Source organism: Urocitellus parryii, chromosome 15 (genome assembly GCF_045843805.1).
Source record: "Urocitellus parryii isolate mUroPar1 chromosome 15, mUroPar1.hap1, whole genome shotgun sequence".
In the NCBI taxonomy this organism is placed as follows: Eukaryota; Metazoa; Chordata; class Mammalia; order Rodentia; family Sciuridae; genus Urocitellus; species Urocitellus parryii.
Genome location: NC_135545.1, coordinates 421,275 through 491,719, shown reverse-complemented (window position 1 = coordinate 491,719; position 70,445 = coordinate 421,275). Strand labels below are relative to the sequence as shown.

Below are 70,445 nucleotides of genomic sequence, written 5' to 3'. Positions count from 1 at the left end.
CGTGTAGGCATACCCTCACCTGCTTCACGTGTAGGCATACCCTCACCCTCATCTGCCCTTTTATGGATAGAACTTTCTAAGAACAGTGTCCCCCAAATGAAAGCTCACTTCCAGATGTGCTTCCCTCTCTCACCAGCATCTCATGACTTTCTCTTGCTCTCCCTTTTGGGGACCCTGAGGCTGAGAGCCGAGGAATGCTGTCCTGAAGCTTGGGTAAAGGTGATTCGTGTCTGTAATTCACACAAGTGACCTTAGTTGAGTCCCCTGTGCTGGACAGGGACAGCAAAAGGGAAAAGCAGGAATAAAATAAAATTCTGCTATATGTGTGTGTAAAGAGCTGTCCCAACGAGTCCCACTGTATGTAAAGTGATGATACACCAATGTACAGAGACCAGAGATGGAGGAGGGGGCAGAGCATGGAGAAGAGGGGCGGGAAGCACTGGGACGTGTGTGGGAGCAAACTGTGTGCATGTGGGTATGGCAGAAGGAGTCTCACTTTGTGATAACAAGGCACTGATAAAAACTTTAAAAGGAGGTCATCAGTCCCAGCAGACTAAGTCCACAGCATCTAGTACCCAAGATAGCATAATTTTGTGTAAGTTTTCCTAATTTCCAATTTTCCCCACACAGGTAATTCACATTTTAGAACATTTCATAAACCTGGCTCAAAAAGTTAGGAAAATGACTCCATTTTCAACAAACACTAGAGAAATTATGCAAGTGAAAAAATATGCAAAGTGTACACAAAGTTGCATAGCTTTGACCTTCATCGATAACCTCTGGAAATAAACAAGGACTTCTCCTGCACTGATCATCCCTGAATAATGAGAAGAAAATTCACCCAGGCAGGAAAATGCGACTGTGATACACACAGAAGTCTTTGCGTATTATCCATCCCTAAGTGAATGCCAGGTGATCCCTATTGGAAAGATCCTATGATGGTAGCAAAACTCAGAGAAGCTTCTGCCACGCTTGCCTTGTACCCAGTGGGAATCCTACCGGAGACACCCTGTGGGGTGGCAGTCCTTCACTGGAGCTCCTGCCTGCTCCTGATGGCACACCACAGACTCACAGGCTGGTGACGGAGAGGCCTGATGCAGCCGTCTTCCACCAGAGATCCAAGCCCACTAGACATCAAGGAGCTCCTGCAGAGAGAGTTCTCAGCAGCTGGGTTTTGACAATTGGGCCTCTGTAAACACTGGAGAAAAACTTCGTTGTGACGTGAGAATTCTTTTAGCCACATCCTTGATTTTAATGTGCGTCAAAGAGTGTAACTGAAGGGAGGCTTATGTTGCCACTGGAATAGAAACGTTCCAAGGCTGTGGACTGATTTCACAACAAAGAAATACTGGAGTTCTCACTCTGATGCTCCTCAGAGAATTCATGCTGCAGAGAAACAGTGCGTATCCGGGGTGGAGATTCTATGGAGCACTCCTGTCTTTGGCTTCACAATTCACAGAGAAACTTCATTTATGTGGCCATGGTAGAAACCCTTCAGCAGGATTCTCCGTTTACTGGATGTCAGAGAAGTCATACTCTACGTGAACCTTATTACCTGACAGGGAAAACTCAGAGGGGTGACATTTAATTGGGGCTCGTGGTTTTAGAGGTTAGAGTCCATAGGTCGACTCCATTTCTCTGGTCCAAGGTGAGGCGAAACACTGGGAGAAAGGCCCAGTGAAGGAGAGCTGCTCGGCTCGTGGCACAGAGAGAGAGGGCAAGGGGCCGCAGGGAAGATGGACCCTTGTAGGGCACAGTGCCCCGTGACCCACCACCAGCCACACCCCGCCTGTCGAACACCCACTTGGTCCATTCAGACTAGGCCGGTCTGGTTAGGTTGCAGCTCTTGTAATCTAATCATTTCTCCTCTGATCATCCCTGCATCACACAGGAGCTTTGGGGGAATGAAAAACGTCATGTTCTGCCCTCAACCCCAAAACCTCTTGTCCACCTCTCCTGCCCACATCCTGCGTGGGCAGTTGAGGTGAGTTCCTCTGCAGGGAGTGAACTGGCTGCGAAATAAGGCTAAGAAAAAGAAGGCAACAAAAAGACCACACGCCATGGAAATCATTTTGAAAAGCAGGGGCAAGACAGCTTCCACACTGGGAAGAGAGAGGGTGAGAGCCCAGGTTTGCTTTATTGTATAAGGGGAAAACCCAAAGGTTTTCCATATAATGTTCTGCCAAATAAAGTAGGAGGTGCACTGTCCAGGCCCAGTGGGTCACGCCCAATTCCAGAGCTACTAGGGCTGTCCCATTGATAGAGCAAGGACAGAGATCTCATGCCTTAGGCAGTTTCCACACAGGAATCATTCTCAAAGGGAGACTGAGTCCTCCATGGCTCAGCAAGGAGTAAAAGACCACTCACGTAGCTTCACAGGTGGCACACCACACACGCCAACCACGCAAAATGACTTTAGTTCATCTCCTAGAGTCCCACAGTCTGGGACTGGGTCTTGGCAGCCCTTCCTTCTCTGCTTGCTCCTACTACGTGGCCCCCATTATGGTTTAGATGTGACTTGTCCCCACAAAGCTCATATGAGAGACAATGCAAGAAGATTTTTTTTTAAAGGTTGGCACCTTTACCAAGTTAATCTAGGTTATGTTAGCAAATCGATTATCTATTTGCTTCCCAAAGCTCTAGGAAAAGGTAATATTTTTATTGTTTTATTTTATTTTTTAAGAGAGAGCGAGAGAATTTTTTAATATTTATTTTTTAGTTTTCGGCGGACACAACATCTTTGTTTGTATGTGGTGCTGAGGATCGAACCCGGGCCACACGCATGCCAGGCGAGCGTGCTACCGCTTGAGCCACATCCCCAGCCCTATGCAAGAAGATTAAGAGGTGAAATGCCTGGCCATGGTGGCACATGCCTATAATCCCAGCATCTCAGGAGGCTGAGGCAGGAGGATGGAGAGTTCAAAGCCAGCCTCAGCACTTTAGGGATGACCTAAGCAACTTAGGAAGATCCTGTCTCAAAATAAAAACAAAAGGACTGGGGATGTGGCTCAGTGGTTAAACACTCTGGGTTCAATTTCTGGTACCAAAAAAAAAAAAGAAGAAGAAGAAGAAGAATATAGAAAGAAATGGGAGATATTTGAATAGGGAACAAGAACCTTACCTATATGAGTGTGCCTTCACTCAGTTTTAATGCAGTCACACATTTTGGTTATGTCTTAATGTGAATTGTTTGCATTTCAGGGTTTAATTTAAAAAGGAATATAATAGTAAACGTAAAGAGTCCTCAAAATTTCAGGTATCATCTGTCATCAAACCCTGACTATTTAGTCAGCAACACTGTCTTCTCTGCTGGGGCTGGGAGAAGAGGGTGCAGGAGGGACCGGGGGGAAATCTGGCTTCTTTAATACCTACTGGACAGGCTTGTGGATCATCTTCCCAGACACAGGCTCAGGAGGTGAGAGGTCTGTGAGATTCCTGCACTAGAGAATGTTCTCAGCTAAACTTCAGCCCCCGGAGGCACAGAGGAATGCACTTTCTCTTCTGTGGAGCCCCATAATGCCAGGAATTAACACCAAAACAGAAACACAGGCAGGGAGACAGATCTGCTGGGTGGAAGTGATGCTTGAATTAAGCAGTAGTAACGACAGCAGCTGGACACTTGTTCAATAAAAACCCGGCCCAAAGAAAGGTCTCAACAGACACTCCACTAGAGAATTCACACAGGGCTGGGGCTGGGGCTCAGCGGTAGAGGGCTCGCCTAGCACGTGTGGGGCGCTGGGTTCGATCCTCAGCACCAGATAAAAATAAAATAAAGGTCCAACTACAACTAAAAAAACCAAAATATCAAAAAAAAGAATTCAGACAACTGACAAATAAGCATACGAAAAAGTACTCAATGCCATATCACTAGGGAACTACAGATATCACTACATCTCTACTAAAATGGCTAAACTTCAGACAGAGATCTGGTGAAGACGTAGAGTGTCAGGGCTCTCCTGCAGAGCTGCTGGGAACGTGGAATGGGGAGCCCTTTTGGAAGGCACTCCAGGGAACCCTCATTTCTCAAAATGAAAAATTCTGGGGATATAGCTCAGTGATAGAGCACCCCTGGGTTCAATCCCCACTACTAGAAGAAAAAAAGGAAAAAGAAATACACAAATATGCAAAATCTGGGTGCAAAGAGGTCTTTTCTGTGTCTTCTGCTGGACCCTGGACTCTGTTCCTCCTGCATGCCAGGCGACCATCACCAGATCCACGGTTTTTCACAGCCAAAACCAGAGACCTAGATGTCATTCAGGATAAATCATGGTACATACATGGAATGGATTAACTCACAGATACCACAGAAAGAACACAATGTGTATGTGTGGCTGTGTAACGGAGTCCAGGAGATGTAAAAAAGAGAAAACCTACCAAAGAGGTTTTCTATTAATTCCATTTGTGTGTTTGCATGTGTAAAGATGAAGGAAATATTTTGTATTATAAGAAGTAAAAGGAACACATGCTTTTGTCAGTAACATTTCTGGGAAGCTATGCAATAGCCCACAGCATTCCCTTTCTTTTTGCAACTCTTTTTTTTTACATCGTGAATATGTGTGGATTTTTTAAAAAATTGTATCATTTATGTTTATAATGGTTTTAGTAAAGAAATAAAACTTTTAAAACCTTTTTTTCAAATCTAAATTGTCATTTTTAATTGGTAGTTATGGTTTCGTAAGGGCCTCACTAAATTAGCGAGGCTGGCTTTAAACTTGAGACCCCCCTGAGCGGCTGGGATTACAAGAGTGCACCACTACACCCAGCAGCTCAGGATCTTTAAGGAAGAACAGATTTTCTGTGTTGAAAGTAAAATGTAATGTTTTTAACAGGCATCATCATGGCCCTTAAACTTGTCCACTGGGCATGGAGGTGCAGGCCTGTAACCCCAGCGCCTCAGGAGGTGGAGGCAGGCGGTTTAGACTCTATCTCAAAGTAAAAAAGCCTGGAGGTATAGCTCAGTGGTAAAGCACCCCTAGGTTCAGTCCCCAGTACCAGGGAGAGAGAGAGTGAGAGAGAGAGAGAGAGAGAGAGAGAGAGAGAGAGAGAGAGAGAGAGAAAGAGAGAGAGAGAAACCTGTCCACATCCCAATCTGAAACTTGTCAGTATACTAGTTCCCGCCCATGTCCTGCACATCACAGGACACAGAACGTAATTTTAAAAGCGGGGATGGGATGGGCTAGCCAATCTTGGGAATCCAGCTTCCACACTAAAAAGAGCCAAATGGAGTCCACCCTTGCTTTATTTATTTATATCGGGGACTGTCAAAGGTTTTCCATGGAATGTTCTTCCAGATTAGGTAGGAGGGGGTTGTCCAGTTCCCTATGAGCTATGCCCAACTCCTGAGCTACCAGAGGGGTCTTCCCAGGAGAGTGGAGATAGAGATCACGTGCCTTGGGCGATCTAATGTGTACCAGGGAGCCTGCGAGGGTTCCCAAGGTGAACCTAAACCTCCGTGGCTCCATCCCGAGTAGACCCCCGAGTAATTCACACGTGGCCTCCCACACTAGATTGCTTATCAAAAGGACCTTTCCAGCTATGATTAAGTCAGAGGATTTCCATGTGGAGATTTGCCCCGCGTGATCCAGGTGAGCCCAGAGTCATCCCAGGTCCTGATAACAGGGAGCGACAGTCAGGTGATGGAAAGAAATGTAAAAGGCAAGATTGTGGCTGTGGGCCACAAGGCCAGGGGTGTGGACATCCCCCAGACCCTGGCAGAGGCCACCACTGACTGTCCTGGGGCCCTGAGAGGGAGCGTCCTCCTGCTGGCCTGGTAGCTTTAGCCAGCAAGGCCAGTGTCAGGCTTCCGATCTCTGCAACTGTAAGAGTAGGTTTGAGTTTTGCTGTTTCCTTTTAATATGTTTAGTTGTAGATGGACACGATACCTTTATTTTATCGATTCATTTTTTATGTGGTGCTGAGGATGGAACCTAGGGACTCACACCTGCTAGGCAAGTGCTCTACCGCTGAGCCACAACCCCAACCCAAGTTTAGGTTTTTTAAGGTGCAAAATTTTTGGGTAATTTGTTAGAGCAAACAGTAGGAGACTTCAGTACCAAAGAACTGAATTCACCTTCCAGACCTTTTCAGTGGAAGTTAAAGTTTACGAGAAGAAAAGGACAGAAGTTAAACAGGATTTAATTGTCAGGAGCTGCCGTGGATGAACATGTCTTCAAGTCCTGATGCACCAGGGCTCTGACCAATCACTACATTTTGTAGTGACTTGGGCATGGTCCCAGCTCAGATGGCAAGGCGTGGCTCCACGTGTAGGTGTCGCCCACGGGGTTGAGCTACACTCACCGGTTCCTTGGTCATCCTACCCCTTTGCCTTTTGGAGATAGGATGTTCCATGGAACCTCCCCTGTGTGTTCCCTAGATAAGAATAGAGAAGTCCAGTCGCTCTGTCTCTTTCCAAGGACACTTAAGGTGGCAGAGCCATCTCCAGATTATTGAAAAAGTATTTCTGTGTGGTTGTGTGCCTTCTTTGTTGTTTTCTTGAGTTATTGGAGTAGTCAGATTTTGTGAACCCAGCATTGGGTTGCCAGCTAGGACAGATGGTGACATTTAATTTCTTATCTCCAAGCGAGTAGGTGGGTGAGGAATTATTACTGTTTATTAGTGGTACATCTAAAGAAATGCAGACATGTGATTTTGGTTCTTTTTTTTCTTTTTTTGCACCGGAGATTGAACTCAAGGGTGCTTGACCACTGAGCTACATCTCCAACCCTTTTTATTTTTTGAGACAGGGTCTTGCTAAGTTACTTAGGACCTTGCTAAATTGCTAAGGCTGGCTTTGAACTTCAATCCTCCTGTCTCAGCCTCCTGAGTCACTGGGATTCCACTCATGAACTGCCATGCCCAGTGCACATAAACATGAGGGTTGCGCTGGCTCTCCTCTGTAACCTAGCAACTGGGCCAGCCTCAGCAATGTAGTGAGGACTTGTCTCAAAATCTTTTGTCTCACAAAGTGGGGGAGGCCGAGGATGTAGCTCAGTGGTAGAGCCACCCTGGAGTCAATGCCTAGTACTAAAAAAGAAAAGAAAACCTGAAGGTTACCACTTGTGGAATGGGAATGTGTGTCTGTTTTCCAGATCAGCAAAGGAAAAAGCATGTTTAAAGGAATTTGATTCCTACAAAAAAGTACAGAAGGAAAAAAACAAGTAATGAAAAATAATAGAATAAGGCCAGTTTTAGCAGTAAATGCGAGGGACTTACCTATGTTTAGAAAGACACTTTGAGATTGCGTTAAATGTAAAGCCAAAGTGTCTGCCTTTCCAAGGGAGGTTGTGAAGGACAGGTGGTGGGCCAGGCTCAGCGGTCAGCGACAGCAGGGAAGGAAGGGGCCAGAGAGGGTCGGGTGCAGTGGGACCCAGTGCAGGCATTAGCAGGAGCCATCTTCAGGGATGAAAGCCGGGCTGCAGGAAGACACTCTTGAGTGTTCATGGATCAGAAGCCTTAGCAAAAAACAAAGCAGAAACTTCATCACTTAAAGGAATTATAAGGGAAACAGAAATTGAGCCCATAGAACCTGACACATCAAGAAGATGAAGTGGTGTTTAGTAAATCATTTTGAGCATTTCCAGCTGAATTATGTACCTAATTATTTGTCTGTACACTATTTGTACCCTGGTCTGCTCTGCCTGGGGAAATTGAAAAGAGCGACACGGACTGCATTCTGTATGCAGAAGGAACCCTAGGTCCTGGGTTCTGGGCTCTCGATCAGTCCTTCTTCTGCAGTGCGAACACTGCGGAACCTTGTGGATCTAAACATCTGTGTGGGAGTCCAGGTCCCTCTCGAGCCTGAGACTGCAAACCCAACTGCTGATGTAGCCTCTGCCCCTGGAAACGGACAAGCTCAGCACCAGGACGGGGATCTGTCGGCGAGTCCGGGAAGGCTGAGTGCTTAGAAGGGAGGCCACGGTGGCAGATCATGGTGCCCTCTTTAAACACAGAGGTTGACTACAGTGGTGATGGCTTATTGGCTCTGGGTGCTGTGCCTTCAGAGGTTTGCATCCTGACCATGTGTTTTGCAGTGGTAGATGGACAGCATATCTTCATTTTCTGTTTATTTTTATATGGTGCTGAGAATGGAACCCAGTGCCTTCCACTAGGCAAGGGCTCCACCCCTGAGCCCCAGCCCGACCCCTGGTCATGTTCTTGCAGACACATTAGAGGTGAGTGGAAGTGGGGCAGGTGGGGAATCCTGTACCCAGGCTCTGCAGGCAGAATGGCAGCAGTGGCTGCCGAGAGGTGGCTGACCATTTTCATCGTTCACTACCCATACCTTTACTTTTGGCACAATGGACTTAAAAGCTGTGTGGTTATACAACATGGTGACTATAGTTCATAGCAATGTGCTATGTTCTTGCAAATTGTTGAGGGAGGGTTGGGGTTGTTTCTCAGCATAGAGCGCTTGACTAGCATGTGTAGGGCCCTGGGTTCAATCCTCAGCATCACATAAAAGTAAATAATGGGCTGGGGATACAGCCCAGTTGGTGGAGTGCTTCCCTCACATGCACAAGGACCCGAGTTCAATCCCCACCACCAAAATAAATAAATAAATAAATAAATGTATTGTGTCCAACTACAACCAAAAAATAAATATTCAAAAAGAAAATTGCTGAGGGCTAGGGTTGTGGCTCAGTGGTAGGGCATGTGAAGCCCCAGGTTCGACCTTCAGCACCACATAAAAATGAATAAATAAAACAAAGGTACTGTGTCCAACTACAACTAAAAAATAAATATTTTTTTAAAAAGAAAATTGCTAAATGGGAGTTCATAATCCGCTTGAATCAAATGTATGAAATATGATATGTCAAGAACTTTGTCATGTTTTGAACAACTAATAATAAAAAAGAAAAGAAAAAAAAAGAAAATTGCCGAGGGAGTAGATTTTAAGTGTTCTCACCACAAAAAAGTGGTGTATAGTAATGCATGTTAGTTACCTCAATTCAACCATTCTACATTGTATACATACTTGAGAACAACATATTGTGCATAAGTGTATTCCATTTGTTTGTCAATTAAAATGAAATTTTTTAATTTGTTAATTTTTATTTTATTTTATTGGTACTGGGATTTAACCGGGGGAGCTTAACCAGGGAATCACATCCCCAGCCCTTTTGAATATTTTATTTAAAGACAGGGCCTGGCTGTGTTGCTGAGGGCCTCACTAAATTGCTAAGGCTGGCTTTGAACGTGCGGTCCACCTGCCTTACCCTCCTGAGCCACTAGGATTGCAGGCATGCACCACTGCACCCAACTAAAATTCGTGTAATTTTAAAAACTATTTTGAAATGACTGTCGACCGCGGGAAGGTACAGCCTTCACACAGCTCCTGCACGGCCGGGCGCTGGCCTCAGACCCCACCTGGTCCCAGAGCTCACTCAGCTTCACCACTTGTAGCCTCCATTCATGCACACAGGTGTTGGGGGTGTGCCGCAACCTGCCCGCCCCGGGCCGGCTGAGTCCCGCTCCTGCTGCCGAGCACTGCCTGCGGCACCCCTGCTGAGCGATCCCCTGCTGGGCTGTCAGTGCACGCGGGCTTGCAATCTTGCAACCCGGTTGGGCACAAAAACACAAGCCAGTCAAACTGAGACAAAGTTTTATTTAGAGAGAGGCCGTGTGCGTCCCCTAACAGGTGGGTCCGCCACGTGTGTCTTCTACCTGAGGGGGGGGGGCTTCCCCTTCCCCCGGAACACCCTCCTACCATCCTATTCCAGCCAATGGGAACTCTCCCATTACAAGAGTGACATGAGTAACCTGAGTCCTGAAAATGGGCCCAGCTAGACAGCATGAGTCCAATTACCATATGAATGTGAATTGCTGGCTGGCAGTCATTAAATCCAAAGGTGCCTGTATCAATATTTTTGCTGTGGCTCCTAACAGGGGTGAGATTCTGTGCAGCTTTCCCCTGTACGCAGTGCGTGACCACAATGCAGTCAGGGTGCAGAGCTGGCCCATCGCCTCAAGACACCCCTCGGGCGGCCTCTGTCCACATCGGCCCACACCCAGTCCCTGTCCTTGGCAACCACCGAATGTGTTCTCCATCTCGAGTTTTGTCAAGTTGAGAACGTCTCACATAAACTTTCATGCACTGAACTACATTTTTTTAACTTTTCATTTTGAAACAATTAGAGATGGACAGGTGGGAAGAGTGTGCAGGGACGTCCACTTCACCCTTCACCAGCCTCCTGTGTGTGCTACACTGAGCCTGTGGGTCATCGCCAGTCGTGCCTTCCCTCCCCAGGGGTGTGCTGCACACCCGTGTGTCTGGTTCTGTGCAGTCTGTCACGGGATGCCTGGTGTGGCTGCCACCAGTCAGGATACAGACCTGTCCCACAGCCACAGGGCTCCCAGTCTCGCCCCCGTCCCCTGCGGGCCATGGATTCAGGGTCACTCCACATGAACTGGGCTGGCGACAAAAAGACCACACAAACACAAAATACCTTTTCTGAGGGTCGTGGATGGCTCTGCGACCTCAGGGGTCACAGCTCCCACACTGGAGGGATAGAGCAACAAGAGAGGCAAGAAAGAGAAGGCACCCCGAACCCCTGTATTCATGAGAGGAAAGAAGATTCCCCCCAAATAAGGCAAGGGATTGTGTACAACAAACGAGGGTTAGCCCAGTCCCATCGGTGACGCCCAAGCGGAGGTGAGGCCCTCTTGCTTTGCACAGCCTCCGAGGCCAGCTCAGTGCCCGCAGAGAATCAGCTGTGACTGCGAGTGTGCTGGCAGACGAGATGCTTGCTGTCCTTGATGCTTGCTGCAGACGGCATGTTCTGCCAAGTGGGCCAGGAGGGCTCTGGGAGAATTTTTATCTGTTCTTAACAAAGAGCAGAGCTCAGAATGCTCCGGCCCAAGAGTTGATTAAGCCATGAGAAGCAGGTCACTTCTGATTAGTAAGTGACTTCTGTATACTGTGTTTAGCTAGCTTAGAGACCTGAGTTGTTGCTGTTGAAGGCTGCCTTCTCTGTTCACAATACTATAAAAGACTGCTGTATACAACAAAGGGGCTTCTGCTTCTGCTGCTTCGTCTTCTGCTGCTTGCTCTTCCTTGTTCATGCCGACCTGCGTGGGAATCATTTGCGGCATTTTGCGTAGTCAGCAGGATCCAGCATCGAAAGGGTATTCTCCCCGGGTTGAGAAAACTTTAGGGGTACGTTCAGAATTAACACGGGAAACTCCCAGTCCTTTAAGGAACAATATGTGGAGTTACTGCAAGGATTATTATATTCCACAGGTGTAAAAACATCTCATAAGAAACTCAAGGAGTTATTTAAAAATATAGAATGTCATTGTCACTGGTTCCAGTATCAAACCAAGGTCCAGTTAAATATAGGGGGATGGAAACTGGTTCAGAAAGAGCTGCGTAAGCAACATCAGGCTGGAAATGTTATTTCTTTAAAGATTTGTACACTGTGTGGTGCTATTACTCAAGCATTACAATTATTAGAAAGCAATATTGAAAAGAGTTCTCATGGTGAAAGCAAAGTTGATAAGTCAAATCTGATACTAAAGTTAATAATATGGAGCCCAAGGAAGATTATCTGTGATACTATAGATGATTCTCCTAAATCAAATCTGGACCATGAGGGGGATTCAGAAAGTTCAGATAGCGACTCTAGTATGAAAGAAATAATGGAGGCCTTTGTGGATAAAATGAAATTAAAAAAAGCAAAGGTCCTCTCTTAAACCTACTGCTCCTTCTAATGCTTCTCTCTTTCCAATGACAAGGTACAGAGTTGATGTGGGTAGAGAACAACAACGTTTTTCATTTCCTCTTACTATGATACATGATGAAGATGATCTTGCAGCTCCCCCTGGTGGTTTTGTTGATCCACCACATTTGTTTCCTATAACTAGACAACAAAAACCTTCAAAATCCCCTATGATTGATGTTCACTATACTGCAGTGGAACACAAGTTTATAAAGGATTTAAAAGCTGCAGTCTCTCAATATGGCCATCATCTCCCTTTGTGCTAGGGATGTTAGAAAATTTGGGAACTTCTAAACTACTTATTCCTTTGGATTAGGAGGCATTAGCCAAAACAGATTTGGAGGGATCTCAGTGGTTACAATTGAGAAGTTGATGGGAAAATGAGGCACAAAAACAAGCTGGAGAGAGTGAAGTTCAAAATCCCCCGGGACCTATGGAGGATAAGTTAATGGGGGAGGGTAATTACCGTGCCTATAGAGACAGGCTCAATATACAGATCCAGATCTTCAACAAGTTCGAGAGGTTTCTTAAGAGCTTGGAGACCTGTGATACCCACTGGTCAGGCACAACCTTCCTTTACTAAAACTGAACAAGGGGCTACTGAACCTTACACTGATTTTCTTGCCAGACTACGTACTTTTATAATGAGGGCAATAAGTCAAGATCAAATAGCAAAGGTACTATTGGAAACATTAGCATTTGAAAATGCAGATCCTGAAAGGAAGCATATTTTGAGGCCATTAAAAGGACAAAACGGGGCTGGGGATGTGGCTCAAGCAGTAACACGCCTGCCTGGCCTGCATGGGACACTGGGTTCAATCCTCAGCATCCCATAAAAATAAAATAGAAGATGTTGTGTTCACTGAAAAATAAATATTTAAAAAAATCTATCTCTGTCTTCTCTCTCTCTCAAAAAAAAAAAAAAGGGACAAAATGCCTCATGGACTCATGGAGTGAATATGTGAGAGCTTGTGCTGGAGTGGGAGGAATTGAACATCAGGCTTCCATATTTGCTGCAGCCATGGCTGGAGCCCTTAAACCCAATAAACCAGGAACTTGTTTCAATTGTGGAAAAGTAGGTCATCTTCCAAAGGATTGTCACCAAAAAGGTAAAGGTGTCTCTTTACCTGAACTGAAACTAGACTAAACCAAAAAAGTAAATTTTATGGTACTTCCCAATTACCGGCTGGTCATTTTTTCTAGGACTCTTGCTTTTTCTTAGATTCTGTATTTTTTTTGAGCTCATGATTTCGATCCTACAGACCCAGGTTAATGTTTTTCTGATCACTTCTATTTTTGATCAACTGAGGAGTTTTTAAACATTGCAATGGAGATTTCACCTGCGGAAAGCTACAAGGCCTTTACTGTTGTGTTAAGTGTGCACACCTGTGTTACGTGTTGTGTGTCTGTGTGTGTGTGTGTCCACATGTCATGCAGTGACATGAAGATTGGCAAATATATGAGGAGCCTCATGAATAATAAAAATGGCTCCAAATATCTTTGATTCATGTGATTTAAACAATTTAAATTGGGTAAACAGATGAAAAATAAGATGTCTTTAAAATTAAGCTTACAAGTTTTTCTAAGTTTAAAAAAATACTAATAAAATGTTGATGTCTATGAAGTGTATGGTTCTAGGACTTTTCTTCATCAAGGAAGAAATAGCTAACACTGTTCATTAGACTTGTCTGATGTTTTTAAGTAAAGTAGATTAGACATGGGGTTACTCATTTATGAGTACTCTTGTTAGATGTCTGATTGATTTACAAGGTTAATATGCTAAATGTTAAATATACCATTGAGTTCTCTCAACTCCTTGAATTGCATTGGGTAACATTATTGATGATTTAGTAAGTTGGTAAAGGAAGAAAAAGGATATAAGTTTGCTCTGTCATCCCTGATACTTAAACAGATGTGATTCCAGATGCAAGGGTTTATAGAAGATCTCTTTATACAAAAACCCCAAAATGTCAACTGTTTCAATTAAGAGTACTATAAGTAAAATCAAGTATTTCTTTTTATTAATATGAAATACTCTGCCTAAATTCAGTAATTTACAAGGATTGTTTCAAAATGTGAACAGAAAAGGAAGTTAACAGATAGAAAGGGAAAAAATTAGAAGGTTCTAGATATGAAAATCATATTTAATAGAAAAAAAGGGGGGATATTCCTGGATAAGAAAGACTTTATGTGATGAAGTAAGTAAGAGTGTTTAAGTAAGTGATGAAGAAGGTCTGTGTAAGTTTGTCTTTACTATCAGTCATATGTTAAAAGGACAAAGATTTCTTAAAACATTAGTTTACACATAACCTTGTGTTTTATTAAGTTTTCTTTCTTATTTCTAGAGCAATCTTATAGGAATTAAACAGCTAATTAAACAAGAACTGTTATTTTAGAGCATTGTACCATGTTATTTCTTTAAAAGCTAAACTTGGTTAATATAAAAACATCAATATAATTGTGGTGCTATGAATGTGTTCATATCTTCCAGGTGTACAAGTCTGTAAGGTAGAAGCTTTAAAAGAGCATTATATCAAGCTGGTGTTCTGAAGTAGTATGGTAATTTTAGGCTTAAAAGAAAAGATATATTGGAGATTTATTTATATCATTTGTGTTCTATAACTGGACTTGTTATCAATAGGATGTGGAAAGTTTTATGTTACTTTTTACACTGAGGTACAATTTAAATGTATTTTTAAGTTAATGAGAGCCTAATCTAGGTAAAGGTTAATATTGTAAAACACAAAAGTGCTTTTCTATTTTTCTACAAAAGGTTAAAAGCTTTCAGCCTTTCTTTACTTCATGTTCTAAATGTGATATCATATTGTGTTAGCTAATATTCACGTGAACTTGAGCAACAATTTATGTGAGATTTATAAAATGATGTTTAAAAAGCAAAGATCAGCTTCAGAACTGCAGCACTTTACTTAAGATTTATGAAGAGCCCCGCCTTACCTGAGATAAGGCCTGTGTCCCATCTCACTACATGTGAAAATGACTACGAAAGAAGTAGGCCAGATTTCAGTACATTTAAGGTTGTGTCCAAAAGTCGCTTTCTTTTCAAAATTATTAGGATCTCAAAAAGGGGGAGATGGCTATGGCTTATACACCTCAAAACGTACTCCATAAAACTTTACTAACTTTAAATATTTTAAATGTCTGGTCAGCTTCCGAGGTTCCTGCAGCCCAGCAACATCTCTCTACATTTAAATCTCAGCCATTATTTCAAAAGTCGGAAATACCTATGTGGAACAGGGATGAAAATAAAGAATGGATTTCTAGGATGTTGCCCACATGGGAAGGGGGTTTGCTCTTATTTCTACAGGTAAAACACCTTTCTGGGTACCTTCAAGACTTATCAAATTGCAGAATGAGCGACCCATTTGTCAGACAATTTCAGGAGCTGACAATGCAGAGAGCTTCTACGATGGCAACGAGAACAGCGGACCCCCAACATGGAGAGAGAAAAAAGTTAACTCAAGACGCTGAAAAAACCTTCCAAAAGGCAAATCAGCCTTTAGATCCTGTTAATCTTTTATTAGCTATGCTTGCAGTTATTAATTGCCAGGTAAGTATAGTTTCTGCCCATTCTTTTGCTTATTGGGCCTGTGTTCCTAACCCTCCTTTGGTGCGCAGTGTTTCCTGGGGAGAACCTGAAGTTCGTGTGTGTCCTAATAATACTAATTTCCCCCTCCTGTATGTGGGGGAGTTAAAGATATTCCATTCCATAAAAATCTGTATAATATTCCTAATATAACTGTAGCTGTTGAAGGAGTCCCATTGTGTATAGGGGCTCGTTCTTCCTGTTTGCCTCTTATAGCACATAACGACTCTCATTCCTGTAATACTTGGGGAGTTAATTATCGTAGTTATTCTACTGCTGTGTTTACTGTCATGATATCTTCCCCAGGATTTAATACCTCTAGTATGTATGTTAATCCATCATGGCTATCATCTGAAGAATGCTTTGTCAGAACTCATCTTCCTTTATGTTCAGCTAAATATTTTGAAACCTTTTTAACTCATTTAGAGTGGGAAAAAAGCCATGATCATCACCCTAAAACAGTACTCAAATATCAAAATATCACTATAGTTGGGTGGAGTCCTGATCATTCTGAATTCATAGAAAGTTGGTCAAATCGTACTTTAAGATGGCATCGACATAATGGGATGATAAATGCTTGGGGTAATGAGACAATTAAAATGCAACATTATGCTTTGGTCCCTCCAATGTTACAGCATATAAGGTTTTCCAATATTCAAGGGGATATTGGAAATTATGGGCAGTATCTGGGAAACTCACTGTATGGACTGGAAATTTCACGTCAGATGTATCCCATTCCTCTCCTTTTGAAGTACATCTACATAATAATCTGACTTATTTTGCTTCTGCATGTGTTAAATTCCCTTATTCTCTTATGATTGGAAACTGGGAATGGAATGTAACTTGGGGAACAATATCATGTATAGACTGTTATCTTACTCAATGTGTAAATAGAACTAATTGGGACTTAATAGAAATGAATAATTATTCTTTAGTCATTGTTAAAGCTCGAACAGAATTGTGGGTGCCTGTTAATTTGACTCGTCCTTGGTCTGATTCATTGTCTGTTACTCATTTGTACAATGCTGTTCAAGTTTTGTTATATCGCTCTCTACGATTAATAGGAATAGTTATAGCTTCATTCCTTGCAGTTGCTTCTGTAACTGCCACTGCTGCAGTAGCTGGCATTGCTTTACATCAAGACATTTAAATGCGAATTTCGTGAGAACATGGCATCAAGATGCTCATTTATTATGGAAACAACAAAAGGACTTAAACTCTCAATCGGCTACAGATGTGTTCAATTTACAACATACTGTTTCCTGGCTGGCGATCAAGTGACAATCTTGGCTACCAGAAGTGTTCTGAAGTGTGACTGGAATTCTTCTCATATCTGTGTGACTCCTGTGCCATATAATACCAGTGATTCCTGGGAAACTGTTAAAAGAGGTTAAATGGACATCAAAATTTAACTTTAGAAATTATGAATTTGGAAAAGACTATTATGGACACCTTTAGTAAGACGTTACCTGAATTGACAGGGTCTGACATCATACAAAGGTTGTCTTCAAGTATCGCTAATTTGAATCCTTTAATCATTTCTCTACCTTGTTGCCAACTTCTTTAGGTAACACTGTAATGATTTTTGTTTTGTGTTTTGTTTTATATATAGTCTTCCAAAGCTGGAAAAAGCAAAGGCAACTGAAACATGAAACCTCTCTAATCGCTTCTGCTTTGGCTCATTTACAAAAACAAAAGGAGGGCGATGCAGAGAGTCAGCTGTGACTGCGAGCACGCTGGCAGACGAGGTGCCCTGCTGTCTGCTGGTGGAGCTTGCCTGCAAACCGCATGTTCTGCCAAGTGGGCCAGGAGGGCTTTGGGAGAATTTTTACCTGTTCTTAACAAAGAGCAGAGCTCAAATGCTCCAGCCCAAGAGTCGATTAAGCCATGAGAAGCAGGTCACTTCTGATTAGTAAGTGACTTCTGTATACTGTGTTTAGCTAGCTTAGAGACCTGAGTCATTGCTGTTGAAGGCTGCCTTCTTTGTTCACAATACTATAAAAGACTGCTGTATACAATAAAGGGGCTTCTGCTTCTGCTTCTTCGTCTTCTGCTGCTTGCTCTTCCCTGTTCATGCCGACCTGCGTGGGAGTTATCTGCAGCAAGTACCTTCGTGACTCAAGGCTAAGGGGGTGCTCAGCTCCTGTTCAAGGCGGCGGACTCCACCTCTTCCCAGGCCTGCCGGGCCCCAGCCTGGGTGTCTGTCCTCCTCTCCTGTGAGGTTAGGCAGCTTCTGGGAGGGTGTTGACTCATCTGTGACCCAGACTGCTCAGCCCCTGTCGCTCTTGCCTGTGGAATGACTTGGGGAAATGATGAGGAAGGGATGCCTGTTTTCCAGCCACAGCCCACACAGCAGATGACGAGATGACAGAAGCAAGGAAAGGGCCATCAATAAGGCTCAGGATTCGAGAAGTCCTAAGGATAAATTCTACTCTTCCAAGATAACAATTGTGTGGTCATACCTGGCAGGAGGTGCAGGTTGCTGACTCACTACACAGGCAGCTCCCTGTCCCTGGCTGTGTATGTCAGCACAGGGGTAGCAGCACTGGCTCCTCCTCCTGCCCAGCACTCCTCCCTGTGTGGCTCCTCCTCCTACCCTTCCCTCCTCCCTCTGTGGTTCCTCCTCCTACCCTTCCCCCTCCCTGTGTGGCTCCTCCTCCTACCCTTCCCTCCTCCCTGTGTGGCTCCTCCTCTTACCCTTCCCTCCTCCCTGTGTGGCTCCTCCTCCTACCCTTCCCTCCTCCCTGTGGCTCCTCCTCCTACCCTTCCCTCCTCCCTCTGTGGCTCCTCCTCCTACCCTTCCCCCTCCCTGTGTGGCTCCTCCTCCTACCCTTCCCTCCTCCCTGTGTGGCTCCTCCTCCTACCCTTCCCTCCTCCCTGTGTGGCTCCTCCTCCTACCCTTCCCTCCTCCCTGTGTGGCTCCTCCTCCTACCCTTCCCTCCTCCCTGTGTGGCTCCTCCTCCTACCCTTCCCTCCTCCCTGTGTGGCTCCTCCTCCTACACTTCCCTCCTCCCTGTGTGGCTCCTCCTCCTACCCTTCCCTCCTCCCTGTGTGGCTCCTCCTCCTACCCTTCCCTCCTCCCTGTGTGGCTCCTCCTCTTACCCTTCCCTCCTCCCTGTGTGGCTCCTCCTCCTACCATTCCCTCCTCCCTGTGTGGCTCCTCCTCCTACACTTCCCTCCTCCCTGTGTGGCTCCTCCTCCTACCCTTCCCTCCTCCCTGTGTGGCTCCTCCTCCTACACTTCCCTCCTCCCTGTGTGGCTCCTCCTCCTGCCCTTCCCTCCTCCCTGTGTGGCTCCTCCTACCCTTCCCTCCTCCCTGTGTGGCTCCTCCTCCTACCATTCCCTCCTCCCTGTGTGGCTCCTCCTCCTGCCCTTCCCTCCTCCCTGTGTGGCTCCTCCTACCATTCCCTCCTCCCTGTGTGGCTCCTCCTCCTGCCCTTCCCTCCTCCCTGTGTGGCTCCTCCTCCTACCATTCCCTCCTCCCTGTGTGGCTCCTCCTCCTACACTTCCCTCCTCCCTGTGTGGCTCCTCCTCCTACCCTTCCCTCCTCCCTGTGTGGCTCCTCCTCCTACACTTCCCTCCTCCCTGTGTGGCTCCTCCTCCTACCCTTCCCTCCTCCCTGTGTGGCTCCTCCTCCTACACTTCCCTCCTCCCTGTGTGGCTCCTCCTCCTACCCTTCCCTCCTCCCTGTGTGGCTCCTCCTCCTACACTTCCCTCCTCCCTGTGTGGCTCCTCCTCCTACCCTTCCCTCCTCCCTGTGTGGCTCCTCCTCCTACCCTTCCCTCCTCCCTGTGGGGCTCCTCCTCCTACCCTTCCCTCCTGCCTGGGTGGCTCCTCCTCCTACCCTTCCCTCCTCCCTGTGTGGCTCCTCCTCCTACACTTCCCTCCTCCCTGTGTGGCTCCTCCTCCTACCCTTCCCTCCTCCCTGTGTGGCTCCTCCTCCTACCCTTCCCTCCTCCCTGTGTGGCTCCTCCTACCCTTCCCTCCTCCCTGTGTGGCTCTTCCTCCTACCCTTCCCTCCTCCCTGTGGCTCCTCCTCCTACCCTTCCCTCCTCCCTGTGGCTCCTCCTCCTCCCATTCCCTCCTCCCTGTGTGGCTCCTCCACCTACCCTTCCCTCCTCCCTCTGTGGCTCCTCCTCCTACCCTTCCCTCCTCCCTCTGTGGCTCCTCCTCCTACCCTTCCCTCCTCCCTGTGGGGCTCCCCCTCCTACCCTTCCCTCCTCCCTGTGGCTCCTCCTACCCTTCCCTCCTCCCTGTGTGGGTCCTCCTCCTACCCTTCCCTCCTCCCTGTGTGGCTCCTCCTCTTACCCTTCCCTCCTCCCTGTGTGGCTCCTCCTCCTACCATTCCCTCCTCCCTGTGTGGCACCTCCTCCTGCCCTTCCCTCCTCCCTGTGTGGCTCCTCCTACCATTCCCTCCTCCCTGTGAGGCTCCTCCTCCTACCCCTCCCTCCTCCCTGTGTGGCTCCTCCTCCTACCCTTCCCTCCTCCCTGTGGCTCCTCCTCCTCCCATTCCCTCCTCCCTGTGTGGCTCTTCCTCCTACCCTTCCCTCCTCCCTGTGGCTCCTCCTCCTACCCTTCCCTCCTCCCTGTGGCTCCTCCTCCTCCCATTCCCTCCTCCCTGTGTGGCTCCTCCACCTACCCTTCCCTCCTCCCTCTGTGGCTCCTCCTCCTACCCTTCCCTCCTCCCTCTGTGGCTCCTCCTCCTACCCTTCCCTCCTCCCTGTGGGGCTCCCCCTCCTACCCTTCCCTCCTCCCTGTGGCTCCTCCTCCTACCCTTCCCTCCTCCCTGTGTGGCTCCTCCTCCTACCCTTCCCTCCTCCCTGTGTGGCTCCTCCTCCTACCCTTCCCTCCTCCCTGTGTGGCTCCTCCTCCTACCCTTCCCTCCTCCCTGTGTGGCTCCTCCTCCTGCCCAGCACTCCTCCCTGTGAGGCTCCTCTTCCTCCCATTCCCTCCTCCCTGTGTGGCTCCTCCTCCTACCCTTCCCTCCTCCCTGTGTGGCTCCTCCTCCTACCCTTCCCTCCTCCCTGTGTGGCTCCTCCTCCTACCCTTCCCTCCTCCCTGGGTGGCTCCTCCTCCTACCCTTCCCTCCTCCCTGTGGGGCTCCCACTCCTACCATTCCCTCCTCCCTGTGTGGCTCCTCCTCCTACCATCCCCTCCTCCCTGGGTGGCTCCTCCTCCTCCCCTTCCCTCCTCCCTGTGGCTCCTCCTCCTACCCTTCCCTCCTCCCTGTGTGGCTCCTCCTACCCTTCCCTCCTCCCTGTGTGGCTCCTCCTCCTACCATCCCCTCCTCCCTGGGTGGCTCCTCCTCCTCCCCTTCCCTCCTTCCTGGGTGGCTCCTCCTCCTCCCCTCAGTGACGGAGCACTTGCCTGGCACGTGTGAGGCACTGGGTTCGATTCTCAGCACCACATGTAAATAAATAAAATAAAGGTCCATTGGCAACTAAAAAATATTTTTAAAATATCCAGAGTCCAGAAGCAACCAGACATGTGCTCTGATCGTCCTCCCTCAGGGGGGTTCTGTAGACAGTGCTTAATCTCCCAGGAGTGTGCTCACTGTGGAAAGTCCTTCAGCCAGAGTTCTGATTTTGTGGCACATAAAAGGACACACACTGGGGAGAAGCCGTATGAATGCAGCTAGTGTGAAAATCCTTTATTCATAGCACTCAATTAATTAAGCATCTCCGGATTCACAGTGGGGAGAAGCCATACAAATGCACCTACTGTGACAAAGTCTTCACAGGGAGCACTCACCTGGTGGAGCATCAGAGAACTCATACCGGAGAGAAACCTTTTGAATGCCATCACTGTGGGAGAGCCTTCAGAGGGAGCTCCCACCTCCTTTCCCATCAGAGAATACATTCTGGAAAGAAACCATACAAGTGTAATGACTGTGGGAAATCCTCCTGGCAGCAGTCTCAGCTAATTGTGCATCAGTGGACACTCACTGGAGAAAAGCCGTATGGATGCAGTCACTGTGGAAAAGCCTTCAGCCTTCAGCCTCCCCTCCTTGCACATCGGAGGACACACAAGGCCAAGGAGCCCTCTCAGTGTGACCTGTGTGTTAAAGCCCTCAGTCAGAGGTCATGCCTCTCTGAACTTCAGAGATGCACACTGGGGGAAAGCCCTGTGAGTGTGCTGACTGTGGGAAGGCCTTTGGTGACCAGTTAACCCTGACCAAACGTGAGAGGACACACACTGGGGAGAAGCCTTAGGAGTGTGGCCACTGTGGGAAGGCCTTCAGCCAGAGTGTCAGCTTCGGAGGCATCAGAGGACTCATACTGGAGAGAAGCCCTAAGATGCACCTACTGTGGGAGAGCCTTCCGTCATAACACTTCCTTGATCCAACACGAGAAAACTTGCAGGCAAGAAACCTTATGATTGGTAGAGATGCAGGAATGGCATGCTGGGCCCTTGATGGAAAATCAGACCGCCAAGCTGTGGTCTCAGAGTAGGTCTGAGGACCAGATGCATCAAAATGCCTGGATTGTGTGCTGAAGCCATCACCACATTCACCAGGCCCCAAGGCACCAGCAGCAGAGCCCAGAAGCTACAGTTGTTTTTTTAAAGAGAGAGAGAGAGAGGAGAGAGAGAGAGAGAGAATTTTTAATATTTATTTTTCAGTTCTCGGCGGACACAACATCTTTGTTGGTATGTGGTGCTGAGGATCGAACCCGGGCCTCACACATGCCAGGCGAGCATGCTACCGCTGAGCCACATCTCCAGCCCAAAGCTACAGTTTTTGTAAGCAGCTCAGGTGACTCATTTGCACACTGAATCGGATATAGGGCTGCATTTAGGCAAGAAGCTGTGACTAGGGCCATCAGTGGAAAGCTTCCAACCAGAACTGATGGTGGGACTTTGGGCACTCCCCTGACTCAGATCCTGAGTGCGGATTGGAAGTCTTGCCCTTTTCACCCTGCACAAAGCATGCTCTTACCCCGGACCACCTGTGGAGCGCCCCATCTGCTTTGTCATGGCCTCTTCAAAACTGATGGCAGGCAAGGAGTGGGAGGCTGGAAGAGGACTCCACGTGGAAGAACCTGAGAAAGAACAGAGAAAGAGATATCTGGGGAGAACAAATATTTAAAATGCTTTTATTTCCTGGAGTGAGTCAAGAAAAGATTGCAAATACAAGGCAAAGATGCTTAGAAGAAAAGACAATGAGAACAAAAACAGACCCTGACATGCAAAGTAAGTCTTCAGGCCATGGAAGGTCCTGTCCAGGGCCGGTGAGAGGCACCTAGTGTGAAGAGGAGAACACCTCAATTAGACTTCTAAAGGGAACATGATCTTGAAACCAAGAAAAGAATTTTAAGAGAAATCAAATGTTTCTTCTGCCAAATTTTTAAAAAGAAAATCAGATTTCAAAGTAAACAAACTATACAAGAAAGTACAAGTTTAACAAGATGATTGTAATGCAAATGGGATGAGACTTTAGGAACTGAGTGCTTCTATCACCACTAGGATGATTCTGAAAGAGGCAAAGTTTTCACAAGATTAGAGTGAAAGAGGATGAGATTCAGTGACCTGTGTTCATCAGCCCTTTGGTGATAGGTGCTTGGATACATAGGATATAAACAGTAGGCTTTTTAAATTTTTAAGAAGAAACCCAGAGTGTGGTCTGAGGACTTTGTAATTGCAATGGTAGCATAGAGCACCCCGTTAGGCCTGTCACCTGTAGTGGTAATGCAGTCTGCAGGTTTGGCAACTACAGCTGCAAAGAGAAGTGCAGGGGAAGGTGACCCCTGCATCCTCATGCTTAGGAAGTAGTTTTTAGTTGTGGGTGGACACAGTATATCTATTTATTTTTATGTGGTGCTGAGGATCAAACTCAGTGCCTCACATGTGCAAGGTGAGCACTCCACCACCGAGCCACAACCATAACCCCAGGAAGGAGACCTTTAATATAGTATGTACTGTTACTTCAGAGACCAAAATTAGAGCTCAAAATAGTACTATAATAAAAGTTGGTTACAAAAAAAGAGGAGCAGCAATTGGAGTCCAGTCCTTGTGTCATAGAGCAAGAAGTCGAAGAAGCCTCAAGGTGATCAGAGTTACAGTGGTTACCAGTGGCCAAGCAGATGACAAACTGCAGTAGGAAAAGGAGAGGCCTGCCTTCCGCCCACACCTAAGGCATCTCATTCCCAGTGCTATTCTTAGTTGGGCAACTAACAAAGTACTTACACAGTGCGTCAGTACACCAGCCATTGGCTCGTGTGATTATGCCCAGTTTTCTTCTTTTGTTTCAATGTCGGTGTAATAATAGTAATTTAACAAAGTGTCAGTCAAAAGCAAAAAGAAAAACTCACTCCTCTGCCAAGCAAGGCTTGGTTCCAGAAAGGCAAGAAGGCTCCTTGGCTTCTTAGTGCCCCTATAGCTAAAAGGAGTGGTTTATTCTTTTAAGACTCTGTTTCCCAGGGGGATGAGGTTGTGGCTCCGTGGTAGAGTGCTCATCTTGCATGTGTGAGGCCCTGAGTTCAATCTTCAGCACTACGTAAAGATAAATAAAATAAAGGTACCATCTCCATCTACAACTAAATATATATAATTTTTTTTTAAAAAAGACTCTGTTTCCCTGGACTCCTATCAGGAGGAGGGCAGTGGATCCCAGAGAGTGGAGAGTTGGTGCCCTGGGGTGACAGGGACAAAGCAGCTATGTTCATTTGCATAACCGCAAGGTGATAAAGGCACTTCTGTCCCAGCGGTATGGTCGGGAGGTTGAGGGGGCTAGTCCTGCCTGCCTCACAGGAGAGTGCTCATTGCCAGCAGCAGGCCTGAGCTAGATGACCCCAGAGAATGGAGGGTCATGCAGATGAAGCCACGTGTACGAGGGTTGTGGGAGGTGAGTGGAGGTCACCCCTCTGTAGAGACTCTGGCCTAGATGTGGCTAGCAGTGAAGGCCACTGAAGTGAACAAAGCCACCTGATCTGGAAAGGCACACCCCTCACCCACTGGACTGGCAAGGACTTGCTAGACTGAAAAGGCCGTATCATGCGTTGGTCAGATGACATGCTCACAGGGGACAGAGGCAGAATGTCCCCAGAGGCCCTTGTCTGGGTGTGAAGAGCTTTTGAAGGCCAGGTGTGGTGGTGCACACCTGGAATCCTAGTGGCTTGGGAAACTGAGACAGGAGGATTGCGAGTTCAAAGCCAGCCTCAGCAACTTAGCGAGGTGCTAAGCAATGCCTCTAAATAAAACACAAAATAGGGCTGGGGTGTGGCTCAGTAGTCAAGTGTCCCTGAGTTCAATCCCCAGTACAAAAAAAAAATAGCTCTCCAAGGTCCACTCCTCAGAACAGGCAGCTCCTTCTGTTCTGGGGCAGGTGCACGCTGGAGTGCATCCCAGTGGGCGAGGCTTGCCCTGCATGTGAAAGGCACAGCCACAAAAAGAAAAAAGAATAAACCACAAAGGTTGTAAATGCCTTGAACTTCTAGAAATTCCAACTGAAAAGTGGTATACTTACTAGGAAAAAGGACAAGTCAACCATCATTTGGGGAAACTGAAACAGGGACGGCACAGGCAGCCACCCCTGAGTTCAGTGGACATTCAAACGGAGGTGCTCTGGCCCCCACGTGGGACAACAATGGGTGTTTGGTTAGGTCCGTGAATTTCTGCTGGTGGGGACCCAGGTAAGGTCTTTTGTCTATCAGCAAGGACTTTGATGCCCTGAGGCGTTCCCCCAGACTCTGGTTTGATGGTGAGCTCTTCCTGTTCCTTCCTCTGTCTGCCGAATGCCTGGAGGTCTTCCGGACCTGTCCTCCTGGCCTCCTGTCTCCTCCTCTACATCCCCATCTGTTTATGACACTCCTTCTGTGGTGAACTACTTCCCTGGTTCTCAACAAAAAACTTCTTCTTTTCCAGTTTTTCGACTGAGGTTCTTAACTTGAAAGTCGCCTTTTAGGTCCTGAGAGCCTCTGTTCTCTAATTGGATCCCAGTAATAGATGAGTTTGTGACAGGTGGATTATATCTCAATAAAACGGTATAAGTAGCCACTTTGGGCTGGGGAGGGGCTCCGTGGTAGAGCACCTGCCTAGCATGTGGGAGACCCTAGTTTCAATCCTCAGCACCACATAAAGATAAATAAAGGCATTGTGTCCATCTACAATTAAAACATATTTTAAAACAAACAAAAAAGTAGTCACTTTATTTGCAAATGCATAAAACGTCTCCAGAAGGACACCAAAGAACTAAACCCAGTGGCCGCTGAGGTGCAGGAAGATGGCACGGAGTCCTTTCTGTCTTCCGTAGGTCGAGCCATGGTGATGTGTGATTCTAAAGCATACTTTCACACTTTTCCAAACAGTAGGGCCACTGTAGTGGAAACAGGAAAGGGCTACAGCAAAAGACTTCAGAGAACATAAGCTTCCAAAAGCCTCTTTTGCTATTTTTATGACAAACATTGTGAAATTAGTGGCTGATGGCGTCCTACATCTTACATTCTGGGCTGAGCAGGATCAATCGGGTGGTTCTCACGTCGCATTTCTCATAGTTTCTACCAAAGGCAGCAGGAGCCATAAGCAAGGGAAAGCTCTGCTGTCCAGCACGGCACTTTCAGGCTATCAGTGCGGCTGGCTGCTGTCAGAGCTCGGCTGTCCCACGGTACCCGCCTCATACCTTGGGCCCCGCTTCCTGAGGCTTACCCTCACGCCGGGCCCCTCCACGTAGCTTTGGCTGCTCTTGGCGTGATGGCTGGATCGGGGAATAGCATTTTAGTAGACCCTGGTAGAACCTGTGACATGAGTTGCACCATCCAGACTCTGCAGGGCTATTGACATATCCTCAAAAGACACATGTCACCTCTACCACATCTTCTTAACCAAGCCATCAGGGCCACCCAGAGTCCAGGGGAGGGAAAACAAATTCCACTTCTCCATGGAAAGCGTCAGAAATCGTGTCTGTCTTTAATCCACCACAGAGCCTCCATCGCTGGATGAGGAGTAACAGAGAAGGAAAGTTCTAGATTTATCCTCAATCTAAGATAACGAAAACTGGATGGACGGAGGTGACACCCAAAGGGGTAAGCTTGAGGCATAAAGGCAATAAGTGTGCCTTTGGACAGGTTCAGATTGAGGCACCCAGGGAATATCAAGGTGAAGCTGCTTGCTTGACAGTTTTGCCAAGGAAAGGGGGAAAACCAGGGTGTATTCCTCTGGCTACTTTACATCTTACAAGAGAGAAGTAAAACTGTTCTTTTACCATCTAGAGCTTGGCACTGGCTGCGGTCTTTGCTTGGGACATTGTAGTAACCAGGTTTCCCTCACTGTTACAAAATATCTGAGAAATACAACTCAAAAAGAGGAAAGTTTATTTGGACTCAAGGTTTCGAGGGTTTCAGTCCATGGCTGCTTGGCCCATGGCTTTGGCCTGGGGTGAGGCAGAAAGTCTGGGGGGAGGAGCACAGAGAGGAAGGGGCTGTGGCAGGCCTCCCAAGACCTCCTCAAGCTGGTGCCACCTCCTGAAGTGCCACCACCTCCCAGTAGCACCCCAGGTGGGACCAAGTCTGCAGCACATGAGCCTCTGGGGACCAGGAAGATTTGAGGTATGCACACGGCTCCCTCCCTAGTCCACTCAGGTCTGCTTTTACTTGTTCCTTCCTCGGATCGTGGGCCTCCTTTTTAAAAATATTTTCAGTGTTGATGCACCTTCATTTTATTCATTATTTATATGTGGTGCTGAGAATCGAACCCGGTGCCTCACACATGGGAGGCAAGCGCTCCACCCCTGAGCCCCAGCCCCAGCCCCAGAGGGTGGGCTTCCAAGCCCAGAGATAAATGGTGTGCAGATGATCAAAGGGAGTTTGAAAGGAAAGATGGAGGTGGGAACTCTTCACACTAGACAAGCGTCTGGCACGCGGGCCTGAAGCCGCGGGCCTGGGGCCACCGCCTAACCAGACTGCCAGACAATTGTCAGACTCTGCGCCCCACTGTCCTGGGCCTGGAGGCGCCTCGTTCCTGAAAGGAAAGTGACCACGACACTTGGAGCGACCCAGAGGTCTTTATGGCAGCAGTGCTTCTCCTCGTGACCTAAACCAATCAGTTCAAAGAGAGAGAGCCCAGCAAGGGAAGGTTTTTACCGCCCTTCTGCTGTGCTGCCTAAATCTAACGGGGTCTCTGGGTTGGCAAGCTGCCTTGTTGGCCCAAGGGGGGTTGAGTGCTCAGCCTTGAGCAGGGGGCAGAGGGGGGGGCTTGAGCACATGGACTTGACCCAAACAGGTGATAAAGAGCCAGACAGAGGGGTTTGAGTGGCCGGGTGTCCTGCCGCTAACGTTTATTCAGCCTGCCCTGCAGACAACTTAATTCAGCCTGTCCTGCACCTAACAGTTCCCATTGATTTGGGCTAGGAAAAGGGTGAATTCACTAAGAAAGTTCCATCAGGAGCCCTCAAGACACATTTTGAAGATGACAACCAGGAAGGCCTTGAAGAAGCAAATCCCTTCTCCTTGGAGTTTCTGAAGACTGAGAACCCTTGTCTGTCAAGGACATGATCCACAAAATTCATCCAAAGGAGGCCTGGGGGCACTCACTGGGTGGAACCACAACTCTCCCACCCGCAGACTGTGGGCCGCGGCCTGGACTGTGCGCGGTCATTCTCTGAAGACCCAACAGGGGCTGTTCTGGACAAGGAGGAGGAAGGTGAGGGCGGTGGGTGGGTTGGGGCCTATTTGCCTCTGCTGCGAAGAAGACTCACTCCTCCAGGGCCAGGGCCAGCATTCACCCTGTGGCACCTTCGTCTCCTTTTCCTCCACCCCGTTGGAGCGGGTGGGGCCTGAGTGTCCAGCCCTGGATGCTGAATGACAGATTCCTGCACCTCTCTGGCATCTGCAGCAGAGAGACCGCTATCCCCCCAGAGGCACAAGATCACACGCATTCCACTTTGCTAGCCCTCTAAGTTTGGGCGGAGAGCTTTCCGCTTCAAAAAGCTGTTTTGGCTGGGGATTCCGATGCACATGCCGACCGTGAAGGTTAGACTCGGTCTCTGAAGTGTGTGTAGAGCCTCCCTGGGTGGCTGAGATCGCTGGGCTCCTCCTACCCTCTTTTCTATATGGGGATGGCACAAGAGGCACTCTCTGCCTTTTGGGCTATTTCTCAGGAGATGGCTATTTTTAAAATAAATTTCATTTTCCCCTCCTGTTCAATTTACAGATTTTTGGTTTAATAAATTCTGAAGTCCACATTCAAAAAATAATTTTGAAAAAAGTGTAAGAGGCCTCCAGTTTGAGCTGACTCTCACTGTGTAACACCGAGCATCACCGCACCGCAGGTTCTGGAGTGAGCTTGCTTGGAGGAAGAGTTGGGATTCTCCATTCCTTTGGGGTTTTTTTGGTTTTTGAAGATGGATACAGCAACACCTTTATTTGTTAGGTTCAGGGCAGGCTGAACTAAGTTGTCTGTGAGAAACTAATGTGACCCAATTTTAAAAATAAATAAATAGCAGCAGCTTCTATCTCAAGGCTGTCCTAAGGAAGGGGGCGTGACCCTTGTCCTTGGAAAGACCCACAGAGCACTCCTAGGCACATACCCACCCTGCTGAGGTGTTTGTCTACAAATAACAGGAGAGGTCTGAGGCGCCAGGTGTCCCTGACTCAGTCAGGCTAGGTGAGGACCCATAGCAACCCCCTAGCAACCTCCAATCAGCATGAGACAGGGAAAATACCTGGGATGCCAGATGACCCCCCAGTAGTTTATGGTGGTTGATAACATGTTGGGAGACCATGTAGTTCAGCATGTACACCCCTCGTAACCTAAACCAATCAGTTCAAAGAATCCCCCTCTTGTACTAACCAATCACCCCTACCCAACTTGTTCCCACCAGTGAATGTGCTAATCAATGCTGAGTTGTTGTTTGACTTTCCCGAGGTATGGAATGATTTGCTGTGTGATGCTGTGACACATAGAGTATCCCCCCAAAACCTATAAAATCTCACTGGACAAAGGATCAGGACTCACTCCCTGGGACCGATGCAGTCAGGAATGGTTGTGAGTCCAGGCTCGAGCTTGCAATAAAGACTCTTGTGTGATTGCATTGGATTCAGCTCCTGTAGGTCTATTGGGGTCCCACGAATCTGGCATAACATCTGGGGGCTCATCCAGGATCCCCCAGACCCCATGACCCCAGAACTGGAGAGTCTAACACCGGTGGGCTTGTTATTTGTATGTCTGTTGTCTGCTTTGTTCTGACTACGGCCCGTAGAATCTGTATTCTGGGCTGGCAACCGGCCTTGGTGGACGCACTATAGGGTCGCTGGCCAGGGCCCCTGGGAGACGTCCCAGACCCCAATCTGTAGGGGATGCTCCCCCAATCTGCTTGCAATCTGTGTCTTTGTGTGTCTTTTTGTCTGTGTCTGGTTAAGTGTGATGGCAGTGTTTTACTTTGGACAGATGCAGTGTCCCAAGTTTCGATCTGCCTTAGATGTGTGGAGGTAACTTTAGCTAAATTTTAGCCTGAAAATGTCTCTGGTATGCTTTTCCTGCATCCCTGAAAGGGAGCAAAAGTCAACAGAACCACCAGCTCTTCTGCTCTCACCTCTTACACCCCTTTGAGCTGTGATTCAAAGAACTTTGATAAACTTGACTCCCCTTTGTTAAATGGGATTAGGGAAGCAGTGTTTTCTTTTCTTCCCCTAGTTGGCTTGAGTGTACCACTGCAGGGGGGAATGCCTGCTGGGGATCTAAGAACTTTCTCCCTTGATCTTTTTCTCAAAACCCTGTCCTCATTATTAAATTGGCATTAATTGGCTTCGAGGACAGGAACCAAACTTTGAGTTACAAATTTTGACACCCTAGGGAGCCTAGCATTCCAAACAACTGCATGCAGAGAATATAAGACGGACTTTTTGGGAGCAGATTACTGAAGCGTTAGGAGATATGGAGCTTGCCTGGTGCCTGGGGTTGGACCAAACCCGAGGAGCTAATCCTGTAAGTAAAAGGAGGGACTGAGGGACTCCCCGCAGCTGCCAAAGCTCTCTTCCTTCCTTCCCTGCCCTGTAAGGATTACTCCACCTCTGTCTATTAAAAAAAGGGGGGACAGTGAATGTAGTAATGTGTTGATATTATAGATTTTTTCTTGGGAATGATCTTGGCTGAATGTGTGTCTAAAAAATGATGTTTTATTGTAAAATCTGGTATCTGGATAGGTTTTTTAAGCATTTCACAATCTTGCAGTTAAAAGTTGGATTTAGGTAATTGTTTAGTGTATGATTTCAGATAATTCATGCCAGAGAACTTAAATACTTAGGATAAAAAACTCAAGAACTCTACTTCCAAGTTGGCAAGTAACTCCCAATCATTCAGTTTTTTCACCAATTTTTGAATTGGGTAGCCTGGGAAGATTTCACCAGGTGTACCAGTGTGTTAATTTAGGCAAGAAGAGTAAATCATGGTATGGTATCTGTTCCCCTCAGTGTGTAGGATTTAGGAAAGGAAAGTGTTGGATTGGGATGTTGGTCTGGCGTATTGAAATGACATGGAATAGCAACAGTCTTGGGAATTTTTAAAGCTTAATTTTGGATATAGATGTAGTGTGTGGTTCTCTTTTGGAACTTAATACTACTATAGGAACTTCAGAGCAAAGGAAGTGGCTATTTTCAGTTTTGTGTGAGAAAGTTTTTCTAGTGTAGGAAGATATAAAGGTATGAGATTTTGTGAATTGTATCTTAAACTTGCATCATAATTTTCAACATCCAAACCTGAAAATTATGACTTAAGGTTAAAATGCCTTAGGCCTGAGGCTTCTGGTCAGAATAGCAGTTTTCCATGCTCCTTCCAGACCCCAGTCAGGACTTAAGTTGAAATGCAAATAGAAGAAGCCTGCAAGCTCAGTAGGAGACTGATCTGAGGCCCAAGGGAAAAAAATGTAAAGGTGTCTCTTTACCTGAACTGAAACTAGACTAAACCAAAAAGGTAAATCGTATGGTACTTCCCAATTACCGGCTGGTCATTTTTTCTAGGACTCTTGCTTTTTCTTAGATTCTGTATATTTTTTGAGCTCATGATTTCGATCCTACAGACCCAGGTTAATGTTTTTCTGATCAGTTCTATTTTTGACCAACTGAGGAGTTTTTAAACATTGCAATGGAGATTTCACCTGCGGAAAGCTACAAGGCCTTCACTGTTGTGTTAAGTGTGCACACCTGTGTTACGTGTTGTGTGTCTGTGTGTGTGTGTCCACATGTCATGCAGTGACATGAAGATTGGTAGATATATGAGGAGCCTCATGAATAATAAAAATGGCTCCAAATATCTTTGATTCACATGAATTAAACAGTTCAATTTAAATTGGGTAAACAGATGCAAATAATGATGTCTTTAAAATTAAGCTTACAAGTTTTTCTAGGTGTTCAAAAAACTAATAAAATGTTGATGTCTATGAAGTGTCTGATATGCTTTGGTTCTAGGACTTTTCTTCATCAAGGAAGAAATGGCTAACACTGTTCAATACACTTGTCAGATGTTTTGATAAAATAAGTAAAGTAGATTTGACATGGGGTTACTCATTTATGAGTACTCTTGTTAGATGTCTGATTGATCTGTAGATTAGACATGGGGTTACTCATTTATGAGTACTCTTGTTAGATATCTGATTGATTTACAAGGTTAAAATGCTAAATGTTAAATATACCATTGAGTTCTCTCAACTCTTGAATTGCACTGGGTAACATTATTGATGTTTTTGTAAGCTGGAAAATTAAGAGAAAAAAGGTATAAAGTTGCTTTGTCATCCCTGATACTTAGACATTGGGTTTTCATGAAATGGCAAACAGATGTGATTCTAGGTACAAGGGTTTACAGAAGATTTCTATATACAAAGGCCCAAAAGTTTCAACTGTTCCAATTAAGAGTACTGTAAGTAAAATCAAGTATTTCTTTTTATTAAAAGGAAATAATCTGCTTAAGTTCAGAAAGTTACAAGGATTGTTTTAAAATGTGAACAGAAAAGGAGATTAACAGATGGAAAGGAGAAATTAGAAGGTTCTAGGTATAGATTTAATAGAAGGAAAATGTGTTTCTGGATAAGAGAGTCTATGTGATTAAGTAAATAAGAGGGTTTAAGTAAGTGATAAAGAAGGTCTGCGTAAGTTGCTTATATGTAAGTTTTTTGAGCAAGTAATCTTAAAGAAATTAAAAATTATACAACTATGGTTAAACAACAACTGTTATTTTGCAATATTGTAATATGTTATTTCTTTAAGAACTAAATTTGGCTAATATAAAAACATCAATATAATTGTGGAAGTATTAATGTGTTCATATCTTCCAGGTGTACAAATCTGTAAGGTAGAAGCTTTAAAAGAGCATTATATCAAGCTGGTGTTCTAAAGTTGTGTGGTAATTTTAGGCTTAAAAGAAAAACATATTGGAGATTTATTTATATCATTTGATGTTCTGTAACTAGGCCTGTTATCAATAAGATATGCAAAAGTTTTATGTTACTTTTTACACTGAGGTACAATTTAAATGTATTTTAAAGTTAATGAGAGCCTAATCTGTGTAAAGGTTAATATTGTAAAACAATACTTTTATACTTTTAATATTGTAAAACAATACTTCCATACTTTTCTACAAAAGGTTAAAAGCTTTCAGCCTTTCTTTAATTCATGTTTTAGATGTGATATTATATTGTATTAGCTAATATTCATGTAAACTTGAGCAACAATTTATGTAAGTTTTGTAAAATGATGTTTAAAAAGCAAAGATCAGCTTCAGAACTACAGCACTTTACTTAAGATTTATGAAGAGCCCCACCTTACCTGAGAGATAAGGCCTGTGTCCCATCTCACTACATGTGAAAATGACTACGAAAGAAGTAGGCCAGATTTCAGTACATTTAAGGTTGTGTCCAAAAGTTTTTTGTCAAGACTACTAGGATCTCAAACAGGGGATATAATGTATAACTCTGCCAAAGTTCAAGGTAGCTATCACATGAACTAAATATGTTTTTACTCTTGTTAATTTTATTTTGTAGTTTTCTTATAAATGGTCTAAAGATTGCCTGTTAATGTTTTGCAGAGGTACTGCTTTAACAACACACAACCTGGGTTAATTTCAGATAATGAGTTATCACCTACAGGATAGAGAGATAGACATTAAAGCCCAGTACTCTTAATATAAGGCTGTTGAAATTGATTTGCTGGATGTTTAAGATTAAGATTTAAAATTAAAGTTAAATTAAAATGGCCAAGAAAACCAATGTTTGCCTCTTGCCTTCTGAGTCAGTCTGAATCCAGGGAACAGGGGACTTCTCTAAAGAGCTTTGCAACTCTGGGCCACATAACCTCCCAATCAGGGAGATTAATGAGACCAGTGGAGAACAGAAAGCCAATCAGTGCATTTGCTATGAAGGGGAGGGTCATCAGAGAAGGGAGATGTCCCTGATGCTTCTTCCAAGGGAAGCCACATGGTCAAGCAAGACCTGGACCCATCCTAGCGCAAATGGCACTAGGGGAACTGAGAAGCTGCTGTAAAGTTCCTGAGGACTCCCAGGGAAACTCAGCTGACTGTTAACAATAGATAGAAACAAAAGTCAGCTTGACTGCTTCATCTTAAAACTTAGCAAAGACAGTTAAAACCAAAACACAGCTATTCCTGGGCATTTTAAATAATAATAATAGTTAAATGTAACTTAAGGTATACATCTTGTATTAGCCCCCAAGAATAAGTAAGACTGGAGGCTACAGAAGAGATTCTTAGGCAGGAGTGCCTGATCACTATCAAAAGAGACTGTCAAGAGGAACTGCCAGAGCAGTTTTTAGTTTAAAGCCGACAGCTATTTCTAACCTACACAGGTAGGCTTGGTGTTTGCTAGTTTGATTATCCAGCCCTGAGTAACAGAATTAAAGGTTTCTCTATTAGACACAGAGGTCATACTAGTAAAAGGATTTTGCAAGATCAGATGACATTAAATTATTAAACTGTATCTTAAGGGGAGGTACAACTGTAACACTAAAAGTTAAATGTTGTGCTGACAGTCCTGATAACTGGGGGTGTTAAAGCCTGGTGAGGGAACTTCTATACAGTGACATGTTCCAGCTGCTGCAACATTTATGCAGTACTCATGGTTTTTGTTTCTCTCACCCATCCCCAGATGACTTTACAACCTGTTCTTCCCCAACCAGACTTCAAACTGAACTGACTTCTAAAAGGGAACTCACATCCCCGACGAAGTCGAGCCCCCTCATGTTCGACACCCAAATCAGCTCTGAAGCAGCCAGAACGAGCCATCTCACTGAACAAAGGATCGGGACTCACTCCCTGGGACCGCTGCATCGGGAACGGTTTTGAGTCGAGGCTTGAGCTTGCAATAAAGTTGTGTGATTGCATCGGATTCAGCTCCTGGAGGTCTATTGGGGTCCCATGAATCTGGCATTACATCTGCAGGGCAGGCTGAATGAATGTTAGCTGCAGGATAACCCGGGCACTCAAAACCCCTGGTCCTTTATTACCTGTTTGCAACAAGGCTGAACACTCGACCCCACTCAACACTAAACCCCCACCTATCTGGTGAAAAGGAAACCCACATCTGACCCCTGCCCCATCTGCCTGAAGGCAGAAGATGACAACCTTAGCAACTACTGTGTGATCCAATCATTGTATGCCAACAAGGCAGCTTGCAGACCCAGAGACCCCATTAGATTTTTGCTATAAAAACTCTCTCCTGCCAGGCCCCTCTCTCTTGCTCTCTTTCTTCTCTTGCTTTTGCTGTCTATCTTACTCTCTCTCACACCCCCTTCTTTTCTCTTTCCCTTCTCTCTCTCTCTCTCTCTCTCTCTCTCTCTCTCTCCTCTCTTTCTCCCGCATAGGAGTAAAGGGAAAAGCCCAGGTGTCTGCACCGACCTCCCGCGGGGCCATCCCAGACCACTGGCTCAAGCTGGCGCTGGGAGGCGGTGCGCAGCCAGACCTAGCCCCTGGGTCTGCAGGCCGCTCTAGCCATGGCGCAGACCCTGACACTGCAGCGGCCTCGGAGCCCGCGGGTTCAGCCAACTCGTAGCGACCGCAACTCCCTCATTGGCCGAAGACCCCACGGGCGAGACCTCCTATTGGTTCAGGGGGGAACTAACTTCCCATTGGCCAAAGGCCCTGCGGGCAGTGACTCCCATTGGCCCGTCACGGCGGCGCGCTGCGTGGCCTTCTGGGAGTTGTAGTCACAGCGTCACAGGCGTGGTCGCCATTGTCCTGCGGGCGGCTGGTCTGGTGGGCCCCTGGGTGGGGGAGGCACTGTAGCTTGGGGGTCGCGGCACTGTAGCTTGGGGGTCGCTTCGGGCTTCGGTGCTCGGTCCTTTCGCCTAGGATGGACTCCGAACACGAAGCGGCAGCGGTTGCGAAGGCTGCGCGGCCGTCGGCGGCACGGCTTCAGGTAACAACCCGAACGACGGCAGCGGGCCCCAGGCCCGGCGTCCCGGTGGCTACTGGCCTGCAGCCCCGCGCCCGCGAGGCCGGAGGCGACCGCGACGCCCTCCTGCGGGGCAGCGGCTGTGCAGCCGGGGACCGGCCCGGGCCGCGCGCTCGGGCGCACGCTCTCGGGGCCGGGGCTGGCTTTCCGTGTCCGCGGTGACAGCTCGGTGACTGGCGGGCGGAGTGCGTGGGACACTACTGTCGCACGAACTTGCTGAAGCTCCTGGGGTCAGCAGCCGACCCCCGGCCCCGGAGCTGCGAAGCCCCCTCCTTGGAGTGAGTCTGCTGAGGGGAGGCCAGGTCCCTGCCACCAGGGCCCCGTCACCCGCGGGGCCCCGGGGCCAGCGGCCTGGGCGTCTGCAAGCCCCAGACTTAGCAGGACCCCAAACCGAGTCTCTGCTCTGCCGCTTGGAAGCCACGTTCTTCCTGCGTGTGTGGGTGATTTGTTTATGGGCAAACTGTGGTTTGGTTCACAAAGTGAAACTATCGGTGGCCTCGGATTGCCAGGTTTCGGATGTGTTGGCCCATGTTCTGAGCAGAGACAGAGGACACAGGAACAGGAGCAGAAACCTCTATGTCCAGCCAAAGGTTCTCTGTGTTTCATGTCAGAGCCACAATTTTCTTTAGCATCTTTAAACCCACTTAAATTTTTCTAAAAGGAATTACCTTTCCTTATTGAAGTATTTCTTGTGGTTTTTATTTTATTTTTTTAGTTGTAGATGGACACAGTATCTTTATTTTATTTTATTTTATTTATATGGGGTGCTGAGGATCGAACATGCCTCACATGCTAGGCAAGTGCTCTACCTCTGAGCCACAACCCCAGCCCTCTTGTGTGGTTTTGTGGATTTTTTTTTTTTTTTGAGAGAGAGAATTTTTTAATATTTATTTTTTAGTTTTCATTGGACACAACATCTTTATTTTATTTTTATGTGGTGCTGAGAATCGAACCCAGCGCCCCATGCATGCCAGGCGAATGTGCTACCGCTTGAGCCACATCCCCAGCCCTCTTGTGTGGTTTTGAATTGTATTTCCTTGATGACTAATGTTGAGCATCTTTTCATGTGCTTATTTGTCATTTGTGTCTCTTTCTTGCAGAAATGTCTTTTTCAGATTCTTTTACTATTTTAATTGGGTTGTCCTTTTAATATTGAGTTGTAAAAGTTCTTTATACATTCTAGATACAAATTTCTGGTGTGTGGTCTCCCATTCTGTGAAGTTTTTTTTTTTTTTTTCCCTGCTTTGTTTTAACTTTCTTGAGAGTGTCCTTTGAAACTGCAAAAATCTTTTAGTTTTGAAGTCAGATTTATTTGTATTTTCTTTGTTGTTTGTGCTTTTGGTTTCATATTTAAGAATCCTTTCCCAAATCCAACAATTTATCCCCATGTTTTCTTCTGGGAGTTTCATATCTTTGTCTCTTACCTTTCATTTACATCTTTGTTTCATTTTGAGTTAACTTGTATGTGTGGTGTCAGAAAGGGAACCAACTTTTTTTTTTCTTATATTGGCTTCCAGTTGTCCTATATTATAGCAAGTGTTTTTAGCCACTTAATTCCCGTCTTAACCCCAAAGGAATGATGCTTTGTATATATGGAAACTGGGAGACAGAGATACTATGCACTGTCCTCCGTGTAGTGTCTCTTTGTCTCGGCTCTTGGGAAAGAAGTAGCTACGCCAAGACTCTGATCCAGAAATAGTTGACTTTCAAGTGTGGTCACAACCAGCACAAAGAAGAATTTTGTTTGTGGGACATGTTTTAGATATGTGTATCAATTTATAAACCCGACTTAATTTCTACCTTGTCTCTAGACGTTGGCAGTTCTGACCACTTGTGTCCTGTGTTTCCCTACATTGAGTCAGTTCTGAGTCCCCGATGCCCCTTCAGACATGGCATGTGCTCCTTGTAACCTCTGGCCCTACTACTCACAGGGTAAGTCCACTTATGGGCTGTCAAGCTGGCCGGCTTAAGCCACATGAGCCTGCCTGGTCCCTAAGATAGGTGAGTTTCTGACACTGACAATACACCCCTCTTTTCAGGGAGGAGGATGAGCCTCACTTTATATTTATAGATAGATCAGTGAGTGTATTAATATGTGTTAGCTCTTGCTGTGTAACAAAAAACAGTAGCCATTTCTTCAGCTCAGAAGCCTGAAAGCCAGGGGTTTAGGCTAGCCTTACCTGTCTGATTAGTTGTAGGTAGTTGTGATTAATCTTTCTGGGTGGTCTTCTATGTCCACACAGTACTACAGCCCACTCCTGCACATAGTGGCTCCTAGGTGTCCAGTGAGACCTGGTTCACATCACTCAGTTGTACATCCTCTCAGAACACGGACCTGCCCACTTTCTCCTTCCTATTCTTCCTCTGCCAGAGAACACTGATGGCATGGTCCAGCTGATGGAGAATGCTTGTGATGTTTCAGGAGCCTGTGACCTTCCGGGACGTGGCTGTCGACTTCACCCAGGAGGAGTGGGGGCAGCTGGAGCCTGCCCAGAGGACCCTGTACCGGGATGTGATGCTGGAGACCTTTGGGCACCTGCTCTCTGTGGGTAGGAACTGCTCTGCGAACTCCAGAGGCTGAATCTTCCTGCGTTACAGGGTCTGACTTCAGCCCTTATGCCCTATGGGCCCACGTCGGAATGAGGGAGGGATCTGGCCTTTTCTGTCACAGTGCAAACCTTGACCTCCACACGAGGTGTCCACGTGTCCTGGTAGGCAGAGCCTGGCCTGGTTCTCTCTCTTCAGAGCAGCCCTCACCTCCTGTGTCTTTTCCTGTTTCCAGGTCCTGAGCTTCCCAAACCTGAAGTCATCTCCCAGCTGGAGCAAGGAGCTGAGCTCTGGGTGGTGGGGAAAGGAGTCGCCCAGGGCTGCCATCCAGGTGAGACTCTACCGGGAAGGTGGCACGTGGTCACTGGAGATGCATTCTGTGAAAGGAGTGGTGCTTCGAGGTCCTTGAGACCACCCTGCACTAAGAGGCCTTGCAGCATGTGAATCGTCATGCTCACAGCCATAGCTGGTTGTAACCAAAGGACGCAGCCTGAAACCAGCCCAGGGAAAAGGCACACAGGGCACAGTCCCTCAGGGGAAGCCACTCTCCACCTGCATGGACCTCCCAGTGCCCCTGGCTCAGGGAGCCTGGCTAGAGACAGGGTCAGACTGTCCTGGGTCTGGTCTCATGGGCACCCTCTGCTTGACACAGGCCGAGGTTCCAGATCTGGGTTGCACCACATGTCAGAGCACACCTATCAGCTGGGGTGGTATCAGGCACCTGTCAGTGCCCTCCCAGCTCCAGATGCCTAGAGGCAGCCAAGGGCCAACCTTGAGAGCAGCCTCTCTCGGAAGGTGGCCTCAGGTCTGCCCTGTTACCTGCTTCTGCACAGTAGCCACCTCACTTGAGCTGTCCTTCCTATGAACTCAGAGACCATTCACCTCTTCTCCAGTAGTAGGAGCCCTACCCTGCTCCCTCTCTGCTCCCTCTTTCTCCGGGGTCATTCCCACCTTAGCAGCCACCTCAGCAGGCCCTGTCAAGTGTATGAGCCTCTTCTTCATCTTCTCCACTTTGTTCTTATATATCTGGATCCTTTCAGCCTGTTCCCTAATCTTCCTATTCTCTTGTCAGAAGGATTGTGCTTAGCTCTAGGTACCTGAAATCCAGGTTAGAACAGCTCAAAAGAGAAGAGGCATTTTTCTCATGAAGCAGAAACCCTGAGTCAGCTGCTGTTGTTGCTGGCATGGCACTCAGAGATACCAGGGCTGATGGCTCTGTGATTTCCCTGGTCTTTCCTTAGCGTTACACTGTGACTACAGCAGCTCTAGCCATCACATCTGTGCTCCAGGAAGGAAGGAAGGAAAGAAGGGAGGAGATAGGAAGATTCATTTGTCCCCTTTTATCTGAAACATGAAAGCCATCCACTGGGGGTCTCCCTGGTCAGGCCTGATGACTATCTCCTGCCGTGACCCTTGTCAGTAGGGAAAGTGAGAAGGAGGGCATCTGGATTGTGGTGATTGGATTAGGCACTGCAGGCCCACCCTGTGGCTGGGACCTGGTGCTCTCACCGTATCTGGGTGCGGTCAGCAGTGCCTGCAGACCAGCCTCCCACCCCGATGTCTCCTAATGCCCTGTGCCTCCTTGGTAGGGCAGGATGAATCTTCAGCAGATCTTGTGTCCCTTGTTTACTGGTTGTCGTCACTGTCACTCCAAACCTGCTGATGAGAAACAGATCCTCGTCATCTGGACGTTTGCCCTTGACTCACAGGTCTCAGGCTACAACGAGAGGCAGGTTTTGAATGATGTGTGCCCTTAAGTATTGAGCAGACACAGGTCTGGTGTGGTGTCAGAACTGTGACAAGGGGTCTTAAGAACTTAATGCAGACAGTTGTAACTGCTCCACGGTCGGAAGGATCGCACAGCTTCAGGTGAGAGCAAAGCGCACTTTTTACTTAACACTTTGGATAGGTTTCCTATTGCTACTTTACGAAAGTGCCACAAGCTGGGGAGTTTGAGACACTTCTTTTTCTCATAGTTGTGGACATCAGAGTCCAGGATGGCCGTCAGGGCTGGACCTTCTGGTGGCTCTAGGGGCATGTCTTCTTGTCTTTTCCAGCTTCTGGAGCCACCATGTCCCTTGGCTGGTGGGTCCTCCCATTTCAGAGCACCTCGTTCTGACCTCTGTTCCCATCACTACACCCCGTCTCTGACTCAGACTGTCCCGTGTGGACCCTCTGAGGGCCCTGGGGTACCAATCTTCCACTCTCCAATTCAGCTGATCACACCTGCAGATCCCTTTGCTAGAGAGGGTCACATATCTACAGCTTCCAAGAACCGGGCTTGGCATCCCGAGGGACCGTGGATTAGTCACCACCTACTTTATCAGAAGACAGCACGATGCTTGTTTTTTAAGGGAGAAGAAAGCTCTCCAGGCAGATCCCTGCTCCTGATGCACCCGTGTTCTGGGGGCTAGGTGCCAGTGGTCCTGAGCCCCTCCTATCCCTTGCTCATCTTGCCTCATTTCTTTCTTTATTTTTTTTTTTTAGAGAGAGAGAAATTTTTTTTTTTAATATTTATTTTTTAGTTTTCGGAGGACACAACATCTTTGTATGTGGTGCTGAGGATCGAACCCGGGCTGCACACATGCCAGGCGAGCGCGCTACCGCTTGAGCCACATCCCCAGCCCTTGCCTCATTTCTTTACTATTTCCCTTCTGTGGCCACAGCTTCACCCGCTGTAGGTCACCTTCTGGCCAGCTGCAGTGCTTGCTTTTCTCTCATTCTCTCTCTCCATAGACTGCTTTCTCTGGGAACAAGGAGGCCCCCAAATGCAAGGCTCGTTGGTTTTGGAGGCAACTGGGGCTGTGTCCTCAGCTCTGGGAGTCCCAAGGAACTGAGGCTGGAGCAGGAGCCTGGCACAGCCTCAGTGCTTCCCGCCGTGCTTCACATGGCTCCACAAAGAAGCTTCTCTGCTGTCCCAGGGCACGAGTGTCCTGCTATGTGGCCCCCAGTTTCAGCCTTTTCAGTTTGGTCCATTACAGCCTGCTACTGGCATCCCTTCTCAGACCTCCTTGGCGAGTGGCCTGCTCTGGTCTTCCTCTTCCCCTTCCCACTGGCAGTGCTTGCCTGGGCAGAGTTGGCGCTAGTGTCATGTTGAACCTCTTCAGTGACACTGTCAGTCTCAGGGCTGGTGAGCCACCATTTGAGCCCCTCCAGCAAACATTGCTGAGGACCCACCAGGTGCTGCCTTCAGTGCTGGGAACGCAGTGGAGAATGACAGGCAGGCTGCCCCTTCGCGCAGGTGCCTGTACCAGCTGTGAGTGCAAAACTGAAAAATTCCGGACGGAGGCCACAACGGGACTCTGGTGCTCTGTCTAGAGTGTGCGTGTTAGTGGTCTTCATGTCCATTTGCAGACTGCGCCCTTCACCACTGTAATTCCAGAGCCTCTCTGTGCTGTCTTGGTCACTCTGGCTACCAGAATGAGGTTTCACGGCCTGGGTGGTGTACATGACAGACATTGGATCCATATAGTTCTGGAGTGGGAGTCCACTTAGTTCCTTGTGTGCAGTGGCTGCAGAGGGAGGAAGCTGGCCCTCTGGCTTCTCTTTTCCAAGGGCTCTAATCCATCACCACCTTTGTGACCTGTTACCACTCAAAGCCTGTTTCCTAGTGCCATTACATCAGGGGTGAGGGCTGACCCACAGGAGTTCTGGTAGGGCACAGTGCCCAGTCCCACAGTCATTCCATCTTCCCTGCCTCTGACACTCACCAGTCTACTTCTGTCTGGATTTGCCTGTTCTGGATATTCCGTGTCTGTGGACTTGGCTGTATGACCTTCATGTTTGGCTTCTTTAACTTTGCATGATATTTTCAAAGATTTCCAGTTTGTCACGTGTCCATTCTTTGTTCTTTTTATATTTATTCTTTAATATTCCATTGAATGGATAGGTCACATTTTGTGTATCTATTCATCAGCTGCTTCTACTTTTTGCCTATTAAGACCAGTGCTGGGGGAACTGGGGTTGTGGCTCAGTGTAGAATGCCTGCCTAGCATGCATGAGGCACTGGGTTCGATCCTCAGCACCACATAAATATAAAATAAATGTGTGTGTGTGTGTGTGTGTGTGTGTGTGTGTGTGTGTGTATATATATATATATTTTAAGCCAGTGTTGCTGTGAATATTCATGTACGAGATTTTGTGTGGACTGAGTTGTGTTTAGTTACACCCGCTCTGGGTGCTGTGTAGAGTTGAATCTGGAGGCTTGAGGTGAAGAGCCCAGCATCCGGCTACCCTCAGCTCCTTTGTTGTGGTGCCAGTGGTCCTGAGCCCCTCCTATCCCCTTGCTCATTTGCCCCAGGCCCTCATTTTCCCCTGGAGTCCCTCCTGCATTTACTGAGATGTGTTTTTGAGCACCTAAGGCCTATTGAATCAAGAAATTGTATGACACAGTGACCGCTGAAAGAATAGACATGTGACGCGTCATGGCGAAACTGAAATCGATGAGGGGGCTCGAGGGCTGGGGTGAGCAGCAAAGTGTGATTTCTAGAAGCAGTTTTCCCTGGAGCGGGGTGAACCTGATGGAGCCATAAGACCTTAGAGTGCTACTGGCTGTCTCTGGAGTGACAGAGATGGCCTCTTGGAGGTGGGAGAGCTCTGGGTATGACGGAGATGGCCTCTAGGAGGTGGGAGAGCTGTGGAGTGAAGATGTCCCTAGGAGGTAAGAGAGCTGTGGAGTGAAGGAGATGGTCCCTAGGAGGTGGGAGAGCTGTGGAGTGAAGGAGATGGTCCCTGGGAAGTGGGAGAGCTGTGGAGTGAAGAAGATGTCCCTAGGAGGTAAGAGAGCTGTGGAGTGAAGGAGATGGTCCCTAGGAGGTGGGAGAGCTGTGGAGTGAAGGAGATGGTCCCTGGGAGGTGAGAGAGCTGTGGAGTGAGGGAGATGGTCCGTGGGAGGTGGGAGAGCTGTGGATGAGGGAGATGGTCCCTGGGAGGTGGGAGAGCTGTGGAGTGAAGATGTCCCTAGGAGGTAAGAGAGCTGTGGAGTGAGGGAGATGGTCCCTGGGAGGTGAGAGAGCTGTGGAGTGAGGGAGATGGTCCCTGGGAGGTGAGAGAGCTGTGGAGTGAGGGAGATGGTCCCTGGGAGGTGGGAGAGCTGTGGAGTGAAGGAGATGGTCCCTAGGAGGTGGGAGAGCTGTGGAGTGAGGGAGATGGTCCCTAGGAGGTGGGAGAGCTGTGGAGTGAGGGAGATGGTCCCTAGGAGGTGAGAGAGCTGTGGAGTGAAGGAGATGGTCCCTGGGAGGTGGGAGAGCTGTGGAGTGAGGGAGATGGTCCGTGGGAGGTGGGAGAGCTGTGGAGTGAAGGAGATGGTCCCTGGGAGGTGGGAGAGCTGTGGAGTGAAGGAGATGGTCCCTGGGAGGTGGGAGAGCTGTGGAGTGAAGGAGATGGCCCCTAGGAGGTGGGAGAGCTGTGGAGTGAAGAATATATCCCTAGGAGGTGGGAGAGCTGTGGAGTGAAGGAGATGGCCCCTAGGAGGTGGGAGAGCTGTGGAGTGAAGAATATATCCCTAGGAGGTGGGAGAGCTGTGGAGTGAAGGAGATGGCCCCTAGGAGGTGGGAGAGCTGTGGAGTGAAGAATATATCCCTAGGAGGTGGGAGAGCTGTGGAGTGAGGGAGATGGTCCCTGGGAGGTGGGAGAGCTGTGGAGTGAAGGAGATGGTCCCTGGGAGGTGGGAGAGCTGTGGAGTGAAGGAGATGGCCCCTAGGAGGTGGGAGAGCTGTGGAGTGAAGAATATATCCCTAGGAGGTGGGAGAGCTGTGGAGTGAAGGAGATGGCCCCTAGGAGGTGGGAGAGCTGTGGAGTGAAGAATATATCCCTAGGAGGTGGGAGAGCTGTGGAGTGAAGGAGATGGTCCCTAGGAGGTGGGAGAGCTGTGGAGTGAAGGAGATGGTCCCTAGGAGGTGAGAGAGCTGTGGAGTGAGGGATATGGCCTCTAGAGGTGGGAGAGCTGTGGAGTGAAGGAGATGGTCCCTAGGAGGTGAGAGAGCTGTGGAGTGAAGGAGATGGTCCCTAGGAGGTGGGAGAGCTGTGGAGTGAAGGAGATGGTCCCTGGGAGGTGGGAGAACTGTGGAGTGAAGGAGATGGTCCGTGGGAGGTGAGAGAGCTGTGGAGTGAAGAAGATATCCTTAGGAGGTGAGAGAGCTGTGGAGTGAAGGAGATGGTTCCTAGGAGGTGAGAGAGCTGTGGAGTGAGGGAGATGGTCCCTGGGAGGTGGGAGAGCTGTGGAGTGAAGAAGATATCCCTAGGAGGTGAGAGAGCTGTGGTGTGAAGGAGATGATCCATAGGAGGTGGGAGAGCTGTGGAGTGAAGAAGATATCCCTAGGAGGTGAGAGAGATGTGGAGTGAAGGAGATGGTCCCTAGGAAGTGGGAGAGCTGTGGAGTGAAGGAGATGTCCCTAGGAGGTGGGAGAGCTGTGGAGTGAAGGAGATGGTCCCTAGGAGGTGGGAGAGCTGTGGAGTGAGGGAGATGGTCCCTAGGAGGTGGGAGAGCTGTGGAGTGAGGGACATGGTCCCTAGGAGGTGGGAGAGCTGTGGAGTGAATGAGATGGTCCCTAGGAGGTGGGAGAGCTGTGGAGTGAGGGAGATGGTCCCTAGGAGGTGGGAGAGCTGTGGAGTGAGGGAGATGGTCCCTAGGAGGTGGGAGAGCTGTGGAGTGAAGGAGATGGTCCCTAGGAGGTGGGAGAGCTGTGGAGTGAGGGAGATGGTCCCTAGGAGGTGGGAGAGCTGTGGAGTGAAGGAGATGGTCCCTGGGAGGTGGGAGAGCTGTGGAGTGAGGGAGATGGTCCCTAGGAGGTGGGAGAGCTGTGGAGTGAGGGAGATGGTCCCTAGGAGGTGGGAGAGCTGTGGAGTGAGGGAGATGGTCCCTAGGAGGTGGGAGAGCTGTGGAGTGAAGGAGATGGTCCCTAGGAGGTGGGAGAGCTGTGGAGTGAGGGAGATGGTCCCTAGGAGGTGGGAGAGCTGTGGAGTGAGGGAGATGGTCCCTAGGAGGTGGGAGAGCTGTGGAGTGAAGGAGATGGTCCCTGGGAGGTGGGAGAGCTGTGGAGTGAGGGAGATGGTCCCTAGGAGGTGGGAGAGCTGTGGAGTGAGGGAGATGGTCCCTAGGAGGTGGGAGAGCTGTGGAGTGAGGGAGATGGTCCCTAGGAGGTGGGAGAGCTGTGGAGTGAAGGAGATGGTCCCTAGGAGGTGGGAGAGCTGTGGAGTGAGGGAGATGGTCCCTAGGAGGTGGGAGAGCTGTGGAGTGAGGGAGATGGTCCCTGGGAGGTGGGAGAGCTGTGGAGTGAAGGAGATGGTCCCTGGGAGGTGGGAGAGCTGTGGAGTGAGGGAGATGGTCCCTAGGAGGTGGGAGAGCTGTGGAGTGAGGGAGATGGTCCCTAGGAGGTGGGAGAGCTGTGGAGTGAGGGAGATGGTCCCTAGGAGGTGGGAGAGCTGTGGAGTGAAGGAGATGGTCCCTAGGAGGTGGGAGAGCTGTGGAGTGAAGGAGATGGTCCCTAGGAGGTGGGAGAGCTGTGGAGTGAAGGAGATGGTCCCTGGGAGGTGGGAGAGCTGTGGAGTGAGGGAGATGGTCCCTAGGAGGTGGGAGAGCTGTGGAGTGAGGGACATGGTCCCTAGGAGGTGGGAGAGCTGTGGAGTGAATGAGATGGTCCCTAGGAGGTGGGAGAGCTGTGGATGAGGGAGATGGCCCCTGGGAGGTGGGAGAGCTGTGGTGTGAAGGAGACGGTCCCTAGGAGGTGGGAGAGGCATGGAAGCATATTTTCCCTGTGTCTTATAGAAGACCTCTGCACTGTTGTAAGTTATGGTGGCCTAAGGAGACACCTGAGGTGTGCCGCTGTGTTTGCCTCCGAGCCCTTGAGGTCAAAATAGAGGAGGATATTGGGCCTTGGCAGGGCAGGTCCTAAGCATCCTAGGAAGTTACAGGCCTGGGGTCTTGTGGCCCTTCTCTGCTCCTGTTTTTAGTTGTAGATGGACACAATACCTTTATTGTTCTTTTGGTGTTTCATATGGTGCTGAGGACTGGACCCAGGGCCTTGCACATGCTAGGCAAGCGCTCCGTCTCTGAGCCACAACCCCAGCCCTGCTCTTTGTTGTTTCCCACTAATGCTTAGAGTTCTTCTGTTTTCTTTTAGGCTGGGAGCTGGCACCCACAGGCCTGGCATCACCCAAGCAGGGCCCTCCTGAAGAGGAGCTGTCCCCTGTCACAGAAAGGCCAGGGCTCCCAAGGGACACTCCTTGTCCCTCCACAACAGAGGGAGCCTGGGAGCATGAGGTCCTGGGCCAGCCCATCAGGAAAGGCCAGGGCTCCTTGAGGGGATTGGAGTTCTTCCTCGAGGAAGCACCTCTTCAAAATCAAGGCACCAAAAGTCTCAAATTTGGGGAAAACTGTGTCCTTAGTTCCAACCCAGATGCATTCCCAGAGATCTCTAGGAGAGAATACTTCTGTACTTACGACTCTCAAGTTCCCAGCTCAGAGCACAGCTCGGGCTTAGTCAGTCAGCAGACCGGCTCCCCAGGAACTCAGCCCTGTGGAAGCCAGGGCTGCCGCACAACCCCTGAGCAGGCAGCTCCTGCAGCAGAGCCTCTGAGGAGCCAGGTGCAGGACAAGCCCTACAAGTGCGCCGACTGTGGGAAGGCGTTCAACCACAACGCCCACCTCACCGTGCACAAGAGGATCCACACCGGGGAGAGGCCTTACATGTGCAAGGAGTGTGGGAAGGCCTTCAGCCAGAACTCTTCCCTGGTCCAGCACGAGCGGATCCACACGGGGGACAAGCCCTACAAGTGTGCTGAGTGCGGGAAGTCCTTCTGCCACAGTACACACCTCACCGTCCACCGGAGAATTCACACGGGAGAGAAGCCCTATGAGTGCCAGGACTGTGGGAGGGCCTTCAACCAGAACTCCTCCCTGGGCCGGCACAAGAGGACCCACACAGGAGAGAAGCCGTATACCTGCAGCGTCTGTGGCAAGTCCTTCTCGCGGACCACCTGCCTTTTCCTGCACCTGCGGACCCACACAGAGGAGCGGCCCTATGAGTGCAACCACTGCGGGAAGGGCTTCAGGCACAGCTCCTCGCTGGCCCAGCACCAGCGGAAGCACGCCGGGGAGAAGCCCTACGAGTGCCAGCAGAGGCTCATCTTTGAGCAGACACCAGCTTTAACGAAACACGTGTGGGCAGACACCCTGGGCTGCAGCCCACCTCTGACTCAAGACGAGAGGACTCACCGGAGCGACAGGCCCTTCAGGTGTAATCAGTGTGGGAAGTGCTTCATTCAGAGCTCTCACCTCATCCGCCATCAGATCACTCACACCAGGGACGAGGAGCCTGGGGGGCGCCCCCGGAGACGCTGTGGCCGGAGCTCACTCCGCAGGCATCAGCCCACAAAAGCAGGAGAGAGCCCTGGGGACCAGCCCAAGGCTGGGCAGCCAGCAGGCGGGGCCCTGGCCTTGTTTGACATCCATGAGATCATGCAGGAAAAAAGCCCTGTGCATGTCATTGGGGTCGGGGAGCCTTCCATGGGCGCCTCCATGTTGTTTGATATCAGAGAATCCACATAGGAGAGGAGCTCTTCAGACGGCTCTTGGACCACAGGTACAAAAAAATGTGGTAAGTATGCACAGTCCACTCGTGGCAAGAGGTCTGGGGATAGGAGTGCTGGCGGGACCTTTGGCTTTCAAGGAAACACCTAAAACTGGTGGCTCCAAAATCTATCAAACCCTTTAATAATAGATCCTTTATGATGGTTCCTCCATCTCCCTAAAAGGAGTTCCCCAATAATAAAACCTACCCACATGTGTAATGTACAGAAGTCAGTATGTGGCCCATTTTGTAAAGGATAAATCAGAAGTATCTGTAATGGAAGAATGTGTACCGAGTCAGTGTGGAGGCTTGCTGTGCCACTGTGTGGGCCCTGTCAGGAGGGAGCCCTGGGCGGCAGCCCTTTGCTATGCCTGGTGCGGGGTTTGCTGTTGTCCTCACAAATACCATGAGTGGCATTTCTGTACCACCATAGTGACCAACTCTCAAAAGTTTTGGATAAAACAAAATGTGTTGCAATTCTGGGAAATTCTGTCTAAATTTAAAGTATGCAACAGTTAATATGTGTGTCTTTGTGAAGGAGAGTAGGTTAGCATCTTGGGGGGCGGGTCCTCACCTGCACACAGGTGGCACTGGGCCAGTTCTGCTTTTCACAGTCATTGCAGCGTGCATGGCTTCTGCCACGTTTCAGCCACACCCCGAGATCATCTGACAGCAGCCCCCACACTTCCTGGGATTACATCTGCTGTGGAAACCACAGCCTCAAAATACGAGTGTTGCTGAAGCTGCAGGTGTTCTGGTAGCTGTGGCTCAAGAGTAGCAGGCCCTGGTGTCTTGGGTCAAAGCCAAGGATCCACTCAGCATCCTGCAGGCCCAGGGCAGCTTTTCAGAAAAGGATCTTCCACCCCAGGTGTCCACAGTCCTGTGTGGAGAAGCTGTGACCAGCCCAGCACTGTGGCTGATGTTTCCTCAGCTCTAACTCCATTGATTGAAGTTGTACTCGTATCCTGCAAGTTTGGCTTTATCAAATGGGACCATCAGCTGGTTTACACACAGTACAATTCCCAATTTTCAGTAAATCCTTTTGCAGTCTTCATAATTGGTGTGAAGAATGGTAGAGAATCCACCTTTGTTTTAAAAGAATTTTTTTAAGAGAGAGAATTTTTTAATATTTATTTTTCAGTTTTTGGTGGACACAACATCTTTATTTATTTTTATGTGGTGCTGAGGATCGAACCCAGCGCCCCGTGCATGCCATCCGAGCGCGTTACTGCTTGAGCCACATCCCCAGCCCCCACCTATTTTTTTTTAATATTTATTTTTTAGTTGTAATTGGACATAATACTTCTTTATTTTATTTTATTTTTTTAATGTGGTGCTGAGGATTATTGAACCCAGGACCTGACACGTGCTAGGCGAGCACTCTACCACTGAGCCTCAACCCCAGCCCTCCACCTATTTCTCTCAATAACCTTTTAGCACTGACAGTTTTAAAACAGGAATGATGTATTTTCATTGTTTCCCCACTCATCTTCCCATCTCTTTCCTACCCTGAATTATTTTTACATTAGTCCCAGAAAATATTATTTTATCATATCTCTGAATATATTTCTGAAAAACAGGGAGTTTAAAATACACATATGACCAAGTTGATCACAGGACAAAGCCATTTTTATAGTCATCTAAGCTTTTTGGATTTTCTGCCACGTTGGTGTTTTGCACATAGCTAAGGACTGAGTTCAAATCAGGGCCGTGCCCCAAGGTCATTGTTTGTATTCTTCCCTTGGTCATTGTAGTGAAGGAAAAAATTTCATTTTACCTAATATCTATGATGAAACAAGAAAATCATGAAATTTTGTTGAATCTCAAAACTGTTGTTATTGTCTTACCTGAACAAATGCCATGAGACATCTGTTTTTCAGTTGTTCCCACTGCCTCATAAATTTTGTTTTGTTCTAATCATAATCTAAACAAGATCCACATAGAGCATATGGTCAGTATTTTTCTTTCTTAAATCTCTTTAATCATGCTGGTTTTTATTTCATCTTTTATTTGTTAGGAAGGAAACAGAATAACCTAAATTTTTCCTGCCTGGGCTGCCCATCACACCCTCCTTGCTTGGGTATGACAGACTGCCCTGATTTGTCACCAAGCCTTGGAGCCATGCTGAGGGCCCACGAGATCATGTGCCTGCCCCCTTTCTAGAGCTCTTCCCTCCTGTGGGGCCTCTGCTGGAGACCAGTGGAGGACCTTTCCTAGGAAGCGGACTTTCTGGCATGACCATTTACTGTCCAGCGTGGGAAACGTCGCCCTCTTGTTGCTTTCCTGCAAGTGTTCTGAGGAGAGCAGGGGTTGCCGACCCTCATGCTCGCGATTCCAGAAAAAAAGAACGTCATGTGGCACAGCACCGGGGCGTATAAACTGAAGATGTCAGCCTGCCTTGTGACCTACAGTGAAGCCAGCTGTGGGCTTCTGCGTGCCCTGGCCACAGCCCTTGCCTCGCCACCAGGACCCAGGTGTGGGCCATTCCTCCATGTGGTATTCCTGCTGCCGTTGCTTTCTAGTGAAGTTAAAGCGTCCCATCAGCATCAGCAATTGAAAGGAAGGATCGTGACCCATCTCCACTTGTAAAAATTGGTTCTTAAAAACAAACCGCAGAAGCACTGTCACATGGTCTGGGTGCAGAGTTGGACAGAGCAGTTTCCCTGGGAGACTCCGGCTACGCGGGATGACTGAGCGTCAGCACACACTGCCCCTGAGCTTCCTGCGACCACTTGTTCCTCAGATGCTGGGAAGGCCACGTGGTGGGGTTTCTGTTGGGCAGCCTGGCTTTCAGGACGCTCACCCCAGCTTTCCCTCTGGGGCCATCCTCCCGTTTCTCTTCCCAGCTCTGACTTCACGGCAACTCTGGGCCTTCATTTCTGGGCCCAGGCCACTTGCTGGTTCATTATTAGCAGGTGACTTTCCGTTTACATAGCTACCAGGTTAGCTCAGTGACAGTTCTGTGAACTGTCAGATGAGGACAATTAGTCACAGGGCAGAAGTAACCAGCTGCTGCAACTAGAGTAATCAGGGCAAGTCCGCAGGTAGGAAATAGTGGAGCCAGAATTCAGTGTCAGCTCCCAGTCACCAGTGGCCAGAACAAATTGGGCTTGGTCAGGACTGACTTTTCAGCCAGTCGGCGAGGGTGTTCTGCAGTTCTTGCATCTTTCCCTCGTGGTCTCAGGAAGAGTGCTGAAGCTCCAGCCCTGGCGCCTGTTGTCAAGACTGGGGGAGAAGGGCAGGCCAACACAGCCCTCTGATGACGCTTCAGAGAAAAGCCTTTCCTGGGAGCCTTTGCATGTTCCCAAGTCTTGTCACCCAAGACTGAGTCACAGGGCCACCCCTGGTCACGGTACTCTTAGCACTTCTAACTTCTGGGAGACAGGTTGTGGGCAGAGGGTGCAGATAGGCAGTGCCCCGTCTCCTGTGTTCCCACTCCTGTGGCACCAGCTTTGCAGACTGCTGATCTGCTGCTGCACAGAAACTGCTGGGCCTCTGCCAGGTCTCGGGGCATGGCATCTGCACCCCAGCCACTAGGTCTGCCGACCTGGCAGCTCTCCACCTCTTCAGGGGCTTCTAGTTTTCCCCTCACCCTCTAAGCATCAGGGTCCCACAACAGACGGGATGGTAGGTGTCATCTGCACCATGGCTTATGTCTCCCGCCCTCATGTCTAAGTCTGGTGCTTCTGAGTTCTGAACGCCAGGCCCAGACAGCGGCTCTCTGCCATTGGGCAGCTCCCCAGCAGGTACTGCAAAGCTCAGGAGCCCAACCTGCCCAGACCCTGTCGTTTCCCTCCAAACCAGCCCTCCCGTCGCTGTGATGGACACAGGCCATCCCACTGTTGAAGCCCGAAAATCAGCCTGCTTTGGCTTGCTCCTCATGAGCATTTGTGTGGCTTTACCCTGTAAATATCTCAGGTCTGTGGGCTTCATCCACCCGCAGCCTCTCAGGACAGCCCTTGGAGGAGGTAGCACTACCAGTGATGCAGCAAGACCTGGCCAGTCTGGTAACAGGCAGAGCATGGAGTGCTCCTGGGCAGGGGACATATTTATCCACAGCTCTGGTGGCTGGGCCTGGGCCACCCTTGGCCCCCAAAGTCACATCCTGAAGGGAGGAGCGTGGGATGCTGTGGTTACAAGATTGGAACACAGGAGCAGAGGAACGGGCGGTGGAAACGCACATCTTCGTTTCTCCTCAGTCCTTGTGCAGTCATGGTGTTCCTACCCATTTCCTTAGGTTTTCAAATAGGAAAATTCCTCAGGGGAAATTACTGAAAACTAGGGGAAATTTATCTGTTTGTGAAAGTAACTCAGTTCTTTGTGGCTAGACTTGGAAAATTCACTGAGTTTTTAACAAGTGAAAATTTATTTAAAATTTAATTCTTGGGGCTGGGGTTGTGGCTCAGCAGTAGAGCACTTGCCTAGCATGTGCGAGGCGCTGGGTTTGATCCTCAGCACCACATAAAAATAAAGGTATTGTGCCCAGCTACAACTAAAACTATTTAAAAAACCTCAATTCCTCATACTTTAACCATGTACAAATAGTATTACCATATAGATTTTCTAATTTTCCTTGCAATTTTTATTAATATGTTTGTAAACGCCTAAACATGGTGTCCATCAATTCAAATGTAGTTACCTCATGTAGAAACTCAGAATCCCTTCCAGCTCCCTCATAACTCCTTGTTATATGTTGAGCTTTTTCCCCTCACAGAGAAATTCATGTAGCTTGTGAAGACACCTTTCAGGAGGATCCTGACAGTGTGTGCTCCAGGGCGTGGGGCGGCCACTGAGCTCCAAGCGCACAAGCCCGTCCCTGCACAGTTCTCGTCGTGCTGTTGGTCTTGCAGGGAGCACGTACAGCAACCTCCACACACCCTGTGGAAAGTAATCAGTGGTGGAATGGAGACCACAGCTGTCCAGGCAGAGAGTCCTCACTAGTGTGGGCAACAATGAAAACAAACACATGTGGACCTGGTGTTTCCATTTGTGTAAAGAGAAAACGGCTGCTCACAGTCTCCAAGAGGATAAACACTTGGGGAGGGGTCCGGGGACAGAGAGGAGGAATGATTTTCACTCTGTAACTATATTTTTGGAATTTTAAAACCTGTAAAAGGATTATGTTAAAATAAATTTAACAAAAATCTCTTTCAGATTTTATAATTTGCTGGTTTACTGTCTGCCTCCCCCTGCTACAGTGTTTGCATAAGCAGGACTGCTGTATCTTATTCACACTTTTTACCTATATGTACTTGTGTGTGTGTGTTCATGTTACAAAACCAGCTGAGTGTAAAATAGCTTCTAGCTCCTTGAGGACATCAAAAATGAAAAGTGGGGCTGTAGCTCAGTGGTAAAGCACTGGCCAGCACATGTGAGGCACTGGGTTTGCTCCTCAGCACCACATAAACAAATGAATAAAATAAAGATATTGTGTCCATTTACAATTTAAAAAAAAAATAAATGGAAAGTGATTGTAGTGGGATTTGGGATGTGACTCCGTGGTAGAACATCCTTGCCTCGCATATGCAAGGCCCTGGGTTCAATCCCTACTACTGGGGTAGGGGGCGGGGGGGGGGGGGGTAACACAAGTTTCCAAGTTAATTTATTTAACTCCCTGTATTAGGACAAATTATGAGAAGTTGCAACACAAGTTGTGGCCAACAGCAAAGTATTCAATTTCCATGGTAACTGCACTTCCTCCAAGGTGTTCACATTATTTCTGCAAAGGGTAAGTGGAAGAAATCTGCATCTGTCGTGAAAATCAATAAGGCTCAATATAAACTTCTTCCAGAATGTACTGTCCAATATGACAGCCACTGGCCCTGAAAAGCTATTTAGGGATAAATTTAAATAAAATGAAATGCAAAGTTGACTGCTTCCATCACTAGTCACATTTCAGCTTTTCATATTTAGGTTTCTCTCACTGCAGAGACTCCTTTGGGTACTGCTAGTCCGAAGGTAAGTAGCTGAGAGGACTTTTTAAATGTAGGCTTGCGACTATCTAGAGGTAACGTGCCGGGTGATCCGAGTCAGCCTGACCGAGTGGTCTTCACCAAGTCACACCGGCGAGTTGCGGCTGTGCCCGGGACTTCCCTTTACTAGCAGTTTGACTGTCGACGGGAGCTGCGCTTTATCTCGGGGCGTCATCCTGGACCTAGGAAGAAGGACCTTCGCTGCATGGGTTTATATTTGCTCGATTTCCAGCTAAGGGAAGGGGTTGTGAGGACGAGTCCTTGTATCAGGAGGCTGCTGGACGCTCACTGCTAGCACGTGTGCAAAGCCTGCGTTTAGTACCCAGGACCAAAAAAGTAAAAAGTTCTGAGAACCAGAGCCTTTGAGACGGAGTCCCGTTTCTCCTTAGCTAGCAAAGCATACAGTGTGAACACGAAGTAACTGTTTTTAAGAAGTTTTGAGAAATGCTTAATGAACCGCTTCTCCAGGAAAGAGCCCGTTCCTCCCTCCGCAGTCTAACCAGTCAGGGCCCTGTTCAACCCCCAAGGTATTTTGGAAAACTGCCTTGTTTACAAGAAAGATGTCGAGATACTTTTTTTTATAAAAGGATCCTTTCTAGATTGAGGTCCACTCAAAGGGTTGGCAAAAAGCGTGGTTTTTCTTCGCACTTGAATAAAAGGGGAGGAGCTACGTGCAGCCCCAGTTCGCCAGGCCTCCTGGGAGGGTGAAGTTTTAGCGGAAGTGCGGCCGGGCTCGCGTCGCGCAGGGCCTCCTGGGGTTGAGGTCTGGCGGAAGTGCGGCAGTGGCTCGCGTCGCGCAGGGCCTCCTGGGATTGAGGTCAGGGGGATTTGCACCGGTTCCTTCAAGAGGCGGCACCAAAGATATGAGCGGAGGGGCGGTGCACGTGAGTGAGGAGCAGGAGCCACCCTGGCTGAGTACCTGAGCCGCGGAAGTCACAGGTGGCAAGTGGGGCCTGGGAGGGGTTGACCTAGGGTGGGGATCTCTGGCAGAGAACGTCACGATGTTTCCACTGGGACAAGGGGCGTCCTGTGTCTGACACCGCCCATGCGCGCAGGGTACACCCCAGGTGCGTGTGACGAGTGTGGCACCGCCCTTAGGGTGTGCAAGGGACACTTCCAGGTGCGATAGTGTGACACAGCCCAGGTGCGCAGGAGACATCCAGGTGTGCATGACGAGGGTGACACCGCCCACATCAGTGCAGAGAAGCCCCAGGTGTGCCTGTGGCTGGGTCGTCACCCCTTGTGAGCCCACCGTAGGGAAGGGGTGTCCTGCAAGTGTTAACACCACGTGTGTACAGCGGCTGCTGTCTTGGGTGTGAGTGTGCCCTGTGCCCTGGGTCCCTCCTGGTCTCCCCCTCCCCAGCCCCTGGCAACCACCTGGACACTTCATATAAATGGAACCTTACAGAACGTTATTTCTTATGTCTGACTTTTTACTGATCATGTTTTGAAGTCCTTTTTGTAACATGAAAAAAAAAAACACTTTTTTTCCCAAGCCAAACTGTATCGAGCTTATTAAAGATAATTTTCATAAACAATCATGGTATTTCAGGTAGGAAATGGGCAGACATCCTTAACAGTATACGACAACTTTCAAACTCCCTTCTTGGATGGACTACCAAAATCAGAAAGCCACTACAAAACCCAATGAAGTCTTCATTGGATGCTCAGAATTGGGAAAGTTTCGAGTGAGGTTTAACATTTCACATTTAGCATGTTGTTTAACAACGTTTTACAAGCTGACCCTGACTTTCAGGAAATGAAGTGAAAATGGCAGAATTATTAATGTGAAGATCCACAATCTAGAGAAGGAACTGCTGCTCTTCTGAGGGACACCATCTCAATGATGTCACTGGAAAGTCGAGATTGCCTGACACGCTGATAACACCAATTGTTGGGAGTCCGGTCCCAACAGGTCTGAGTTTAGGGGAGTTAACTATGCCTGTGGTAGAGAGGGAGAGAAGGACGCAAAGGTGAATTTGAGGTTTTGCATACCACAAAGTATTTGTGCCAAGGTGGCTGTGTGTGCCAACATCAGGGAGCCAAGAGGAAGTCTCTTACAACCATCAGGGAAAGGTGTGTTCCCCCACAGCAATCCAGCTTTGGAGACATTCTACTAGTGACCTAGGCTCCTTCCCTTAAAACAACAATGAAGTGTTCTGTGTGCTAACAACATAGCTTTAAAAGAAATGATAAAGGAAAACAAAATTCTGCATTTTTATAAAACTTGATAAAAACTAGAATTTCAAACTGTACAGCCACCAGAAGTCCACAGGTATCAGAAATGCACACACTTCTTCCCTTGGTGTCTCCAGCACCTTGGGCTTTCTACGCCTGGTCTCTTTGGGTCTCTCATTTCCTGCAGGGTTGTCCCCATCCTTGCCAGTGTCAGCTGTTCCTTTTTCCCCTTTGGGGACCCTCTCTCCCTTATTGGCAGGGGCCTTTTAAGGCTTGGGCTCTGACTTTGGAAGAACAGGTTCAGCAGACAACCCTGAGGATCTTTGTGATGTGCCCTTCACCTGGGCTTTATCTCCTTTAGCATCCCCTTCAGCCTTTCTCTTGGGCATGGTGGTGACAGTGGTAGGACAGTGGGGACGCAGCAGTGGGTAGCTTTGATTGGTTCAAGGGTCATTCTCACTTCTTCTTCACACTGCTCCAGCTTTTCACTTCTTTTTATGGCTGAATATGCTGTTGTATGGTATGCCACAGTTTGGTGACCCATTCATCAGTTGATGGACATTTGGGTTGTTTTGAAATCTTCTGATAGAATAAACCATGTTGTGAACATTTACAGATTTTGTATGGATTTATGTATTTGGGAGGGGCAGGCAGCCGGTGGGAACAAGGCTGAGGAGCATGACCTCAGCATGTCTCTGTTCTGGGAGCTTCTGTGGGCATGTGACCATACCTGATACTTGAGACCTGTGTTCACTAACCATGTTTCACTTCCCAGAATCACAGACCTGAGCTCCCTGAAGTCAGAGCAAGGAGCCCAGAGTCCCATAGCTGTGTGTGAGTTGGGAAAAAGACAATGCTCTGCAGGAATCTGTGCACGTCACCAGCAACATGGGCCTCTGCTCAGCACTGAGACCATAGCCCCCCACCCACCCTGTAGCTGCTGAAGCCAAGCAGCCTGGGACAGAGCAGAGAGGGGCCCTGGTGGAGCCCAAGGAACCAGCTGAGGAAGACAGCAGGAGGTAGTGACAGTGGTACAGGAGGCAGGCACAAAGCTAGGTGACCTCTGAAACCAGATCTCCCAGAACACGTCCTGCTCCTGCAGCCCTGTTCCACTGCCAAGCCTTCCTCATTCCGGCGGGGACTACGCCTCCTCTCACTTCTCCTGCCTCCCACGTCTCCTGCTTCCCGTGGCTATTCCATTACATTCCACATAACACCAGCAGTGGGGTGGGAGTATTTTTTATTAATTTTAGTTGCTAATGTACCATTTATTTATTTATTTATTTATTTATTTATTTGCGGTGCTGAGGACCAAACTCAGTGCTCACACATGCCAGGCAAGTGCTCTGCCACTGAGCCAAGGGTCAGGGTATTTTGAACTCTGGATGGTGAGGGCACTCCTACCTTTAAGCATAAGCTAATCCCATTGTGAATTCCATTGCTGTCTAAGCCATCAGAACGTAACACAAGACTTGGGCTTCTAGAGTCTCAGCGATTGAGTGGGCTGAAGTCAGAGGATCCCTGATACCCAAGAGTTCAAGGCCAGCCTAGCAACGTAGCCTGTCATGCTTCCTGCTCCCTGCTGGCCCCTCAATGGATTATAAGTTCATCTGTCACCTCAGAGGTCTTCCCTGGCCCCCTGATCCTCATGGGTGCCACACCCACCCACGTTACGTACCGATCACATTTGAAGATACTTGCTCTCATTCATTATCGAGTTTCGTGATGTTGTGCCCTGCCCGTCCCTCTGTGAGTGAATGGATAGGCAAACGACCTTCCACAGGGAGGATCATCCTCCATTTTACAGGTAGGAAACCACCTCCCCAAGGAAGGTGAGAATCCAGGATCTCAGCAGACAGTGGTAAAGGTGGGTTTGACCCTAGACCCAACAGACTTCACGTCTCGTCCACAATTGCTGTTCCCAGCACCTTGGGAAGTTGGCCGTGGTCACTGGGCACATGAGGGCCCAGGGATCTTCTCGGTCCTGCCCCAATGGGAAAGGAGCAGAAGGCTGGTGCCCACATCAGGCCTTCCCTCCTGGGATTCTGAGAACCGGGATTCAGGACAGCTGGGATCCCCACTTTTCTCCTCAGCACTGGACCAGCTGGGATCTTATATAGTCCCCCGTAGAGGCCTCCTGTGGCCACTGTGAATGAAGCCTTGTGGCCTGGCACTGGGGTCACAGAGAGTTCATTTTGCATGAAACACAGGAATCGACAACTCCTGGGAGGTTTCAGAAACACCCACAGGAAACCCTGCTGGGCCGGGGGCTGTCCATGGTGCTGAAACGGACTGGTCCTACATTGTGCATATGGCCATGAAGGTCAAGTGCAATAAAAGAGATGACAGGGGTCAGGAGTATAGCTCAGTGGTTGGACTCAGGCTCAGTATACAGGAGGCCCTGAGCTCAGTCCCCAGCACCAGAAAGTATGTCAGATGCAGCTCCTTATCACACCAGCTGCATTTCTTGTCACACCAGCTCTATTCTCCTAGTCAGGAGTTATCAAACACCACCAGCCCAGCATGTTCCCGTCCTCTCAGAACACTCAGAGCTGCTCCGGTCGTCCCGTCGGTGTGTGTGTGTGTAGACCAGACACGCAGATCTCTATAAAAAAACTGGTCCTCTGGAAGGCACAAGTGTCCAAATCCCTATCTGCCACTCACTGGCAGCAGGTTTTGATTTCGTTTCTCTGTGTGTTTTCGAGCCTGTACAAGAGGGTGATGATGGGGCCTCACTTTTGGGTGGTCGGGGGCCTACGGAGAGGTGCTTACGGAGTGGTACTCAGGAAAGGTGAGCCCATGGAAGCATCTGCCCATACCTGGCTACCAACGCCCAACTGGCCATACCACAACCCATGGTCCCCACATGAAGAAACTCAGAACGTGACAGGCACAGGGCCTGGGGCACTGAAAGTGGCAGCACAGCAGGGTGCCGAGATGGCATGGCTTAGGCGGCCTGCACCGTAAAGTGCCTGTGTGCTCTCTGGCACAGTTTTAAATGGAGTGATGCTGTCGCTCCTCCTGGGAGCTGACAGACAGCATGTCGCTCCTCCTGCCATCCTGTATGTCCTCGAGGAAGCTCATGCCCACATCTGGGCTGTGGCACTGCTAGTGACACTCAGCAGAGGGCAGGTCTAGAGCTGCTGGCTTCTGCTGTACCCAGAAGCTGCTGGGACCCCTGCACAAGGCCCAGGTGGGTTCCACACCCCCTAGAGTTAGGGGACGTAGGTCACCCCATCTCTATTTATACAGACGCCTTCACTGGAGGACAGAGTCCTCCCATCCACACCTGGAGGCTGTCCTCCCAGGCCTCACCATCTGGGCTGGAAGTCTGCTCCTTGGGAGGGGTGGACGCCAGGGGCCTCACGTCCCTGTGGAAGCCTGGCCAGGCAAGTGTCTCACTCTCGGGGCTCTGTTTCCTTTCTACAGAGGGGGTCTGCTGGCATCTCCTTGCTCAGGGGCAGAGTGAGAGTCAAGAAAACTGACCACTGGGGCTGGGTGTCACTCAGTGGCAAAGCCCTGGGTTTGACTCCCAGTTCCACAAATGACAAAAAAAACCCAGAAAGTTGATGACTGTAGGGCACTCACGCTTGGGACATGAGTGAATGTTGGGGCGTGGTTCAGTGGAGCCCCAAAGGGTGAGCAGGAGGGAGCAGGCCCAAAGTGGGGATGGAGGGGAAAGAGGTTACTGTCAAGGACAGGGCCTGAAGACGGGGGTCTCTGCATGAGGCTCTAGGTTGGGTCTTGGGCCTGAGGGCAGGTCTGAGCTGGACTCCCTCATTCCCTCTCCATCCCTGCTCCCACAGCTCTCCCACCTCAGGGAAGCTTCCAGAAGGACAGGCCAGAACCCTAACACCACTTTCTTGGCAGGCGAGGGTTCCCCCACGTCAGAATTGGACGTGCACATTTACTTCCAGCCCCTTCCCCTGCTCTTGTACCAGGCAGCTCTGCCCTGAGGCTCACATCCTGGAGCAGGATGAGAACGTGGAGCAGGGAGACGTGGAGCAGGGAGACGTGGAGCAGGGTGAGAACGTGGAGCAGGATGAGAACGTGGAGCAGGGAGACGTGGAGCAGGGAGACGTGGAGCAGGGAGACGTGGAGCAGGGAGACGTGGAGCAGGATGAGAACGTGGAGCAGGGAGACATGGAGCAGGGAGACGTGGAGCAGGGTGAGAACGTGGTGCAGGGAGACGTGGAGCAGGGAGACGTGGAGCAGGGAGACGTGGAGCAGGGTGAGAACGTGGAGCAGGGAGACGTGGAGCAGGGAGACGTGGAGCAGGGAGACGTGGAGCAGGGAGACGTGGAGCAGGGAGACGTGGAGCAGGGAGACGTGGAGCAGGGAGACGTGGAGCAGGGAGACGTGGAGCAGGGAGACGTGGTGCAGGGTGAGAACGTGGAGCAGGGAGACGTGGAGCAGGGAGACGTGGAGCAGGGAGACGTGGAGCAGGGTGAGAACGTGGAGCAGGGAGACGTGGAGCAGGGTGAGAACGTGGAGCAGGGAGACGTGGAGCAGGGAGACGTGGAGCAGGGAGACGTGGAGCAGGGAGACGTGGAGCAGGGAGACGTGGAGCAGGGAGACGTGGAGCAGGGAGACGTGGAGCAGGGTGAGAACGTGGAGCAGGGAGACGTGGAGCAGGGAGACGTGGAGCAGGGTGAGAACGTGGAGCAGGGAGACGTGGAGCTTGGGAGCTCTTTGGGACCAGGCTGTTTACCAGCCAGCATCCCAGAACAGGGCCTGGCACAGGAGCCCAGACCCCGGGAGACACTGCTTAACGAAGGACAAGGTGTCCCCGAGCCAGTGTCTGCCTGCAGGTGGCATCCAGGTGGAGCCAGGAGCTGTGGGTGTGGTGATGAAAAGCCCAGAGCTGGAGGTAGAGCTCAAGGGTCAAGCACTGGCCCAGCATGGGTGAGGCTCTGGGTTCCTTCCACAGCATCCCAAACCCACCAACCCACCTTGGGATTCTGAAGTCACTGCTGCCGCTTGACAGGCCTCTCCCCCGTAGGGTCTCAAGGGAGACCCCACACAGGCAGAGGGACTGTGTTCTTATGACCACATCTCTGCCCCCAGCCATGTGTCCTATCTCTGAGCTGGGCCTGGGTGACTCCCCACCCAGAGTCTGTGGTGGCAGGAAAGACCACATTGGAGGCATTGGATGGCACAGGGCCAGACACCATCCAGGCCTCCAACCTCCTCTGCCAGTCCTGGAGGAACCAGGTGTCACACAGGTGTGGCATGGTCACTTTGCAGGGGGGTGCTGGTGAAGGCCATCCAGCTGTCCCCTGGGGTCAACAGAGCTGGCACTTGGGGAAGGTGCTGAGGGTCTCCACGGCACAGCTCAGGCCGCTGCAACAGAATGACACAGACCAGGAGGCTCAGCAGCAGTTGTTTGTTCCAGTTCTGAATGCGGGAAGTCCAAGACGGTGGTGTCAGCAGGGCTTGGATCCAGTCAGCCTGCTTTCTGGGCCTGGTGTGGCGTCGTGCTGGGGTCTGGGGGAATTGGGGGTTGGATTGACTTACTCTTCTTATGAGGGTACCCATCCCTACCCACCTCATCTGACTAATAATACACCTGAAGCCTCACCCCAAATACTGTCCCGTTGAGGACAGAACTTCACCATGTGAATATCGTAGGACCCAGAGAGTGGCCCTGGCACCCAGCACAACACTGGTACCATCGGCACTTGACCCAGGCCACTCAGAGGGAGGCCCTCCTGCTGACAACATGCATTTTCGACACCACTGCATCCTGCCATCCCTGGGTACAGCCTGGGTCGGACTTGGCCTGTGACTGGACCAACAGGTGCCACATCTCAGAATCCAGGGACATCGGCAGAGGTGCTCATGGACTTCACACAGGAGGGGCGGGGGTTCTGGGCCCACTGCAGAGGACCCTTTACCGATCAGTGATACTGAGGAGCTCTAGCAATCCGTGTCCATTTCTTCATCTGTCACTGGGTGTGTGCCTCAGCGTCACTCACCCACCCCAGGTATGTCCCTGCTCTGACCCATGTTTCCCAGCCCGATCCACCTGGGCTGACTGCTGCCCAGCCCTTATCACCAGGGGGAGGACTTTCCCAAGCCTCATCACGTACAGAGCCCCGTCAGGGCCCTGCTGATGTGGCAACAGCTCCACCTGCCTCAGGACTTCCTGATCCCCACCAGACATGATCTCCAAGCTGGAACAGCGGGAAGCCCCTGGGACTCTCCAGTGACTGAAGTAAGGATCTCTTCAAGGTTCCTGGTGCAGGGAGGTGCAGGACTTCGTGAAGGTAAAGAGGCAGATGGTTAAAGAGCCCACAAGCAAATCCCATGTGCACTCATCAGTCACCCCAGCCCTGACGACCACTGACCTATGGACTTGCCTGGACACTTCCTATCAGTGGAATCTGTGTGACTTAACCTACGTAAATACAGAGAAGCTTATTTCACTCACAAATGCACACCTGGTCCTGTGTGGCTTTCACTGAGCACGATGTTTTCAAGGTTCATCTGTGGCACAGCAAGTATCCTTCACCCTTCCTTTTGGCTGAATCATAGCCCATTGTGTGGCTATATCCTATTTTGTTTCTCTGTTCATCAGTGGATGGACAGTGCGGCATTTTCCACCTTTGCCTCCTGGAACAGTGCTGCTCTGCACACCTGCACACAAGTTGTTGCTGAACTGCTTTCCACTCTCAGGTATGTGCTAAGGAGCAGAAGGGCTGGACCATGTGATGACTGTAGATTTAATCTTGAGAAAACACCACGCTCTTTTCCACAGTGGCTGCATCATTTTACATCCCACTACCAGTGTATGAGGGTTCTCATTTCTCCACATTCCCCCAACACTTTTTTTCTTTTTGTGGTGCTGGGTGTCAAACCCAAGGCCTCATGAATGCTAGGCAGGTTCTCCACCACTGAGCTGCACGCTCTGCCTGCTCGTCACACACGTTTCTCCTTTGTGTTACTGCCATCCTCCTGGGTTTACATAGGGATCATTTTCACAGCTGAGAATGTCAGGTCCATTTGCAGAAGGAACCAAACCCCCAGTTTGGGACTTTCCGGGGCCCATCGAGGTGTGTCATCTGCAAGTCCTCCTCCCAACTGTCAGGAGCTTCAGGGGTGTCCCTGGCTGTGCCCAGTAGGCACGCCTCCCCTCTGCCACACCACCTCCTGCAAGCTCTGCTCCCGACTCAGGCCGTCCAGGAGGAAGCCCCCCATTGGGGGATAGTTTTCCTCTCAGGCCTGACCCTGAAGAGGGCAGGACCTGGCTCAAGGGCAAAAGCTGAACACCATGATTGGTCAGTCGTCTGGCGGTTTGGGGACAGGAACCACGCTTTTTGCTGGCTTTTGAGTGAGGATGCTGGAGAAGGGTTTTCCATGAGCCCTCAGGTGATCATATTCCAAAAAAAAAAAAAAAAAGCTGGATTTCCTAACACAATAGAATGAACTCGGAGACTTGATATCCAAGATCCTGACAACTGGGCTGAAATCGAGATGTTGTCAGGACTGGGCCTGGTGGCACCTGCCTGTCATCCCAGCCACTTGGAAGGCTGAGGCAGAAGGCTGCCAAGTTTTTCAGTGGTAAAGCACCCCAGGTTCAATCCCCAGGACCAAAATAGACAGACAAAACATGGGTGGGCTGCACCACCCCCAGATTCTCAGGGAGAGCTGCACCTTGCCTTTGTCAACCTGGGGCTGCTGCCACTCCTGGAATCGTGGCCACATCACTCCAATTTTTGCTTCTGTCTTCACATTGGTCTGTTCTCTGTGTGTGTCTTGAAACTCTGCTTCTCTCTTATGGGGGGACATGTGACATAATCCCACATGGTAACTCAAAAATAAATTCCCCTTCTCAATACTTAATCACTTTTAAAATACCATATAAGGCAATTGTAGTTGGTTGAATATTTCCCAAAACTTCCAGTCTACTTGACTTCAGAATGAAATTACTTGGAAATTAAGTCTTTGCAAATTGAGGACCTCAGGAGGAGTCGTCCTGGATTTATGGTGGGGCCTAAATCCCTTAACTAGTGTCTTTATTTATTTATTTATTTTTAATATTTATTTTTTAGTTTTCAGTGGACACATCTTTATTTTATTTTTATGTGGTGATGGGGATCGAACCCAGCGCCCTGCACATGGCAGGTGAGTGCGCTACCGCTTGAGCCCCATCCCCAGACCTTTAACTAGTATCTTTAAAAGAAGAGAGAGGAGGGAGTAGCAGTGACGGAGGAGGAGGACAGGATCACCCACACCTCGCAGTGCCCACGGCCCTGGGCTGCCAGCACTGTCTACCCAGGCCGCCTGGCGCACCGGCTGCTGGCACTGCTGTTCAGGTGCCTACTGAGCTTCCGTAGCTATCTGCTATGACAGTCCTGCTGCCTCACAGACGCAGATTAAGGGATATGAGGTGCATACCACATGATCCATACTGCTGAATGCCTAGTTGTCTTGGCCCAACGTAATTGCCTGTTCCTTGGGTGGGTTTTTTGGATATACCGGGTATTTAGAATACAATGGGACACAGTTATTTTTAGCTGCTTTGTTTGCATAGGGCAGGTGGTTTTTGCTGTTGGTGCAACACTTAATGCTTTTTGGCTGATGGACTTTGAAGGTTGTTTGGGATTGGCAGAAAGTCAGAATACTTGTGCTGTGAATTGGTTTAAAGGTAAAGATTAGAACTGGTATGTGGACTCCAGCTGAGCATGGCTAGAATTGGAAGTCCAGTGAACATGAACGTCAAAGGTGGCGCTATGCTAAGACGGAAGCTTCGCTGGGTTCTGCTGGCCACGCACCCGTGAGGTCACACTTAAGGTTGGGGGTATAATGTGTACTCTTTCATTAATCTGTGTGTTGGCCCTTGCTTTCTTGGATCACAGAACAAAGAGAATCTTTCGTTAAACAACACACACACATACACACACACACACACACAAGTAAAAGCAGGCAAAGTTATTAAATTAGCTGATATAAAGGCTGATACTTATTATCTGCGTCTCCTGTTACATCACGGTGTTCCCTTTTACTAGAATGGGGAAAGTTTTCTTCAGAGAATTTGGACTTTCTTCCCAGGCAGCAGGTACAGTTAACAGTGTTGTGTATTTCATATTGGCTCATGCCCCAGTATTGGGACTCCTGGATGAAACAGGGAAGGACATTGCTGTGTGCTGTGTGCAGTAGCCCCCACTCATGCGTCACCACACCACTCTTGGATGGCTGTCTCTCCTGGAACTCGTCTTGTTGTTGCCTGCCTGTGCACTGCAGCCAGGGGTGGCATTCACAGTCCCTAACCCTCATGGCTTCATGCAGTCCATCTGGACTCTCACCTTGGTGGTCATTTCTATTACTGCTGGACACTCAGCATGTTTGCTTTTAGAACTTTCCTTCATTGCCTGTGTTTGTCACTTTTATCTGTGGTCTGTCTTTATTTGGCGAATCATGCCTGAGATGAAAACCCTAATTTTTCTGTAAGACAAAGGAAGAAATGAAATTTTCTCTGAATGAGAAGTATAAGTGACTGTCGTAAGAATGGACGACACATACCACAGATCTGAAAACCTCAATTTTTTTAAATTTAATGTTTATTAGGAAAAATAATGAAGTGGAATGGCATATTTATATTTCAGATTTACCTATTTCAAAGTGTGTTTGTGAGGACTGTCTTAGCCTGTGCTTTTGTATTGTATGGCTGAGGAATTCTTCTTTAGGATATGCTGATCAACAGTGAATAATTAGTGATGGCTCTGGAGCACCTAGATGACCTTCAGGAAGGACAGTAAATAATGGAAACATCTATCTTATTCTTTCCATCCACCCATCCCATCCATGTATCTATCTATGTATGTATGTATGTATCCATCCATCCATCCACCCATCCATCCTACTATTTAACTGGGGTTTAACCCAGAGGTGCTTAACCACTGGGCTACATCCCCAACCCTTTCTATTTTTGATACAGGGTCTCACTAAATTGCTTAGGACCTAGCTAATTTGCTGAGACTGGCTTTGAACTTGCAAGCCTCCTGCCTCAGCCTCCCAAGTTACCCTGGACCACCACACCTGGCCCCTGTAGTAAAATTTTCCTATAATTTATTTCTTACACACCAGCTAATAAAATGTTCTGCAATTTATGATAATTGTGTGTCTAAATGGATAAATAAAAACTGCAAAAGGGAAAAAGAAAGTAATGGGAGAGACACAGAGATACATAGAAAGAAGGCCACATGAAGACAGGCAGAGATCGGAGTGGTATGTCTGCCAGCCAAGGAATGCTGGCAGCTAGGGGAGAGGCATAAACAGCTTCTCCTGCAGAGCCTCCGAGGAGGACCAGCACTACTGACCTTTTGATTTCAAGCTTTTGTCGTCCAGAGCCATGAAAAGAAGAGATTTCAATGGTGTTAAGCTATTGGGTTGTGGTAGTAGTGAGGACAGCCTCAGCAAATTAGGGCAGTAATAGTCACAAGTTTTGAGAATACGAAAGTCACTGTATCTTTGGGGCAGAAGGCTGGCAAGTTTGAACTGTCAATCATACAGGGCCTCATGCCTCAGACAGCAAGCACCACTGCTTATTATTAGCTGGATGATAGCAGGCATGTTGCCTACCTTTCCTTTTCACAGGCGGAGTAAGCCCTGTGTGTGGCCACAAGCACTGCCTCAAGAGCTCATCCCTTGCCAAACTAGTGGTGCACGCTGGTGAGAAACCATGGGCCAGGGCACCCCTCCTCAGCACCACGAGTCCACCCTGGGGGGAAGCTGTCTGCCTGCCTGAGTGTGGCAGAGCCTGCACAGACTCCTCCCCCTCCTGGCCCACCAGAGCCCGCTCCTCGGCCCTCCTTGTCCACCACAGGCCACACCCAAAAAGGCCCTATGAGTGTCACATGTGCTGCTGGGCGTCCAGCCTAAGCTCCTCCAGGTGTCGCTTGTGTGCTGCCACACTGTAGAGAAGCCTCTGTGTGTCAGGAGTGTGCAAGGGCCTCCAGCCACAGCTCAGGGCCCTCACCAACCACCCGTGGACACACACAGGCCAGCAGCCCTCTGTGTGGAGAGTGAGGAAGGCCTCCAGCCACAGCTCAGGGCCCTCACCAACCACCGTGGACACACACAGGCCAGTAGCCCTCTGTGTAGAGAATGAGGAAAGGCCTCCAGCCACAGCTCAGTGCCCTCACCAAGCACCCGTGGACACACACAGGCCAGCAGCCCTCTGTGTAGAGAATGAGGAAAGGCCTCCAGCCACAGCTCACAGCCCTCACCAAGCACCCGTGAACGCACACAGGCCAGTAGCCCCCTGTGTGGAGAGTGAGGAAAGGCCTCCAGCCACAGCTCAGTGCCCTCACCAAGCACCCGAGGACACACACAGGCCAGCAGCCCTCTGTGTAGAGATGAGGAAAGGCCTCCAGCCACAGCTCAGGGCCCTCACCAACCACCCATGGACACACACAGGCCAGTAGCCCTCTGTGTAGAGAATGAGGAAAGGCCTCCAGCCACAGCTCACAGCCCTCACCAACCACCCGTGGACACACACAGGCCAGTAGCCCTCTGTGTGGAGAAGTGAGGGAAGGCCTCCAGCCACAGCTCAGGGCCCTCACCAAGCACATGTGGACGCACACAGGCCTGTAGATCTCTGTGTGGAGAGTGAGGAAAGGCCTCCAACCACAGCTCAGGGCCCTCACCAAGCACCCGGGGACGCACACAGGCCAGCAGCCCTCTGTGTGGAGAGTGAGGAAAGGCTTCCAGCCACAGCTCAGGGCCCTCACCAAGGAGCCGTGGACATACACAGGCCAGTAGCCCTCTGTGTGGAGAGTGAGGGAAGGCCTCCAGCCACAGCTCAGGGCCCTCACCAACCACCCGTGGACGCACACAGCCAGTAGCCCTCTGTGTGGAGAGTGAGGAAAGGCCTCCAGCCACAGCTCAGTGCCCTCACCAAGCACCCGTGGACACACACAGGCCAGTAGCCCTCTGTGTGGAGAGTGAGGGAAGGACTCCAGCCACAGTTCAGGGCCCTCACCAACCACCCGTGGACACACACAGGCCAGTAGCCCTCTGTGTGGAGAGTGAGGAAAGGCCTCCAGCCACAGCTCACACCCCTCACCAAGCACCCGTGGACTCACACAGGGCAGTAGCCCTCTGTGTGGAGAGTGAGGAAAGGCCTCCAGCCACAGCTCACAGCCCTCACCAAGCACCCGTGGACTCACACAGGCCAGCAGCCCTCTGTGTGGAGAGTGAGGGAAGGCCTCCAGCCACAGCTCAGGGCCCTCACCAACCACCCGTGGACTGACACAGGCCAGTAGCCCCTGTGTAGAGAATGAGGAAAGGCCTCCAGCCACAGCTCAGTGCACTCACCAAGCACCCGTTGGACACCAGGCCAGTAGCCCTCTGTGTGGAGAGTGAGGAAAGGCCTCAAACCACAGCTCACAGCCCTCACCAACCACCCGTGGACAACACACAGGCCAGCAGCCCTCTGTGTGGAGAGTGAGGAAGGCCTCCAGCCACAGCTCAGGGCCCTCACCAAGCACACGTGGACGCACACAGGCCAGTAGCCCTCTGTGTGGAGAGTGAGGGAAGGCCCTCCAGCCACAGCTCACCAACCCTCACCAAGCACCCGTGGATACACACAGGCCAGCAGCCCTCTGTGTGGAGAGTGAGGGAAGGCCTCCAGCCACAGCTCAGGGCCCTCACCAACCACACGTGGACTGACACAGGCCAGTAGCCCCCTGTGTAGAGAATGAGGAAAGGCTTCCAGCCCACAGCTAAGTGCCCTCACCACAGCACCGTGGACGCACACAGGCCAGTAGCCCTCTGTGTGGAGAGTGAGGAAAGGCCTCCAGCCACAGCTCACAGCCCTCACCAAACATCCGTGGACACACACAGGCCAGTAGCCCTCTGTGTGGAGAGTGAGGAAAGGCCTCCAGCCACAGCTCAGGGCCCCTCACCAACCACCCGTGGACACACACAGGCCAGTAGCCCTCTGTGTGGAGAGTGAGGAAAGGCCTCCAGCCACAGCTCAGGGCCCTCACCAAGCACCCGTGGACGCACACAGGCCAGTAGCCCTCTGTGTAGAGAATGAGGAAATGCCTCCAGCCACAGCTCAGGGCCCTCACCAACCACCCGTGGACGCACACAGGCCAGTAGCCCTCTGTGTAGAGAATGAGGAAATGCCTCCAGCCACAGCTCAGGGCCCTCACCAACCACCCGTGGACACACACAGGCCAGTAGCCCTCTGGGTGGAGAGTGAGGAAAGTCCTCCAGCTACAGCTCAGGGCCCTCACCAAGCACCCGTGGACGCACACAGGCCAGTAGCCCTCTGTGTAGAGAATGAGGAAATGCCTCCAGCCAAGCTCAGGGCCCTCACCAACCACCCGTGGACACACACAGGCCAGTAGCCCTCTGTGTGGAGAGTGAGGAAAGGCCTCCAGCCACAGCTCAGGGCCCTCACCAAGCACCTGTGGACGCACACAGGCCAGTAGCCCTCTGTGTAGAGAATGAGGAAAGGCCTCCAGCCACAGCTCAGGGCCCTCACCAACGACCCGTGGACACACACAGGCCAGTAGCCCTCTGTGTGGAGAGTGAGGGAAGGCCTCCAGCCACAGCTCAGGGCCCTCACCAACCACCCGTGGACACACACAGGCCAGTAGCCCTCTGTGTGGAGAGTGAGGGAAGGCCTCCAGCCACAGCTCACAGCCCTCACCAACCACCCGTGGACGCACACAGGCCAGTAGCACCCTGTGTGGAGAGTGAGGAAATGCCTCCAGCCACAGCTCACAGCCCTCACCAACCACCCGTGGACGCACAGAGGCCAGTAGCCCCCTGTGTGGAGAGTGAAGAAAGGCCTCCAGCCACAGCTCACAGCCCTCACCAAGCACCCGTGGACGCACACAGGCCAGTCGCCCTCTGTGTGGAGAGTGAGGAAAGGCCTCCAGCCACAGCTCAGGGCCCTCACCAACCACCCGTGGACGCACACAGGCCAGTAGCCCTCTGTGTGGAGAGTGAGGAAAGGCCTCCAGCCACAGCTCAGGGCACTCACCAAGCACCCGTGGACGCACACAGGCCAGTAGCCCTCTGTGTAGAGAATGAGGAAAGGCCTCCAGCCACAGCTCAGGGCCCTCACCAACGACCCGTGGACACACACAGGCCAGTAGCCCTCTGTGTGGAGAGTGAGGGAAGGCCTCCAGCCACAGCTCAGGGCCCTCACCAACCACCCGTGGACACACACAGGCCAGTAGCCCTCGGTGTGGAGAGTGAGGAAAGGCCTCCAGCCACAGCTCAGGGCCCTCACCAAGCACCCGTGGACGCACACAGGCCAGTAGCTCTCTGTGTAGAGAATGAGGAAATGCCTCCAGCCACAGCTCAGGGCCCTCACCAACCACCCGTGGACACACACAGGCCAGTAGCCCTCTGTGTGGAGAGTGAGGAAAGGCCTACAGCCACAGCTCAGGGCCCTCACCAACCACCCGTGGACACACACAGGCCAGTAGCCCTCTGTGTGGAGAGTGA

General features: G+C 49.5%; 1 protein-coding gene and 1 pseudogene across 4 annotated transcripts; both read left to right on the top strand.

Moving 5' to 3' along the window:
- The first annotated feature begins 35,493 nt into the window (after nt 1-35,493).
- On the top strand, nt 35,494-52,928 carry Znf8 (zinc finger protein 8). Of its 4 annotated transcripts, XM_077792864.1 has the most exons (6): nt 35,582-35,671; nt 37,519-37,639; nt 38,130-38,256; nt 38,490-38,585; nt 46,375-47,850; nt 49,841-52,928. In XM_077792864.1, the coding sequence occupies exons 2-5, from the start codon at nt 37,583-37,585 to the stop codon at nt 47,799-47,801; spliced, it is 1,707 nt and encodes a 568-aa protein (XP_077648990.1). In that variant the 5' UTR covers nt 35,582-35,671; nt 37,519-37,582; the 3' UTR covers nt 47,802-47,850; nt 49,841-52,928. The 4 variants fall into 4 exon arrangements, with proteins under 4 accessions (XP_077648989.1, XP_077648988.1, XP_077648990.1 ...); XM_077792863.1 differs by lacking the exon at nt 37,519-37,639 and having other exon boundaries at nt 35,494-35,671; nt 46,375-47,835; XM_077792862.1 differs by lacking the exon at nt 37,519-37,639 and having other exon boundaries at nt 35,494-35,671.
- An 11,334-nt stretch (nt 52,929-64,262) lies between these two features.
- On the top strand, nt 64,263-65,443 carry LOC113175508 (lysosomal dipeptide transporter MFSD1-like; annotated as a pseudogene).
- The last annotated feature ends 5,002 nt before the right edge of the window (nt 65,444-70,445 follow it).

Excerpts from the sequence above, each read along its gene's own strand:
- Znf8 (XM_077792863.1), top strand. The coding sequence starts at position 35,606 with ATGGACTCCGAACACGAAGCGGCAGCGGTTGCGAAGGCTGCGCGGCCG. Across the intron at positions 38,257-38,489 it reads TGGGCACCTGCTCTCTGTGG|GTCCTGAGCTTCCCAAACCT; the intron begins GTAGGAACTGCT and ends TCCTGTTTCCAG. Across the intron at positions 38,586-46,374 it reads CGCCCAGGGCTGCCATCCAG|GCTGGGAGCTGGCACCCACA; the intron begins GTGAGACTCTAC and ends GTTTTCTTTTAG.